The sequence below is a fragment of the Vulpes lagopus genome, chromosome 1 (genome assembly GCF_018345385.1).
Source record: "Vulpes lagopus strain Blue_001 chromosome 1, ASM1834538v1, whole genome shotgun sequence".
Lineage (NCBI taxonomy): Eukaryota > Metazoa > Chordata > Mammalia > Carnivora > Canidae > Vulpes > Vulpes lagopus.
The window spans coordinates 67443899-67515161 of NC_054824.1; the positions used below are offsets into that span (position 1 = coordinate 67443899).

A 71263-nucleotide genomic window follows, 5' to 3' on the forward strand; every position below is an offset into this window, starting at 1 on the left:
ATGACCTGAGCAGAAGGCAGACACTTAACAAACTGAGCCACCCAGTTGCCCCTTGGTTTTCATTTCGAATGATTCTTTGTGACCAAAAGTTTAAGTACAAGTCTGCTCAAGAATGAGGTGAGAGACCAGACCTGCTGAGATCTCTCAGACCTCCTGCACCTGTCCAACCACTTAATGTCATGAAAAGGCATTAAGAATGATTTTGTTCCAAGCAAGGAAAGAAAATACATTACTACTGTACTAGGGCTCTCTGAGAAACAGAACCAAATTTCATATACATATATATTATATATGTATATGAAATTTGTCTATATGTATATACATATTTGTATATTTGTATATATATATATATATATATATATATATATATATATATATATATACAGGTATCCCTTGCTTTTCAAAAGCTTGTGCTACCACGCTTTGTTTTTATGAAACAACATTCATACCTGATTTTGCTAACTAAAGGAAATCTGAAGAGGACTGTCACTTTTACAGAAAAGAGGCTAAAAGTGAAAATAGCCTTCTGGTGTTTGATCTGCAACCAGCTGTTACAGAGGTGGCCAAACGGAGCAGTGAGAGTGGCGCCACCAAGCTCCTTCTCTGGGAACTACACTCAGCATCTCAGCATCAAGCCGCCATAGCTTTGAACCGTGAACATCCATGCTTTGTCTCGGTTTATTTGGTGCATCCATTAGCAAGATGTGTCCTAACATATCTGAAAAGCCTAAGAGAGGTTTATTTGGGGCCTGGGAACACTAAAAAACATTTCCATATAAGTTAATGGCAAGTGCTTCTTCACTTTACACCATTTCAACTTTTAAGTTTTCATAGGAACACTCTACTTTCTGTGTATATATGTACAGACACAGGCAGACAGAGATAGAGAGGTTTATTGTAAGGTATTGGGGTTTTGTGCTTTTAGAGGGGGTGGGGCTGACAAGTCCATAATGTAGGGCAGGCTGGCAATTTCAGCAAGAGTTGTAGTCTTGAGTTGGAAGGTCCTCCAGAGGCCGAATTCCTTTCTTTCTTGGAGTGGGGGTGGGAGCCTCAATCTTTTCTCTTAAGCCTTCAGCTGACTGGATGAGGCCCAACAACATTAAGGCAGGTAATCATTTTTACTCAAAGTCTCTTGATTTATATGTTAATCACATCTGAAGATTTTATTTGTTTGTGAGAGAGAGAGAGACACAGAGAGAGAGACTAAGCAGGGGGAGGGGCACAGGCAGAGGGAAAGAGACTCAAGCAGAGTCCCCACCAAGCCCAGAGCCATGGGGCTCCATCTCACAGCCCTGAGATCATGACCTGAGCTGAAGTCAAGAGTCAGACGCTTTACCCACTGAGCCCCCAGGTGCCCCAGATGTTAATCACATCTAAAAGATACCTACTTAGCAACTCTAGACTGATGTTTGACCAAACTACATATTGAGTTGAAAAAAAATTAAATATCATACCCAATACCCCAACTCTTTAGCTTTGAGTGTCTGTCAGGGATGGGATGTGAAACTCCCCAGAGTTAATAGTCCCAAAGAAGACAAAACTGGGGAACATGAAACAATCACAAAGAGTATGAAGCATCTAGCGTGGGATAAATTGCAAGGTTCTGAGCACAGCCTGATAAAGTACCCTCAAAAACAGTTGAGAAAGCCAGAGATACACTGGAAGGTCATGCCTAACTCTGAAACAAGCAAGCTTGCTCTCCTGTTAATTTTGCTCATTTTTAAATAAGAACATAAATCTTTAATAAAGTGGACCAGTAGAGCAGCATTAATAAAGCCTACATATAAGGAGAACACAGCTCTCAATAAAGAACACAGGTATGATAGGAATCCTCTCTCCCTGATCTGTGACTATTCATCAGTTTCAGCTTCTGGAAGTCTCCAGACTTAACACATTTTCCCAACTAGTCCTATAGTCAAGTTCCTAAGCTGCCAACCACTCTGGGATTTCAGAGGCTTGTTGTTCCACATAGATTCAAAAGGCCTTCCAGCTTCTGCCTGCCAAGGGCTTTGCTCCAAGAACTAAGCCATTTTTCTGCTGGTTTACCTTGAGAACAAAGCGGATCCAGAATGTAGTCATTCACTCATTCATTGATTCATTCATTGATTCATTCATTCATGACATTACCACAGGTAGAGGCTTTGGCTGCAAGAAGAGATAAGCACTATGCACAGGAACAAAGGAAAACAGGTTCACATGGTCAAAAATCCCACCTGGATAGATTTCAGTAACCAGACTGAGTTAGAGAAAGGGGCTAGATTTTATCAGAAGTCTCAATTTGGAGCCCGCCTTCCTAAAATTAAGGGAGGACCCAGGTGGGGCTGAAATTTATGGAATGATAGAAAGAAAAGAACACACAATTATAAAGATAATATGGCCAGGCACTTCCCATGCAAATAAGTCCTGGAAGGCTCCTTCCATTAGCTTCAGAAATCTACAGTGTTTATAGCTAAATAAAGATCAAGGAAGTAGTGGTATAGGTGCAAGGACTGAAACCTCGGGAGCTATAGTTTTAAAATTTAAACAACCAAGGTGGGCTGCCACTTGGGCTCAGTGGTTGGGTTGAGCGTCTGCCTTTCTGCCTGCAGCTCAGGGTGTGATCTCAGAGTTTCAAGATCAAGTCCCACATCGGGCTCCTGTGTGGGAGCCTGCTTCTCCCTCTGCCTAAGTCTCTGCCTCTTTCTCTGTGTCTCTCATGAATAAATAAATACATAAATCATAAATAAATAAATAAATAAATAAATAAATAAATAAATAAATAAATAACCAAGGTGCCTGGGTGGCTTAGTCAGTTAAGCATCTGCCTTTGGCTCAGGTCATGATCCCAGAGTCCTGGGATCAAGTCCTGGATCGGACTCCCTGCTCAGCAAGGACTCTGCTTCTCCCTCTGCCCCTCCGCCTGCTCAGACTGGAGCATCTGCCCTTCCCCCAGCCCCTCCTCACAAAAATAAATAAATAATATCTTTAAAAAATAAGAAATAAAACTTAAAGGACCAGAAGAATGTGGGCTAGAGGAGAATGCAAGAGAAGCCAGACAGAGTGCGTGGGGGCCATCCTGCAGTGCTCAGCTCAGCCCATCTCACGTATTCTGGACCCCCCAGTGGGCTCTACCTGGGGCGCTCTGGTGGGTGGTGCCCCAATCCCTGCCTCACCCAGTGGTAATAAGAATACCAACAACAACAACAATTAGTACTCTAACAGCTGACACTGGGCACTTTCTATATGCCCGGCACTATTTTAAGTACTTTATCCATAGCTACTCTAATTTTCCTAACAACTCTATGAAGCACCATTAGTTTCATCCCCACTTTCAAGATTAGAAAACTGAAGTAGAAACAGATGAAATCATCTGCCCAAGGCAAACAGAGAGAGAACAAGGATCTGAACCCAGACAGGCTGGCCCCAGAGGCAAAGCTCTTACCCACTAATAGCAGTAAAGCCAACAGTTACATGGTGATGACTTCTAAGTGTTCAGATGTATCAGCTCAACTAATTCTTACAGGTATTATTATTACTCCATTTTATAGATAAGGCAACCAATGCACAGAAAGGTCAAGGCACTCACCCAGGTTACACAGCTAGGAAGCTGCAAAAGAGGAATTTGAACCCAGGTGTTTCAATTCCAGAGCCACATTGTTGTGCACAGAGCAGAACCCCTGTGGTATGACTGGATTTAAGGGTAATCTTAGAGCAGCAGTTATGGCTTACATTTCTCTGCATTATGTGTAGTGCCAACACTGTAGAATTTGATAGGCACTCTGGAAGTGTTCAATGAGTCTTTATCTAAAATAACTCTTTCTGATAGGTATGACAATCATGCTCCAAGTTCATTATAGAAAATCTGGAAAATACAGAAAGGCTCCAAGAGGAAATGCAAAGTCATCCTCCCTACAGCAAGGATAACCACGGCTAACATTTTGTTATCTTTCCAGCCAGCATTACAAAATAGGGATCCCATTCTATGTTCTGTTTTGAAACCTTTTTTCCCACTTATCAATACATCACTAACACTTTCCCACGACCTTATATTTTCTTCGGCAACTTCCAGAGATAAATAATCTGTGATTGCTTAAGTGTCCTGATCGGGATGCTGCCAGCAAGGAGCCAGAATGTCCCCCACAAACAGCTTTCTCCCACCAACCCCCACCACCACCACCACCACCACATAAGCCCACCATAGACATTTGATCCTCTGTACCTCCCTGCCTCTCTGGAAAGTTCATGGCATTCTCTCTGTCTTACTCTTGGACTCAGGGTCTCCTCCACCTCTACCCAGGGTGTATCCCTATCCTTCTCAATCCTGTCCTCATGCCTCTATGATCCTGCTTTCCCCTCTCCAGGTCACTCTACACCTTTTTCATATCTTCCCTCAGCCACAATCAAACTTCCCCATCCTGTGCCCCATTCCCACAGAACTTGCTATAAACAATCCAACTCCACCAGCAAGCTGGCATTAGGCAATGTCTGTTGCAATGCACAGAGTGACAGGAAAGACAACAGCTGGAAGCTGCAGCGTGGGAGTCTGTCTCAGGGACACAGGTGCATTTTGAGCAGAGGCCTTCCAAGCCCAATGCCTTTACCTAAAAGAGATCTCTGGTGGTGTGATTTCAAGCTACCAGACAGGGCCTGTGAGAGCTCTTTTGGTGCAGGGAGTTCTTTTGATGTATTTTAAACTCCAACAGGGAACAGGGAGGCGGAGGCCTAATCCACCCTAAGGGTGGGGCGGCCTGGGCGCCTTGCCCCATTAGGACGGAATGAAAGGCTTTTGAAGGTGGTGGCTCAAGACAGGTGGCTTCTTGATTGTAGCCACAGTGTCTCAGCCAGGATGGGGGAAGAAGGGGGGCTGTGCAGACAGCTGGCAGGAGGGGGAAGCCTGGGTGGGGTGATCCAGGAGATGGGACTGCTTCCAGACCTGCTTGGCCTGACCTATGCTCTGTGACTTCAGGCAGGTGCCTGTGCTTCTCCAGCAATGATTCTAGTGTCATAATAGTACGTACGCTACCTACCTCACAGGTTTTGTGAGATGAGATAACTCCAGTAAAAGTGTTTTGCCAAGGGTGAAACCCCAAAGTCAGGTGTAGTTAGGCTTCTCTCTTTTTCTTCAAGGCGCAGACAGCAACTTCATTTTTTAAAAAGATTTTATTTATTTATTCATGAGAGACACACAGAGAGAGGCAGAGACATAGGCAGAGAGAGAAGCAGGCTCCGGATGCAGGACTCAATGCCAGGACCCCCGGATCACCACCTGAGCCGAAGGCAGACGCTCAACCACTGAGCCACCCAGGTGTCCCAGCAACTTCATTTTTTAGGCATTTTCTCCCTAGCTGCATTTCCTCCTACAGACAAGTCAGAGGATAGAACTTAGTGCTCAGAAAGCCACACCCGAGTCCCCTTAGCTCTGGGTTTCTGCAGCCCCCTATCTCCCTGCCCCCAGAGAGTGTGTGTGATTATTCATGTTTGTGCAGTGGGTGTTCGTGGGGGACTCACTGGTACATCTGGGTGTTGGTGTGGGCTCATGTTGCTGAGCGTGTGAAGATGTGCTATGGCTATGTGTAGGGCTTGCATAATGTGTTGTATTTAGTGTGGTGTGGGTAATGCATGCGTGTCGTTTGTGTGCAATGTGGCTTTTTCTTTTTCGTCAGAGGCTTAGGCGTACGTTGTGGGTCTGGTGCAGCGTGGAAGGTACGCGTGTCACCTGTGTGAGGAGCGACTGTGCGTTGTGGATGTGAGTGATCGGAGTAATCTCTACAAAACACACGGGGTTTGCAGCGGCGGCTGTGCAGGCGGCGCACCAGTGCGTGTGCTGCACGTGCCGCGTCGGGGGCCTGGGTCCTCGGCGAGCGGGGCGCGCGCGGCGAGCGCCGGGCCAAGCAGACGCCCGCAGCTGCGGTCTGCGCATGCCCCGAGGGCCGCGAGCTGCGGACTTGGCTCGGCGTGGGGGAGGTGCGTCCTTTGCGGGGTCGCGCGCGGAGGGGTGGGCCGGCGCTGTCTGTGCCGGGAGTGCGCGCAGCTCGGGTGCGGTGCGTGGTAGGAAACGGGGACCTCGGCGGAGGGGCCGGGGGCGGGGCCGGGCTCCCACGGCCGGGACGCTCCGGGCCGACTTCACGCCGCCGCGGCCGCGCTCCCGGGAGGCCCGCAGGGGATTCTGGGAGGCGGGGCCGCGCCCGCCGCAGGGGCCGCCGGGAAGCGGCGGGGGCGGGGGCGCTGCGAGTGCGCGCGGCTGGGCGCTCGTCTCGGCACCTGCCGGGCACGGGCGCGGGCGCGGGTGCAGCCCCGGGTGTTTAACATCCCCCCGCGCGTGCACCCTTGCTGACGGCTGGCGGTCGGGCGCGGTGCCCCCTGCTTGCGTGTCCCGGGTTAGTTCTCAGGCCCCCTACCGAGGGGAGCAGCCCCACCGCACAGGTGAATGACCTGAAGCTCCGAGAGGGGAGACCCTGGCGCACTCGAGTCCCTCCCGCCCCAGCTCGCTGCGAGTGATCTTAAAGCGAGAAGAACGCCATAGGGAAGTGGGACTCTGGACAGCGAGCGTGACCCTGAGTGTCTCCAAAAACCTGTCGCGAGGTGCTTGCCAAAACCTCTCCTAAGACCTTCCAGAATTTCTAGTCCAGGATGGAAAGGGAGTCTGGGTTTAGGCCCATCAAGCAAAGCAGGAAGCACGAAGATGTTGGATAAGCTCGTAGGGTAAAATATGATACTTCCCAGAGTGGATGTAGTCCAGGAATAAGGAAGCTGATTGTCCAGAATTAGGTTTGCAACCCATTGTGGAGTGAAGAATCAACATCTCTTCTTAAACTCCGCATGGTCAGGGCGCTGGGTGGCTCAGCGGCTGAGCCTCTGCCTTCCGCTCAGGGCGTGATCCTGGGGTCCCGGGATCGAGTCCCACATCGGGCTCCCCGCAGGGAGCCTGCTTCTCCCTCTGCCAGTGTCTCATGAATAAATAATTAAATAACAAAAAAATCTTAAACTCCACATGGTTATAGCTCACATCTGCTTCTGGTGGACCTACTTCCTCCTCCACCTTCTCCTCCCCCCCCCCCCCCACATCGTTCCTCATTCCTTGCTCTTCTTCCATAGTATCCTGTGTATTTAGTCTATTAAGTTGAATCATATGAAATTGCCCTTATGGAGATCAAAACTTGCAATTTTGTGTGTTCGACCTAATAATATATTTTGGAAAGTTCTTTTCTATTTTACAACATGCGGGGAATTGTTCGCATTTGATTAGAGTTGCAGGAATCCTGAGATTCTCACAGATTGCAGCAGCTTGAATTTAGGTATTAGGACTAGAAACGTGGCCTCTAATGGACTGGAGCCAGCTGGTACTGGCTCCTCAGGTGATTGTTAAATATTCAGGAATTCTGCAAGCCAATTGTTAAACCATTGGTAGCTTGAAATTGGTCGTGTAGAGAGTGTGTACACCATGGAAATTGCCTTCCCTCCCCATCCTTCTGGGATCCAGTTTACCAACACACTATTGGCTGTCTGGCTTATCTTGGGCCAAGTGAAGTCACAGTGAAATCCACTTCCCCAGGACCAGATAGATCCTCCAATTGAAATCAAGACTGTGGGAAGAGTGGAATGGATGCTGGGGAAACAGCCAATAAACTCAGTGGTTGTGGAAGAAAACAGAAAACTTGAGGATGAGCTGTCACAGTTCCTAATTATAGTTCACTTTAGTTAATATTTATCAAGCATTTATCATGTGCCAAGCACTGTTTGACACACTTTATTTGTGTTAACTCATTTGATCCCCACAATGACTTTATGAAGTGGATATCATTAATATCTCTATTTTACAAACTGAGGTTCACAGAGGCTAAGCAACTTGGCCAAGGTTATATACATAGCAGTAGAGCTTGGCTTTGACCCTAGGCTGTTTAGGACATATCCTCTGTGTTATATCTGCTAAATTATGCTGCAGTAAGACTTCCCAAATCTCATTGTCTTCCAATAATAAAGGTTTATTCTTGCTCATGTTCCATGTTGGCTGTGTGTCAGCTCTGGTTCTAGGACCCAGGCTGAAGGAGCAGCCCTATTCTGGCCCTTCCCCAGAGAAAAGAACAATTCTAGTAAGTGATGATTCTTAAGGTTCAAATAACATGTAGCATACATTACTTCTTGTCACATTCCATTGGTCAGGACACATCATATGGCCAAGCCTGGCTCAATGGGGAAAGAAAAATAGATTTCCCTCCCTCTCACGCATTGCAAGTCACATGGCAGCATTCTCAGCAGTGAATAATTGGGAGCTATTTAAGGTTAGGTTCCCCAGAAGTAGACTCTGAGTCAAGGGTTTGTGGATAAGTGATTTACTAAGGAAGTGTTCCTGGGAGAATCCAGAAAAGGAGTAGGTGAACAGAACAGGGAATGAGACAAAGCTAAGTAAGGGTATAATATCAAGCAAAGTCCTGGGCTGAGCCTCACCCTGTAGGGGATTCTGGAGTGTTAATTATACCTCAGAGTCTACCCAGCTCAAGGCAAGGGAGCTAGGCTTTCTTATTTCCACAGCTGTCAGTCATTGGCTAAGGGCTGCTCCAGGAGAGCATAAGCAGTGGAACAGCTTTGGCTTTCCGAACCTGGGTGAAGCAACTCCAGTAGCCCTGGAGCAGTCCTTAAAAAGAAGCATACATGGGTGGATCTTAGAAACAAGATCACACAGAAATTAGGAGGAAGACCAGAACCCGAAAAGAGATCTGAGAAGATCTGGGCAGAGCACCAGTAATGTCTGCTAAAGAAACATTAATGCCAAAATATAAAATAAATAAATAAAATAAATAAATAAAAAGAAACATTAATGCTACCTGCCACACTGCCTCTACTTTACACTGTTTTATTTTTACATCAAAGGCACGACATTGTTTCTCCTATGTTTAGTGGCATGCCTTTGACGCCAGGCAGAGAGGGTCCACAGTTTGCTTTGATTGGAACAATAGGCAATGGATAGTCATTACTGATTTTTCATAAGCCACAGGTTTCTAACACTGAAATCTTTCTAGAGTGAAGAAAAATGTGTGCAGTACTGCAAAGCTATTCTGGTAGTAATCACTCAGAGTTAGCACAACCATAGGTTAAGAGCTTAGTGTCCAAATAAGATTGCCCTACTCAGACCCCAGCTGCCCTTTCAAAGGGTCCCCAGGCCATCCTCACTTCTGACCAGTTGGCTACAAAATCAGAGGTTCCCATGACCTTCCCTCAGGTTCCATAATTTGCTGTAATGATTTATAGAACTCAAAAAAGGGCTATACTTAATAACAGTTTTTTTTTTTATAAAGTATGCAAATCAGAACTAGCCAAATAGACACATAGTTGAGGTCTGGGAGGGTCCCAAAACATAGACTATCCATGCCCCATCCCTGTAGAATCAAGATGTGCCACTTTCCCAGCACATTGATGCATTTACCAGCTAGGTGGCTCACCCAAGTTTAGGGTGTCCACAGTTTTTGTTGGGATTTCATTATATGCACATCACTGATTGAACTGAGTCTGCAGTCCCCTCCCCCCTGAGAGGGAGTTGGGCTGATACCATGTGGCTCAAATACCCAACCCTCTAATCACATGGTTAGTCTTTCTGGTGTGACCAGCCCCCATCCTGAGTCACTCATTAACATAAACTCAGATGTGGTCTAAGGACCCCACCATGATTAGCAAAGATGCTCTGCTAGGAAAATTAGGAAGTGTTTAGAAGCTCCCTTCCAGGAACCTAGGACAAAGACAATTTTTTTTTAATTATGTAACATGTGTCATCAGTTTAAAGATTCCTATTAAACCCCAAACAGGGCAGCCTGGGTGGCTCAACGGTTTAGCGCCACCTTCAGCCCAGGGCATGATCCTGGAGACCCAGGATCGAGTCCTGCATCGGGCTCCCAGCATGGAGCCTGCTTCTCTCTCTGCTCCCTCCCTCTCTCTCATTAATAAATAAATAAAATCTTTTAAAACAAAATAAATAAACTCCAAACAGAATTTTTTTACACTTATTTTTTAGTAATCTCTACAGACAAGGTGGTGCTTGAACTCACGACTCCAAGATCAAGAGTTGCATGCTCTTCCAGTTGAGCCAGCCAGGTGTCCCAAGTAGATTTTTTTTTTAATTCCACAGGTAGGCATAGATGTAAGAGCAAATGCAGTACACCAAAGACAAAGAAAAAATCTTAAGTGCAGCCGGGGAGATAAGACAGATAACTTACAAAGGTACTAAAATAGATTGTCAGCAGACTTATCTTCAGCAGCAATGGAGGCTGGAAGATAATGGAATGATATCTCCAAGAGAATTTTTTTTTTAAGATTTTTATTTATTCATGAGAGACACACACACACAGAGAGGTAGAGACACAGGCATAGGGAGAAGCAGGCTCCCTTTAGGGAGCCCAATGTGGGACTCGATCCCAGGACCCCAGGGATCATGCTCTGAGCCAAAGACTGATGCCCAACCACTGAGCCACCCAGACGTCCCTGCAAGGGAATTCTAAGGCAGGTTGCTCCTAAAATAATTACAGGATACTATAGTAATACGTATGTCATCATGAGGGAAAGTTAATGTGTTATTGAATGTTATCATCCATTTAAAAACCAAAACGTCGGGATCCCTGGGTGGCGCAGCGGTTTGGCGCCTGCCTTTGGCCCAGGGCGCGATCCTGGAGACCCGGGATCGAATCCCACATCGGGCTCCCGGTGCATGGAGCCTGCTTCTCCCTCTGCCTGTGTCTCTGCCTCTCTCTCTCTCTCTGTGACTATCATAAAAAAAAAAAAACAAAACAAAACGTCACCTGGGTGGCTCAGTCAGTTGAACATCTGACTCTTGGTTTCGGCTCAAGTCATGACCTCATGGGTTGTGAGATCATGCCCCATTGGGGGGGGGGGGTCCATGCTCAGCAGGGAGTCTGCTTAAAGATTCTGTCCCTCTGCCTCTCCCCAACCATCGCACATGAGCTGCCTTTCTCTCTTTCTAAAATAAATAAATCTTAAAAAATATATAACTAAAACCGAAACAGAGGCACCTGGCTGGCTCAGTTCATGGAGGATGTGACTCTTGATCTCGGGGTTGTGAGCTCAAGCTCCACATTGGGTATAGAGATTACTTAAAAATAAAATCTTTAAAAAATTTTAAAAATAAAACCCAAAACATTATTTTAATAATTTCAGACAGAACTCATTCCAAAGTATATCACCCCATCCTTCACTTCTTAACAGAAGGTTCAGATTCAACATTAGTGTGCTCTTAGACTCCTAGGAGTTACTGAGGTCTGCTAGTTTGCGCCTGCACTAAATGGCCCTACACAGCTGTGCTTTATACTTCTCTACGCTTTTTATAAGTCTGTGTCACTACAACGGTTTTGTTGAGCCTTTTAGTTGCTGCACTGAAAATGCATTTGTTTGAATACGGGTCAGGGGCTTTCTCTATCTTCTTAATGTCTATAGCTCACTCTATGGCACTGTGTGACAAAGCATTCCAAAAATGGGCACCACAACATAGCACATGTGACATGTTCTCCTTAAAGCGTAATGTTGTCATCCCACCCATTGTGTATGCTCTCTCCCCTTGAATCTGAGTGCGTCTATGATGCAGGGTGACTTACAAGGTCGTAAAAGATGATACCGCTGCCACTCAGTTGTCTAAGAGTGCTGGTCCTTGTACCCTAACCACCATGCCGCAAGGAAGGGGCAAACACACAGGGCGCCACGTATGGGTGTGTGGCAGGCAGCTGAGCCCCATTCAACAGCCAGCACCAATCTCCACCTGAATGAGCGAGTGAGCCCTCAGGTGATCCCAGTCCCAGCTGATGCCAAGGGGAGTGGAAACAAGTCGTCCCTGCCGAACCCAGGCCCAATTATGGATTCACGAGCAAGATAAATAATGGTTGTTTTAAGCCTCTCAGTTTGGACTGGTGGTCACAGCGATAGATAACTGTGATTACTTTTTATTCACTGCTTAAGAGCTGCTCCAAGCGTTGGTTGGAGCTCTCTGGGAGCCTTACCCCAAAGGCGTCCTTTGCCGATTGTCAGGAAGTTCAGACGTTAGAAGTTATTTCCTCCTGCTCTAGACAAAGCTTCTTTGGTTTCAAGAAAGAAGGAACCCATTCAGTTTACCTCAGGAAAAGGGGGTTTTAATGAAAGGATACAGCAGGCTCATGGGAATCCAAGAACAGGAACTGCACAGCTCGGCCTTGTGGAAACTGCGACTGCCATATATAGGTATCTGTGGTTTCTCCACCACCCTGCACACAAACTCTACTCTTTTCTCATTCCGTAGGCTTGGTTTATTTACTCATCAGTTCAGAAATGTTTCATCACCTCTTCCCACTTCCTAGCCCCTATCTACACCACAAGCTTTGTAATTCAGGTGCTGTGACTGATTCAGCGGCCATTCTTGGAATTCTCAGTTCCCAGTTCTTGAAAAGGCGTCTGATTGAAGTAGCTCCCTTTACTCAGCAAGGTCCCACAAAGTATAAGCAGCTGGGCTCATCGCGGCTGAGCTGACCTTGGTCGGGTGTGTGTCTTGAAGCAATCAGCTGAGATCCTGGAGGGCAGGTTTTCAGGGAAGTCCCACCCTCCCAGGGCTGTGGGTGGGGCATGCGGTGCATGACTCTCTAGAACACCTCCTCAATAAGGCTGTTCACTCATCCCGGCCAGAAGATGAAGGCTGAGACTGGGCACAAGCATAAGCTCCAGACGAGAGCAGCACATAATCAGGAGCTGCCCGCCCAGACGTCCCCCCGTTGACAGAGCTCTCCTGCTCCGATGATTACCTTGGAGTAATGGGGTGGTGGCCTTCGTGTCACTGATCGCATCTCCTCGTTTCAATTCCACTGACCTCTCCAGCGTCACCTCCACCTGCCTGCCCTGCCTTTCTCTTATGTCATTTCTTCTCAACACAGGCATTTTTGAGTTTCTGTTTTATTTTATTTTATTTATTTATTCATGAGAGACACACACACACAGAGAGGCAGAGACACAGGCAGAGGGAGAAGCAGGCTCCATGCAGGGAGCCCGAAGTGGGTCTCGATCCCGGATCTCCAGGATCACGCCCTGGGCTGAAGGCAGGTGCTAAACCGCTGAGCCACCCAGGGATCCCCATTTTTTAGTTTCTAAAGCCAACTTTTGCCCTTGTGATATCTATCTTTTACACAGTGAGGCCCCCAACACTCCACCCTGTTATCTGCAGCCTGCGGAATGAGGCCAAGAGGGGAGCTTTAGGAACATTTCCATTGGGTGGAGGGTCCACCAGGAAAAGAATACTTTTGTCCTGTTGTTGATAGCTGTCCAGTGCTACACTCAGGAGCTTTAATGATGAGAATTCCTACAATATTTAACATTGAGGAAAAGCAGTAACAGGATTTTTTCCTGTAGATAAACAGTGTGATATAACCGTTGGCATATAGGAACGCTTCATGAGATTTCTTCACCTATTTGTCATTTATTTATTCTTCAAATAAAGAAAAAAAAAAAACAATTATAACTGTTGACCAAAAAAAAAAGGAACCGCCAGCCCAGGGGAGGATCAGGAACGAGGGAAGGAGGAAGAGGAACTGTGTCTGGGAGCAGATGATGGGAGCTGCCAGCGTTGGTAGTCTGCAAGTGGCATTTCCCCCCTTGAAGGCTCTGTGGCCTCCTATATACAGAGTCTCTGGAGTCGAGCAGACTTCGTTCAAATCCCACGTCAGCTCATTTAAAACCTGTCAGACTTCAGGCAAATTACCCTTATCCTCTCTAAGCCTTGATTTCTTCATCTGTAAAATGGGGATAATCGTACCAGCCTTGCAGGGCAAGGGTGGGGATTAAATTACATCTGTTAAGTATTTAACACAGGGTCTGGCTTATCACAGCTGCTCACTAAACGTGTTCTTCCTTTCTTCCTCCCTGTTGGAGTTGGAGTTCCCCTTCCAGTTTGTGAAATGTGCTGGGACAAAGATCCTGTGACTGGCGTCAAAAGGCTTCTCACCTCCATTACTCACCTCCCTCAAAGGAGTTCCCTGCCTCAGGGCTTAACACCTTGCAAAGGTGAAACAGGCCTGCATGGGTCTGGAGATGCCCCCCACCCCCTATCGGGCTACCAGCCTCACTGTTTTTTTGATGCCTAAAAGTCTGCAGAACAATTAGGCTGCAAATGGTTTGGAGTCATAACCAAAAACCATGCAGGGTAGAAATCAATGAATAGAAATTTATGATGCACAACACTGAAGCAGGGCTTTTGGGTGAGCCCCTCTCATTTTCAGCACTCAGTGAAATTATGAAACCATGGGGCAGATCTCTGTCCCCTGAAGCCCCGTGGTCCTCAGGAAGTGCAGCAGCATCTCTATACAGCAGCTGAATGTCAAACATCGCACATCAAATGCTGGCGCTGAGTGGTGGAGAGCAGCCCCGGATTGGGAGTCCCATGCCTGGGGTCCATTCCCAGCCCCGCTGATCAGCTGTGTGACCTTAGACAAGCCATTCACTCTCCAAGCCTCCGTCTCCACACCTACCAGATAGAACATTGGACTAGGTGATTTCCAAGAAGCCTCAAACTCAAGGAGGGAAGGGGTATCTTAGCCATTAAAAAAAACCCTTACAGGGGCACTTGGGTGGCTCAGTGGTGGAGCATCTGCCTTTGGCTCAGGGCGTGATCCCAGGGTCCTGGGATCGAGTCCTACATCAGGTTCCCCACAGGGAGCCTGCCTCTCCTCTGCCTATGTCTCTGTCTCTCTCTGTGTGTCTCATGAATAAATAAATAAAATCTTTAAAAATAAAAAATAAGGGACGACTGGGTGGCTCCGCAGTTGCGTGTCTGCCTTGGGCTCAGGGTGTGATCCCCGGGTCCTGGGATCGAGCCCCACACCAGGCTCCCTGCTCAGCAGGGAGTCTGCTTCTCCTTCTCCCTCTTCCCCTCCTCCCTGCTTGTGTTCTCTCTCTCTTTCTCTCTCTCCCTCAAATAAATAAAATATTAAAAAAAGAAGAAGCACAGCTCCATTAATCATGTTGACCTCTGGGGTTCTCCAGGTCAGAATCCACGGATTTCTGGACTGGCAAAAGAGGAGCAGATACCAGTTTGTATGACAAAGGCACATTTGCTTTCCTTCAACTAACAAGTTCCCTTTATCAATGGATTTGGAAAGGGCAAGGGGGCTCCTTGCAAGACAATAATCTTGAAAGCCAGGCTTGGGAGACTTTTTTCCTAAAGATTTTATTTATTCATGAGAGACACCCAGAGAGAGGCAGAGGCACAGGCAGAGGGAGAAACAGGCTCCATGCAGGGAGCCCCATGCAGGACTGGATCCACAGACCTCCGGATCACACACCAGGCCGAAGGCAGGCACCCAACGGCTGAGCCACCCAGGGGTCCCCAGAATGGGCATTTTAAACCAGTACCCAAGTACTGGTTCTTGTCAGAGAAACTCAGGAACCCCTGGCAGAGAGAGTGTGTCTGCCCCTGGAACTCCAGTGCATTGTGGGGGGAGGAGAAGCAAAGGGGCTGGAGAAGCAGTGGGTTTCCTGTGTGCCTGCTGACCCTTTCCCAAGGGGGCATGGGGCAGGGTGGGGGGGGGGGGGGGGAAAGGAGGGAAGAAGTGCCCCTGTTAATGAGGAGACTGAATATATATCTGTTAGGTGCTGTTTAAATGGAAACAGACCAAGGTGCCTAACTGGCAAGGTGTCCCCTCCCTTGCTGGCTGCCCCCCATTGCCTGAGGTGGGGCTCCTGAGGCCGATTAAATCAGTAACAACAAAAAAAGAAACACATCTGAGTGTTTGCACATCTGAGTGTCCCATCAGTGAATCCTTGTGCTTGTTAACAACACATCACATCGTCGAAGTGTCACATCGATGTCATCAAGAAGTCTTCTCCGGACAGTCTCTCAGGCTTTCAGCCTGCGGATCTGGGGTCCCTTGGGCACTAAGCCAGGTTTGGGCCCCTTTACCTCCGGGAAGCTGCCCTTGGTCCTCAGAGCAGGAACCAGAATGCACTCTTCCAGTCTGGCTGGGAAACAGTTTGGGGTGCAGGAGGCTGGGATAAATCTTTCCTCAGTGACAGCACAGCCACCAAATTAAAGGCTGAGCCCACGCAGATGGATTTTGAAATTCCCAGATCATTGTGCTCCTCTGGCCTTGGCATTCTGGGTTTCCCCGCTGGTCATACCACTCCTGGACTGAATGGTTCGTGTCCCTGAGGCTCTGCACAATGCGAAGGGGGTTTCCTTTTTTTCTTTTTGTTTTTTCTAGTCGCTTCTCACTCTACTCTGGTTCAGATGCAAAACTCTGAAATTCGGGACATCAAATCTGTTTGATTACTAATTATGAAAATAATAACTATGATAAATTCAAATTTGAATCGTTTATACCGCTTTTAAGGGTTTTATAAAGATATTTATTTATTTATTTATTTATTCATGAGAGAAACAGAGAGAGAGGCAGAGACATAGGCAGAAGGAGAAGCAGGCTCCTTGCAGGAGCCCAATGCAGGACTCGATCCCGAGACTCCAGGATCATGAAGGCAGGTGCTCAACCTCTAGCCACCCAGGTCCCCCCCCCCATTTTTAAGTTTTAAAAAACTGTGGTAAAATAAATGTAACATAAAATTTACTGTTTGAGGCACTTAAGTGTACGATTCAGTGACATTTAGTACATTCACGGTGTGCAACCATCACCTCTACCTAGTTCCAGAACATTTTCATCATTTCAGAAGGACACCCTGTACCCATTAAGTAGGCACTCTTGGGACACCTGAGTGGCTCAGTGATTGAGCGTCTGCCTTTGGCTCAGGGCGTGATCCTGGGGACCTGGGATCGAATCCCGCATCGGGTTCCCTGCATGGAGCCTGCTTCTCCCTCTGCCTGTGTCTCTGCCTCCCTCTGTGTCTCTCCTGAATAAATAAATAAAATCTTAAAAAAAAAAAAAAAAGCAGACACTCTACACTTCCCCCCCCCCCCCGCCCCAGCCACTGGCAACCATTAATCTTTCTTTCTCTGTGTATTTGCTTATTGTGGATATTTCACATAAGTGGAATTATATAATATGTGGCCTTTAGTGTCTGGCTTCTTTCACTGAGCATGATATGTGGGGTTTTTTTCCCCAGGATTTTTGCATTTATTTGAGAGAGAGAGAGATCAGGAGTGCACATGCTTGTGTGTCATGAGTGGGGGGTGAGGCAGAAGGAGAGAATCTTCAAGCAGACTCCCTGCTGAGCACATACCCTGAGATCATAAACTGAGCCAAACCAAGAGTCAGACACTCAACTGACTGAGCTACTCAGGTGCCTCAGAGCATAGTGTTTTTGAGGTTCATCCATGTCATGTATCAGTACTTTGGTAATTTTTAAGATTGAATAGTATTCTGTTGTATCGCTATTCCATATTTTGTGTATCCATTCATCAGTGGACATCCTTTATACTTTATTTCTTTTAAGGCTTTACCTATTTGAGAGGGACACAGAGAGAGAAAACACAGGCAGGGGGAGGGGCAGAGGAAGAGGAAGAAGCAGACTCCCCGCTGAGCAGGAAGCCTGACGTGGGGCTTGATCCCCAGACCCCAGGAACATGACCCAAGCTGAAGGCAGACACTCAACTAACTGAGCCACCCAGGCACTCCCAACCTTTATACTTTTAAAGTGCTTTTTAAAAAATATTTTATTTATTTATTCATGAGAGATACACAGAGATTGGCAGCCGGACGTGGGACTCAATCCCAGGACTCCAGGATCATGCCCTGGGCCGAAGGCAGCGCTAAACCACTGAGCCACCCGGGCTGCCCTTAAAGTGCTTTTATATACATTATGTCACTTGATCCTTACAAGAACTCTGGGAGGTAGTCAGGGCAGGTACTATTCATTATTATTATGATTCTCCCCATTTTGCAGATAAGGACGCTGAGGCTTATAAAGTGAAATTACCCACCCAAGATCCCATAGCTGGTTGTCAGCAGACCCAGAATCAGAATCCAGGTCTCTCCAGTTTGGATTACCACAATCTTTGCTGGGCAGTTTGCTTTATCATGTCTAGTAGATTATAAGATTCTGAGAAGACAAGTGTCTCACTGTGGCAAGGCAGTTTAGGACCAGTGAGGGTCCAACCCTTGATCAGGACTACTTGTAGGCCTAATTTTGTCCATTGTCCAAGTCTGATACCGCCTACAAGGTCTGATCTTACCAGGCCTCTGCTCAGAGGAGGTTCTTCTTGAGGACCCCTGTTCTATCTGCCTGAAACATCCTGGATGCCATAAAGAGCCTAGAGCCCAGGAAGGGCAAGGGACTGGGTGTTGGTACCCTATGCTCCCAGCACCAAGCCTAGCAGTCAGAGTTCCTTAAATGTTTGCCAACTAAGATATTTAAAGGACCCAAAGGTGCAAGGTGCTCTGATTCTCTCTCTCTCTCTCTTTCTTTCTCTCTCTCTTTCTTTCTCTCCCCACCCCCCCAACCTCCAGCAACATGTCCATGGTAGCAATCTCCCACCATCCAGAGCAAACCCTTGCTTTGTGACTTGGAGTGAATAGCAAGCAATTAGAAAACTCTAGCCCCTTAGCACAAGTCAGCAGGACCTTGGGGAGGAAAATCCCACTCTACAGCAATGAGGGTTCCGTTCCTGCTAAAATAACAACAAAACCACATAATGAAAAGTTTGGAAAACTGAACAAAACAACAAAAATGACTCATAATCTTACTACCCTAACACAACTGTTATTTTGAAGAACTCTCTTCCACTAGATACCCTTCCTCTCTCCCTCCCTCCCTTCCTCACTTCCTTCCTAAATTCCTTTCGTCATGAAAATAATAGAAAAATATTATCATGTTTAAAAATTACCTATTATATCATGACAACCACTGTGAACATTTTGCACATTTCCTTCCAGTTTATTTCAACCTTGTTTCCATAATTGAGATTATACAGAATTCACAATTCTCTTAGCAAATATGTATTTTCTTTTGTCACAGATTTTTCTTCTTTTTTTTTCAGTTTTTTTCTAATAATAAAACAAGATGTGTTTATTATAGAAATTTGTGAGGAAAATTACAAAAAAAAAAAAAAGGAAGGAAATAAAAATTACCCAGACTGTTTCTTCTATGGATGGAAAAATTTTTATTTTATTTTTTTTAAAGATTTTATTTATTTATTTATGATAGTCACACAGAGAGAGAGAGAGAGAGAGAGAGGCAGAGACACAGGCAGAGGGAGAGGCAGGCTCCATGCACCGGGAGCCCGACGTGGGATTCGATCCCGGGTCTCCAGGATCGCGCCCTGGGCCAAAGGCAGGCGCTAAACCGCTGCACCACCCAGGGATCCCTATGGATGGAAAAATTTTTTAAAGATTTTATTAATTTATTCACGAGAGATACACAGAGAGAGGCAGAGACACAGGCAGAGGGAGAAGGCTCCTTGCAAGGAGCCCGATGCAGGACTCTATCCCAGGACCGGGGATCACGCCCTGAAGCAAAGGCAGACGCTCAACCGCTGAGCCACCCAGGCATCCCTACAGATGGAAATTTTAACCTGCATTTATTTTACCACCCATTTATAACCCTACTGAAAATAATAACTTTGGGGGTTTTCTTTAGCTTTTTTCCCACCTATCCTACAAACTTTTTTTCCACGTTACCTTATAGTCTTTATAATGTATTTTAATTTTTAACAGGTCACATATTTAGATAGTACAATATTCAAAAGATTCAAAGGCAGGGGTGCCTGGTTGTCTCAGTGGGTTGAGTGTCCAGCTCTTGGTTTCAGCTCAGGTCATGACCTCAAGGTGATTAGATCAGGCCCTACTACAGGGGCTCAGCAGAGAGCCTATTTGAGATTCTCTCCTTCTTCCCTCTCTCCATCTGCCCCTCCTCCTCTGCCCCCTCCCCCCAGTAGTGCATGCATGCATGCTTTCTCTCAAATAAATTAATAAAATCTTTATAAAAAAAGATTTGAAGACTAATCAGTGGAAAGATCTCTTCCCATCTTGTTCCTCACTTGCCTATTTTCCCTGCCATGGTGCTCGCTGTTACCTGTTTCCTATGACTCCTGTCTGAGGACCCTTCTATGTATATTGAAAAAATATGTGTATATATATATATATATAAAAGATTTTATTTATTTAATCATGAGAGACACAGAGAGGCAGAGACATAGGCAGAGGGAGAAGCAGGCTCCCTGTGGGGAGCCCGATGTGGGACTCCAACCCAGGACCCCGGGATCACACCCTGAGCCGAAGGCAGACCCTCAACCACTGAGCCACCCAGGTGCCTCCCAAAATATGTATATTTAAATGCATTCCTTCCCCATCACTCCAGCTTTTACACTAAATAAACTACTAAACTCTTTCTCAGCTTCCTACACCTTTCTCAGGTCTTCCTATTTATATCCAGAGAAAGCTCTTCAGGGCACCTGGCTGGCTCAGTCAGTAGAGCATGCAACCCTTGATTTCAGGGCTGTGAATTCGAGACCCACTCTGGGTGTAGAGCTTACTTAAAAATTAAATAAGAAAATAGAGTCAGCCTCTTTATTCTTTTTTTTTTTTTTCTTTTTCCCACACTGCATAGGATTGTGCTACATATGGGCTTAACACAGTGTATCAAGTAGGTGATGAACATTTAAGTTGTGGCCAATCTGTTGCAAACAATACTTCAGGGGCAGACACTGTATCTGTATGATTTCTCATGTGTGAGCATCCATCTGTCCAGTAAGCTCGGAGCAGTGGAACTGCTGAGCCCAAAAGTAGATGCATTTTCTAGTTTTGATAGCTGTAGCCAAACTGCACCCTCTGGGCAGCAGGCAACATATGATTTAACCCAGTGTCTAGTCTTAATTACTTTCCCTATCCTCTGTTATCCCTAAATAACAGAGTCAGGACCAACTTCAGGGACAAACCAATCTCCCTTCAGGGTACTCAAATGTAATCTGCAATATACAGAAGGCCTGTTAGATGTTGGGCACTTGCTGGGTGCTGAGCTACAGAGATGTGTGAGACAGGGTGCTGTCCTGGGGAGCTGGGCTGGGGCTACAGGCAGGGCTGGGGCGGGGCAAGAGGAAGGAATATGTAAGAAGAGCCCTTGCCCATGCCCAGTGGCCCCTAAACCCCCACAGAGGGGGAGCTGGGTCTGGTTTTGCTCTCCTCATCCCCAGCACCCAGCAGAGCACCAGGGAGGTAGCTGGCACTCAATACACTTGAATGGGTAAATGATTAAGTAATTGAATGTCTGCTGTTGGAGGAAGTGGGGAGAGGCATGGGAACTGGGACAGTGGGCAGGACAGGTTTCACAGAGGAGGAAGAACATTTGAGGGCAACTCTTTTGAGAATTTTTTTTTTTAAGATTTTATTTATTTATTTATTTATTTATTTATTTATTTATTCACAAGGGACACAGAGAGAGAGGCAGAAACACAGGCAGAGGGAGAAGCAGGCTCCCTGCGGGGAGCCCAACGTGGGACTCTATCCCAGGACTCCAGGATCAGGCCCTGGGCCACCCCGGTGTCCTGCGGATTAATTTTACCAAGTGAAATTCCAAGCCACAGGGCCTGAATATCTGTTGGTCTCCTGACTCACAAAGGACAGCTGGCCAGATGGGTGACAGGCTGTGGGGGGTGGGGGGAGTGGGAGTGGCGGGTGAGAGCAACTTTCTGGGGACAGATCTGAGTGGGTAAAGGTTGGGGGTCCCTCCGATCAGCCCAGGACAGTGGACATCTCCAGCACAAGGCAGAGGGGTGTCTGCACGGAGGCGGAGGAGGAGAAAGGAGAATAGTGAGGGAGGACAGCCCGAGGCAGAAGTTCCCTCCTCTGGGCCCTGGCTTTGAGCACACCCTGTGCAGCCCAGAGCCCTCGCCCTGCTGGTGTGGGCCGCAGGAGGATGCCTGCCTCCTGTCCCACCGAAGATTCCCAGCCCCGGAAGCTGGTCTGACAGTTCAGAAGCTCCTGCTGTATCCCCAGGAACACAGGGGCTCATCTCTGTTTAGGGAGAAAACCAGCACGGTCTCCATTTCCTAGAATTTTAGACAGACAACAGGTGAAGGTCTGACTCTTCCAGAACAGTCAAGCAGTAACCCATCTCTGATCAGCCTGTCTGTTTTACAGATGAGAAAGCCGAGGTCTGGAGAGGGGAGGTGGACTGCCCACGGTCGCACAGAGAGTTTGAGGCAGAGCTGCGGAGGGAGGAACTGCATCCAGCACTGTCTGCTCTGAACCAGGGGATGCAGGCCAGGTGACCGACATGTGGCTCTGGGGCCAGAGAAGGGAGCCGGCTGCCAGAGCTGGAGGCAGGGTCAGAGCTGGGGAAGGGTTGGGGTCAACTACCCACACGTGTCCCAGTTGCTGGGCTATAAATCCTCCAGGAATTCCAGATATTCCACTCACGTCCAAGTTTTCTGCTTGGAAGTAGGTTTGCCAACATGGATTTCAGAAAGGTATTGGCCCAGAGAAGAGAGGTGTGCTGCAGAGAAGGGGCCTGGCTGAGGGAGGGGTTGCCCGCCCAGCGGGCTCCTGGGACTGCCTTGCGGGGAGGGGAGTTCTGTCCCAGCCCACGCTCCTGGGGGCCCAGGATGGCCTCTAGTAGTGACTCAGGACTTGCAGGCCATGTTCCCGGGAACCCAGCCAGAGTAGGGAGGGCCAGACCCCTCTGTCAGGCTACTCCTCCTGACCTCTGGGGACACTGACTCACCTTTGGAAACTCTTAAGAGTTTACCAGAATTTGGCTTTATCTGCATAAAATCCTGAAGAGAGGCTCTCCTTGGGATGTAGCTTCTGAAATGCCTTTCTGGATGCCCCCCACCCCCAGCTCCTGGCCCACCCCCAGCCAGGGATTCCCGTTGGCTGAGGGGCACCGGCATTCCTTTCTCCTGACATATAGCAGACAAAGAAACAATTTGCCTACAGCAGACAGACCCGAATGAAATGATAAAGTAACGAAACTGCCTCTTACCTCAGTGGGTGTGTACTTGCAGGTTCTTTGGTTCCCTGGTAATCTCCTCAGCACCTGTGAGTGAGTTTGGTTAGTTCGGGAAACAGAGGCCCAGCCAGTCATGTCACTTGTTCCAGGACGCAGACAGGAAAGAACCCAAGGGAGCCAAAGGCCATTGGCCTGGACAAAGTGACTCTGCTCACTCAGGTCCTCCCCTGAGGGCCCAGTCCCCCCCCCCCCCCACCCCTCTCTAAGTTGCCCCTGTCTTTTCTCTTTCTTTCTTTTCTTCTTTTTTTTTTTTTTTTAAGATTTTATTTATTCATGAGAGACAGAGAGAGAGAGAGAGAGAGAGAGGCAGAGACACCGGCAGAGGGAGAAGCAGGCTCCATGCAGGGAGCCAGCCCGACGTGGGACTCGATCCCGAGTCTCCAGGATCACGCCCTGGGCCAAAGGCAGGCGCTAAACCACTGAGCCACCCAGGCGCCCCTTGTACCGTGTTAAAAACAGGGAGCTGGTGTTGAGACAGGGGTCTGCCAGATGACAAGTAATGGCAGAGCATTGAGTTCCCAGGCCACCTTCTCATGTGTGGCCTTTCTTCCAAGAAGCAGATGGAGCCAGGCTGAGCATTCTAAGGCTGCCTGCATCAGAAGGGAGATGAAGGAGGCTGGAGGGTGACAAGAGGCAGTGCCTGGGCAGGAGGGACCTAGCAGCCTTGTCCAGAGGGAGGGAGAGGAGACGGCTTTCCAGGCTGAGGCGCTGAGCTGGAAGGCCCTCCTGAGAACTCAGGCTGTTCTCCTGTTTCATGGCGAGGGCACTCAGAGGGGACGGGAGTGAAGCTTGCACAGCATGCGTCTGTGTCTGAATGTCCTGTGTCCTCCCCATCCTCAGACCAGGCCTGCACTATGGCTTTCTCGGTGCTCCCCTTGGAGCCAAGATTCAGGTATTTACAGAACACTCTAGACTGGACATGGGGAGGAGACGGGACAGTGGCAGGGGTGGGGGGCTCAGGGTTATGCCCCTGATCTCTAACAGGGGGTCAAGGTGTGCACCACACCTGAGGTAGAAGCAAGCGATTGCTAATCACAAACACTCCTGGAGCTTGAGGGTGTGGATTACACACACATTTCCTCCCTTTTAGACTTTTCACCCAGAAATACCCTGCAGCCACTATTGGAGTTAGCATCAGAGGTTTGTTTCTGTCTTCGGGCTTCTCTCCCCCTTCTCCTGGCATCCACTAAATTCTCCAGGTCCTCCCATGATTCTTCAAGTGAGGTTTTTCTAGGTAAACTGATCTTTCTTAGACTAAAATCGATCACCTCTCTGGGGCACCTGGGTGGCTCAGTGACTGAGCGTCTGCCTTCAGCTCAGGTTGTGATCCCTGGGTCCTGGGATCAAGCCCCACATCAGGCTTCTTGAAGGGAGCCTGCTTCTCCCTCTGCCTATGTCTCTGTGTCTCTCATGAATAAATAAATATAATCTTAATTAAAATTGATCACCTCTCAAAGTGTTTGTTATTTTGCTAAAAGACCTGCCTGGTGGTGTGCTGGTAAATGTTGAGCAACCAGCTTTCCAGGGGAAAAAAAAAAAAAGATATATCAATAACTTTGAAAGAATCAAAAATTTAAAAATTATAGTAAAATAACTAGGAAGTAAAATAACTAGGAAGTTTTGAGTATATATTACTCAAAATTTATAGAAATATATATAACTATAATATAACTAGAAAATAACTAGGAAGTTTTGAGTATATATTACTTTTGTTTTTGTTTTTTAATTTTTTTTTTTTGTATTTATTTATGATAGAGAGAGATAGAGAGAGAGAGGCAGAGACACAGGCAGAGGGAGAAGCAGGCTCCATGCACCGGGAGCCCGACGTGGGATTCGATCCCGGGTCTCCAGGATCGCGCCCTGGGCCAAAGGCAGGCGCTAAACCGCTGCGCCACCCAGGGATCCCTTACTTTTGTTTTTAATATGAATTTTTTAGTTGTGAGTTTATATCCTGCATTCACAACAGGGTTGAAAATGGGTTCTTGGTGGAGGCCAGAAACAATCTTACTCTTTTTATGTATAAAGTATAGATAGGGGCACCTGGGTGGCTCAGTCGGGTGAGCGTCTGCCTTTGGCTCAGGTCATGATCCCAGGATCCTGGGGTCGAGGCTGTTTCTCCCTCTCCCCACTGCTCATGCTTTTTTTCACTATCTCTCTCTCAAATGAATAAATAAAAATCTTTTAAAATAAATAAATAAAATAAAAGTACAGTTATACATTCAGTGCATAAACAGCTTGTCTGTGACATTAAATTTTTATGGGTAGGGTGGTAGGAAATTAGGGGGGGAAATGCCTGGAAAGGCTGTTTAGTAGGCAATAATGAGCAAACGGTTGAGAAACACTGGTTTACATAATTTAATTTTCAGTAATGGCTCTGCTTAACAATCAGCTCACAGAATTCCTGAATATTTAACAACTGACTCTTGCTAGTTGGTGGGAGCAAAGTAGAGGAGGGAGAAAGAAGCCCCCTCTGCCACCCAAGCAATACATCAGGCTGGTAGGAAAGATGATGTCAGGTGTTCAGGGGACCCTCACAAATGAATGAGGGCTGCTCCTCTGTTAGCAAATGAGCCTCTGCCCAAGACCCTAGGCCCTGGCCCTTGTCATGCTGTCAGGTGGTTCCCCTGTCCTCCAGTAGCCTCAGGGCCTAGTCTGTAGGGCAGATGGGTGGTGCCATCCCGTAGGGCCCCCCAACCCAACAAGGCACAGCAGGGATTCCAGCATATGCCCTCACCCTTGCCCTGAAGGGAGGCTCAGAGAATTCAAATTGTCTTTGTTCAGGGCCTCTGGTCAGATGGTTCTGCTGAAAGACCTACCTCAGGCAGGCAAGGGGAGTCAGGAAGGGAGGGGCTTGCTTTCCTATTGGGAACCAGAGGAGCCCATTCAATGATGTGCCTTCCCATCAGATATTCCCAGAGATGAGGATGACACAGCCTTCAGTTAGTCTCGATTAGGTTGGGCCCATGGAAACTTGGACGGCTTTAGGCAACATTCAGTGCTGCCTGGGGTGGGGGTGGAGGGTTGTGGGGGCCCCAGGCCTGCAGATCCCAACAGATGCCAGCATGGGGCCCCCAGTTGGGCTGACAGCCGCTCCCTCAGATGGCACAGGAGGGGGAGGAGGACCAGGAACAGTGGTTGCTCTAATTGCTTCAGGGAAACCAGTCCAGAGTCAGCCAAAGGCACTTTGTTTTCTGTAAACAGGGCATAGAGGGCCCTGGGGACAGGAAGTGTGTCTCCCTCTGCTCTAGTCTGTCTGGCCCCCTTTCTGACCCATTAGGGAGCTAAAGTCTTGCCTGCTCATCCCAGAGCCTCTGGATCTCGCCCGAAACCTCTGCATGGCTTCTCAGAATCTCATTCTTAAAGGCCCAGCTGCCTCCCAAAAGGGTCAGGCTGAGAAGCAGCCCCAAGCTCAAGCTTTCCTTCCTCTCTAGCCTTGCCTTTTCTTACGCTGCCCTCTAAAATGGGCTTAATCATTGCCTCCCCACCTAGTCAAGGAGTAGGAGTTAAGTGGTATGAGCTGAGTGCTCCAAGACCTCCAGTGGAGACTCTGGTGACTTCCGGAGGGAGCCATCACCTTTCATTCGAGCCTCCAGCTGCCAGGCTTCTTTTTACAGAGGTCATTTATATGGATGGTGCCCCCATTCACTCACTCTTCAAAGACTCCCTGGGGATGTGCCCCCTCCCTATCCAACAGGACTGTCCCTGTTGGTTTCTTGACCAACTTCCAGCTTTGGTGCTTTTTCAGACCTCCCTCCAGAGGCCCCTGAGGCTAGCCTGTTACTTGAAGTGGACAGAGGCTGGTACCCACACAACTGGGCGATGGCCAGCCTTCAGCGTGTTGCAGGAAGGGTTGGCCATAGGACCCCAAACTGGAGTGGTGGGGGTCCCCGCAGGTGGGCTCCATGCCTGGGAGCGTTGGCCATGGTCAGCTGGTCAGAGTTCAAGGGCCTGACTTACAGTTCTCATTGTCTTTGTATTCCTCCCTGCCCCCATGTCTCAGAGGCTTTGCACATGCTGTTCCCTCTGCCTGGACCGCCCTTCTTTCTGTTCTTTATCTGATTAACTCCCACTCATCTTTTCTGCCCCAGCCCCATCATCACATTCTCCGGGAAGTGGTCCTCTCATTTTCACATTTGCAACAAATCTCTGATTACAGTTTTCATAGCAAAGGGAACCTGTGTTTGGGAGCTAACTTTTTGGGGTGTGAAAATCTGATTAACATCTGTGTGTTCACTAAAAGCTTCCCAACAGCAGGTAGAATGTTTTTGCTCATCATTACACCCCAGTCTACAGGTTTATTTGAATGAATGGATGAAATGAGTTCCCACCTCTGGGAGGCCCTCCATGTGGCATTCTGTACCTGTGCTGCAGTCAGCTGTTCACATGTCTAGCTCTCTAGGATTTGAGGTGATGAGGTGACTTGGTGAAGAATGCGGGTAGCGGAATCCCACTGACTGGATTCATATTCAGGCTCTGCCACTCACTAGCTAAATAATCACCTTAGGCAAGTTACCAAGTGGCTCTGTGCCTCAGTTTCCCCATCTGTAAGACAAGGGCACTAGAAATGAGTTACTGTATGGGAGGGAGATGCTTAGAGCAGGGCCAGGCAGGTAAGCACTCCGGTGAATGTGGGTGCTATTACTATTACTAAATATTGCTACATCTCAGGCATCCAGTCCGCAGATCCGGGGCCATAATAGCTGTTCAGTAAACGTTCATTGTTTGAACCAGCAACGTTTGGGATTGGTCCTGGAAAGAAGTAAACTAAGAGATGAGAGAGTGAGCCTGAGGTGAAGAGGGAGGGTCCACAGAGGTAGAGAGAAGTTAGGCAACCAGAAACCCAGCTGCCCCAACATCTGACCTGAGCAAGGCTTTTTCCACCTGATGACAGCAGTTCACTCCAAGAGGAGCGATGAGCACAATTCCAGCTTTGCTTTTTCTCTAACACTTGTGGAACCAGCCTCATGGTTTCCCAGCTTGCATCTCCTCCCCAGACATCTGACTTTCAGCTCTGGAAAAGGTCCTCCATGCTTCTAAAACTTGCAAACTTTTCTCTTTGTTCCTCAGGCCCCAAGGAAACCCTACTGCTTCTTGTGCTTGGGACCCTGGGACCCTCCAGCATTCTCTCTCTGTCTTTTCAATCCCTCAGAACCTAATTAATAATTTTTCATATTAGGTTCTCTCTGGGAAAAGCACTGGTGTGTTTTCTGTCTCCTGGATGGACCCTGACTGATAAGCTCTTGCATCCTTGAACCTGAGGCTCAGAGTCATATAGTTAGAAGCAGGAGACGACCGTTCCCCAGACGCCACTTTGCTTGGGCTCTAAGGGGAAACTGCCACTCTGACCCCTTTTCGGGAATCCTGTGGACCCCCAGAGTGGTTATACTGCTCACAGGGATATCTAATCAGCCCTGGAAAAACTGGGCCAACAGTTAAACCACACAAACAAAAGAGCTGCAGCTCCACACAGAACCGCCTGCTTGGGCAAAGGCCAAGACAAACAGTTGCGGCGCTCTGGGCCCCAGCAGGGCTGCAGGCTTCCTGGGCCTGCATGGAGTCATCAGAAGGAGGTGCTGAGCCCCCAAAGTCTCTCCTTCCTGGACTCCAAGTCTTCCTTCATTCCCTCCAGGATTTTCTGGAACAGGCTGCCCTGTTAACTCTACTCTAGAACCTTCTGGTAAAATGTGGAGCCTCCCAGGGCCCACCTACCCCAGCACATATCAAAGGATGAGGAGTGCACATGGGGAGCTTCTAATAATACTCATGCCGGAGCCCCACCCCAGAGATTCTGGTCTGGCACAGCATTGGTATTTATTAAAGTTCCCAAGTGATTCTACTGTGCAGTCAGGGTTGAAATGCACTGAGTTAAAAGAATGTATTAGGACGGCAATTCTCAAATATGAGAGTGCATCAGAATTACCTGGAGGGCATGTTAAACCCAAGCCTGCCAGGCTCTGGCCCAGGATTCAGAACATAGGTCTGGGATGGGGCCTGAGAATGCGCATGTCTTACAAGATCCTGGTCTGGAGACCACACTTCGAGAAGCCCTGGCTCTGGAGTAGGACATCGCAGGTTCAAATCCCAGCTCTGCCAGAGGCAGGTGACTATCCACCTGAGAGGGTTTTGTGAAGACCGGAAGACAACCTTCCTAAGACAAAGAGCCTCACACAGTACCTGCGTGTGATAATTTTGAATGGACATTGTCATCACTACTATTTTGTGACCATTAGTCGGTGAGGCGACAGAAATCTTGAGCGATAGCGTACTACTTTGAACCATCATTTTAATCGGAGCCTCAGCTTCCCCATCTGTAAAATGGGGATAATTTTAAGGTAGTGGAAGGATCAAAGGAGTTCCCTGATGTGAACGTGTTTGGGATACTATAAAGCCCAGTAGGAGAGTTTTATTGGAAAGAGGTCAGGCAGGCACAGCCCGAAACTAGAGCCAAGCAAGGACATCTGAACCGTGTTCACACGCTGGGGAGGGAGGGATTCCTGTGTCTCCCTCCAGCTGCCTGCATGCCTGCCTGCCACCCTCAGGCATTTGGCACGCCTAGGTTGGGGAGTGGCTGGTTGGCTCTTCAAACATCTAAGGGGATGAGATGGGGGCTGGGGTACTGCCACCCTCCGCTCACCAGTATTTCTGTTAAGAAAAGGAATGTTCTGGAGGAGTCCAAGGCTGTGCAATCAAAGACTCCCTCCCCAGGGGCCCTTCCCTCCTCGATCCTTCCCTCTTCTTCCTGTATGCCCACCCGCACACCTCCGCCCACCAGCTCCAGGGCGGGGAGATGGGCATAACCTGCCCTCCCAGGAAAGCTGAGGGGCAGGCAGGAAGCAACTCTTCTGCTCGGGTCAGGAACTTGGCTCCATCCCTTTTCAGTTCAACTCACAGACACATGCTGCCTGTCTGTTAGCATAAGGCTAACAGGCTTGTTAATTTTTTTTTTTTTTAAGATTTATTTATTTATTTGTTGTAGACATAGAGAGAGAGAGAGAGGTAGAGACACAGGAAGAGGGAGAAGCAGGCTCCATGCCAGGAGCCTGATGTGGGACTTGATCCCGGGACTCCAGGATTGCGCCCTGGGCCAAAGGCAGGCGCTAAACCGCTGAGCCACCCAGGGATCCCCAGGCTTGTTAATATTAATGCTTTCTAGGGGCACCTGGGTGGCTGAGTCAGTGAAGCCATAGACTCTTGATTTTGGCTCAGGTCATCGTCTTGGGATTGTGAGATCGAGCCCCACATGGGGCGCCCCAATGTACGTGGAACCTGCTTAAGAGTCTCTCTCCCTCTCCCTCCGCCCCTCCCCCTGCCTCTCTCTTTCTCTCCCACTCTTAAAAAACTTAATCCTTCTGAATTAAAAAAAAAATTCAAATGTGGGAGGAATGCCCTCACAGGGGCTGGGTTGGAAAGACTCGGGAGCCCTTGGCAGTGAGGACATGAGAAGTGAGGGATTCCCACACTGCTGGTTGAGAGGAGCACTTGGATTTGACTTTAGTCAGAGGCAGTTTGGCAAAACAGGTCAAAAGCCTGAAAATGTGCACTCTCTGACCCATGATTCTGGTTGAGGAACCCATCCCAAGGAAATAAGCACAAAATGATTGGCCTGGGGTGCCTGGGTGGCTCAGTCAGTTAAGCTCCAGCCTTCAGTTCAGGTCATGATCTCAGGGTCCTGGGATCGAGTCCACATTGGGCTCCTTACTCAGCAGGGAGTCTGCTTCTCCCTCTCCCTCTGCTCCTCCCCTGGTTCCTTCTGTCTCTCAAGTAAATAAATAAAATCCTAAAAAAAAAAAAAAAAAAAAGATCAGCCTGTTTTGAGTCTTGGCTCCAATGGTCAGTGACCCTGGGCAAGTTATGACTTCATCCCTAAAATCGGGCTTAACCATTGAATCCCATCACTTAGGGTTGAGGAGGAAATGAGAGAATGCCTCACATGCAGTAAGCACTCAAAAATTTAGTATTCTGGCTGGAGTCCCTGCAGATGCAGACCCCAAAACAAGGACTTGGAAGGGGAGCTCAGGAGACTTGTGGGACCATGGGGATGTGAGACAGGGAGGGAAGGAGCCCACATTGGGTGCATCAATCAAGCTCCAAGTGGAATGAGCTGCCTGCTTGGGAAAATGCCTAGAAGTAGAGTCAGGAAGATGATGGGCTCCTGGCTATCTATTCCTTTAGTCTTGCTTTTAAAATGCTCAGGATCGTCTGCCTCCACAGTTCCATTGCATGACAGGAAAAGAAAGCTTCTCTTATTTAAGCCACTTGGTTCAATCTTCTGTTACACGCAGCTGAGTTTCATCCTTATCTGAAGCGGGAGGCCTGTCCCATCAGGAAGTTGCCTGGTGGACCCATGGAGATCCAATGACACGGGCAGGTACTGCGATGTGCTGCGAACATCACACCAGGGAAATGAGCTCGCCAAGGGACCCTAGTCACCTGATCCCACCCTCTTGGAGTCTAATCGTGCAGTGGGGAAAAAAAAAAAGTCCTCCTAGGTAGGGGTACACCGCTATTGCCAGAATCCCTGGCTGCCTGGCACCTCCTTGCTGCTCAGAGGTGCCAAGGCACATCCCCAGGCACGTGCTCAAGTCCCCGGCCCTTCCTACCCTCTTCACAACCATGTGTCCTGCGCACCCCTCTCCTTGGATGCTCCTCCCCAGGCAGCAGCGAGCACATCTGACTGGCGGATTGGTGTCACTGGGTTAATGTGTCACTGTCCCAAAGGGCAGATGTGCATTTTCACTGGGGGCCAGAAGAAGACGAGGCCGTGTGCCCAGAGCCCAGTGACGTGCAGATCCCCAGGAAGACAGGAGGCCGCCCGGCTGCTGCTCTCACTTCCCCGTTTCCTTCTTCATCCCATCCCCTCCCTTGGCACAGCTGGCCCGGCCACAGCTCCGGCCTCCGCAGATGCCAGGTCCCCACCCTCCACCGCCATTTGGCCTGACCTGCCGTACTGAAAGCGAAAGGAGAGGTTGGAACAGAAAGGAAAATAATAAAACCACTGAAAGAGCAGAAACAGCTGGTAGGATATTGGAGAAATTCCCGGGCGGGAATCCCCAGCCCTCAAGGGCCCTGCCAGGCCCAGGGCGTTCTTAAAGGGCGATCCTAAGGTGCGTTCCTAACAAGGCTGCCAGGGCAGGGGAGACCTGAGGCCTGGCCCCTACCGCCCTCCAGGGCATGTGGGCCTTGTGGGCTTGGCTTTGAGGGTGTTGAGGGTGTGAGGAAAGTTAGGGAGGGAGAAGGTAGGGGCAAGAGGGACACTACCGTGAGAGGACAGGGACCCCGCTGTGCAGGTGGCCAGTGCCTGAGAGTCCAAGCCCCTCTGGGGTTTCAGGAGAAGGGCCTTTCCCTGGGGCTGAAGACAGCAAGGGGAAGGTTGGCGCCGCCCCCTGGCCAACAGGGCGCCCTGGCAGCTGTGGGCAGGGGCGCTGGCAGCCAGAAACTCAAGCTGGCTGCCTTCACTGAAGCCACAGTGGGATCTTGCCTAGGAAACATGGATGAAAACTCGAAGAGATTGGGGGTGGCTGGGGGGCTCAGCGGTGGAGGATAGGCCTTCGGCTCAGGGCATGATCCTGGGGTCCCGGGATCGAGTCCCACATCGGGCTCCCTGCGAGGAGCCTGCTTCTCCCTCTGCCTGTGTCTCTGCCTCTCTCTGTGTGTCTCTCATGAATAAATAAATAAAATCTAAAAACAACAACAACAACAACAACAACAACAAAAAACTGGAAGAGGTTGAAACAGGGAGCTGGCTTGTGCTTTCCGAGTCCGGAGTGGGCAGGGCAGTGGGCAGGAAGCAAGACAAGAGCAGGAGGGCACCCCCGACGGAAGCGGGGGTCCCAGCATGCACAGGACCAACAGGCTGCCCACCAGTATGGGGCTGGTGTTCGGACTTCTGATGAAGAAACTAGAGGGGTCCTGCAGGGCAGGGCTGGGAGGGCAGCACAGATGCGGGGAGTGGGAGCCGGTCCGCACCTCACCTGAACACTGAGCTTGGGGACTGGCTGATGGGAATTTGCTGGGAAGAAGTCTGGATGCTGCAAATCATCCAGTCTTCAGGCCCAGCCTGGGAGACCTTGGGAGCTCCTCCATGTGTGCTCAGGGCTCCACCCACCACAATGGACCTCTCCTCCCTCATGAACTGCAATTAATACTAATAAAAATAATCCACGGTAAACTGTCAATCAGTCCTGGGATGGGGAGGGATCTGCCAAGTTCATTAATTCCAGGCAAGGTGAGGCCTGAAGAATGTTCCAAGCCCTATCTGATTCCTCTCTTCACTCCTCCCCCACTCTTCAGTAAGGCCAGGAGGTTGTGCTGCTTTCTGAACCCCAGTTGACTCCACACACACCCCCAGATTAATCTTCTGAAAGCATTGGATCCCCACTCCCCTGCCTGGCCTTTGCCACCCTCCAGACCAGTCCACATTACTTGGCAACCTGACCTTTCACCCCTTCTTACTGAGACTACCAGAGTAGTGCTGTGTGACAGTCAGAGCCCCAGCTCTGGGTTTGAATTCCGCCCTTACAGCTTTGTGCCTAAGCTTCCTCATCCATGGACTAGAGACAAGACCCAGGCTTCCTTTATGTGGGTGTTTTGAGGATTAAATGAGTAAATAAGGCATGCTTCACTGGCTCAGTCAGTTTGAGAATCTGCCTTATGATCCTGGGGGTCTTGGGATCAAGCCCCATATGAGGCTCCTTGCTTAGTGGGGAACCTTCTTCTCCCCCTGCTCATGCTCTCTGTCTCTCTCTCAAATAAATAAAAATTTTAAAAATGAATAAATAAATATAAGGTACTCAAAACAGCACAGGGCAGGGCACGTGGGTGGCTCAGTGGTTGAGCATCTGCCTTTGGCTCAAGTCATGATCCCCGGATCCCGGGATCGAGTCCCACATTGGCTCCCCCCAGGGAGCCTGCTTCTCCCTCTGCCTATGTCTCTGCCTCTCTTTCTCTGTGTGTCTCTCATGAATAAATAAAATCTTTTAAAAAACAGAACAGTAAGGGCATGTAGTAAACTCTCAATAAATGTGAGCCATCATTATTTACATTGTTATTTATATTTATCTTTTGCATTTATTATTATAACAAATAATATTTATTATGTATATCTGTTATACTAGTCCACAGAGGAGGGACTTTTGTTCACCAACTTCATCCTGGTGATTTGAATAGTTGTGAGCACACTGAAGACACCCAGTTAATGTGTGTTGGGTTTATTTCTTGCTGGGGCGCCTGGGTGGCTCTGTCAGTTAAGCATCCAGCTCCTGGTTTAGGCTCAGGTCATGATCTCAGGGTCCTGGGATTGAGCCTCTACCTCCTTGCTCAGTAGGGAGTCTGCTTGAGGAGTCTCTTCTTTGTCCTCTGCCCCTCCCCCTTCTCTAAAATAAGTAAATAAATCTTTATTGTTGTAAACTTTGTTCCAGCAAACTCTTCATTACACATGTGTGTATATATATGTATGTATATATATATACACATTCCTATTTCCATGCCTTTGTTCATGCTGTTCCCACCTCTTGAAGGGCCTTACCCATCCAGTGTAATTCTTCCTACTACTTTGAATTTCCAGCTCCTGGTTCCTCTCCCCTCAGAGGCCCTCCCTGGGTTCAGAACCTGCACAAAATAAGCACTCACCAAAAGCTCCGTGGTTTGCGGTTGGGGGCTTTTTATGCTTTGGCTCCAAAACAAAGTTTCCTCACTGACTTGGCACTTAGCACTCACTGCCTCCTGGGGTGGCCCCTAGGAAGGGAAGCACCCAGCTGCTATACATGTCCTTTATCTTGTAGCTTTGACATTCAGAGAGGGCTTTCCGGGTGAAGCCACCTGAATAACTAGACATAACTAGACATGTGGTCTCCAAACCACAGTTTCTGGGCTTCCTAACTGGTGAGTTGAGAGACATGGCATCTGTTTGCCCAAGAAATATGAGCCAGGCAGCTCCACACCAACAGGCTGCTTTCCGCCCTGGATGGGGTAACAGCTGCTTCTAAGTTGGCTGTTTACGCACTAAAAAAAGAAATTCCATGGTGACCAGTTGACTCAAGCCAGTTTCCCAAAGTGAGGCGGTAGTTTCAAAGTAATCCCTGATGACACCAGATGCTCCCCACCCAGTCCTTAATAAAGAGGAGAGAAAACAAGGGCCAACTTGAACAAGACTAAGCGTGAGTCAGTACTCGAAGCTGCCTGGAGGGGGCAGTGTCAGCGCTGAAGTTTGATCTGGAAGGGGTTGGCCTAACAGTCGCCTCCAGGCAGGCTTGTCCCCTGAAAGCTCCCCTTCCCCAGAGACAGGCACTTGCAACCACTTTCTAACAAGGCCCATTCCACCATGAGAAAGGTCGTCTCTGGGGGGCTGGGATGGGCGGAGGACAGGGGCCCGACCTCCCGAGGGGCAGGAAGGGACCGGGCCCTACAAGGGCCTTCTTGACGAGCATGCTCAGGTGTTTCCTCCACAACCAAAGACACGCTCATCGCGTACGGGGGCCTTCTACGTGCATCACACCCACGGCTCGCTTAATCCTCACACCCGGCCAGGAAGGCAGGACAGACTGTCTCTGCCATTTTACAGGTAGAGAAACTGAGGTCCGAGATGTGCCTGCACCACTGGAAAAGAGCTGCCGCGGCTTAGCGCCGCCTTCCGCCCGGGGTGTGATCCCGCGGTCCTGGGATCGAGTCCTGCGTCGGGCTCCCTGCGCGGAGCCTGCTTCTCCCTCTGCCTGTGTCTCTGCCTCTCTCTGGGTCTCTCATGAATTAAAAAAAAAAAAAAAGAAAAGAAAAAAGAGAAAGCTGGGCTGGCTGGAACGTGATCCTGCTGGGCCCAGAGTCCCTCCATGGGTCCCTGGCCGCGGCAGCCGCCCGGCCCCGCTGGGGAGCCACCTCCCCCCCGCCCCCCAGCAACACCACTGTCCTGCTCCACGCCTTCCAGTTGCTACTATCTCTGTGAACTTTGCACTCTCCCCTTCTCGATCCAGGAGAAGGGCTCTCCGATAAGCAGGACATCGCCCAGGTTTTATGGCTTCCTCCCCGCCTGGCTGGCGACACCTGAGCTGCTGCTTCCCCCTTCCCGCACCTACGCTCACGTACACCAAGTCTCCCGTCACCCCCGCACGCACAACACACATCCGCATCCAGACCTTCACACATAGACACGCGCGCGCAGTCACCCCCCTCGGCGGTGGTTAGTGACTTACTTTCTAGAAAGTCAGTTCCTGTGTGACAATGAGCCACTCTTGAAGGACCTCGGTGGGCCCTCCTTGGGTCCGCGGGCAAACCCGGGCGTCCTCAGCGGGGAGTCGGGACCCCGCTTTCTTCCCCCATGCTGCCACCTGGCGGCCTGATCCCGGAACCGCAGGCTCCGCGCGGAGGCTGGGGTGGGGAGTGAGCACCCAGCTCCCCTATAGGTGCCCGCAGCCAGGTGGGCTCTATTTTTTTTCTTTTTTAAAGATTTTATTTATTTATTCATGAGAGACAGAGAGAAGCAGATACACGGGCAGAGGGAGAAGCAGGCCCTACGTAGGGAGCCCAATGTGGGACTCCATTCTGGGATCCCAGGATCACACCCTGAGCCATAGGCGTCCCTTTAAAAATTTATTTATTTATTTATTTATTTATTTATTTATTTATTTATTTATTTATTTATTTATTCATTCATTCATTCATTCATTCATTCATGAGAGACAGAGAGAGGCAGAGCCACAGGCAGAGGGAGCCAGGTGGGCTCTTAAGGGAGGTCTACATCCAACTGTCATGGGCAAGCTGAGCGGTGAAACCTGCCTCTTCCTTCGCCTGATCCTCACAGGCACACTCCGTTGGCACAGGAGACAGGTAGGTGTGTTGGCAGGACCCTATGGCAGCAGAGACTACAGTCGTCAGACAATCAGGGGATTGTTGGCTTAGATCCACGTCTTCCTGACATCCTCAGAACCGTCCTAACAGTGAATCCGGATCTGGCTAAACCTTGGTGAGGAAGGTGAGATGGCAGGTGACCATGTGACCTCTGACATTAACATGCTGCTCTTCACTCCTTCCGTGGGGTTGTGGACGCTCTGCCTCAGAGGTAGGTGTGACTGACTCTCCCTGTGACACTCTTCCAGTCCTCTGCCTGTGTGAGGCAGCCCAGGAGGTGTCCCCACCTTACTTCCTTAAGCCCAGAGCTGACATGTTTCGGGCAAAGTGATTTCATTAGGTTTCTTAGTTCTACTCAGTTTGATTTTTGGCCCTTTGGTGCAGTGGGATAAGTTAACTATTCCCTAGGCTATGGCACACAGTCAACATTGGTCCTGGCTAGTCCCCTGGTTTTATGTGTTCCCCTGTACCCAGTGGGTCCCTCCCAGTCCCCTGCCCCATAGGCAGTCATTCTAGTATCTTTCTAGGTGTATGTGTTCTAGAATGCAGGGTTCTGTAGCCATTACCACTGAGCACTGCATAGTGCCGTATTCTTTTATTACCATTTGAGACACGTGTTATTTCATGTGTCCTGGGACAGGGTTAATGGACACATGGTGTGGGAGGGTGGTGGTACCTTAAGAGTTCATTGAGACTCTGAATTAATGATAGTGGAAATGAATGCACTTTCTGAGTTGTGTTTCCTAAAACAGAACGTCAGGACTGTGAGCCATAGGCCCCCTGATTAGGCATGGCTGTCAGGAGGCCTGGGGCCTCACCTCGCCTCTGCCAGACTTACCAGAGTTTTGGCAGGTTTTTCACTCTCTGACCCCTGGGTTCCACATTGAATAAACAGGGTAACCTAGGGCTCTTCTAATGTTCCATCTACCTTAAATAGTCTTTGAAAGCTATTGTCCAGGGGTGCCTGGGTGGCTCAGTTGGTTAAACGTCTTTGGCTTAGATCATGATCTCAGGGTCCTGGGATCAAGCCCCTCATCGGGCTTCCTGCTCAGTGGGGAGTCTGCTTCTCCCTCTCCCTCTGCCCCTCCCCACCCAACTTGTGCTCACGCACTCCTCTCAAATAATTTTTAAAAAGAGGGAAAAAAAGCTGTTGTCCAGGATTCACCAGCCCTAGAATGTATTTATCAAAGATCCCTACTGAGGGGCAGCCCAGGTGGGTCAGAGGTTTAGTGCCCCCTTCAGCCCAGGGCCTGATCCTGGAGACTGGGGATCAAGTCCCACATCGGGCTCCCTGCACGGAGCCTGCTTCTCCCTCTGCCTGTGTTGCTGCCTCTCTCTGTCTCTGTGTCTCTTATGAATGAATAAAATCTTTAAAAAAAAAAAAAAAAAAAGATCCCTACTGAACACCTACACTTCTGCAGCCAGAGTATCTATGTTCCAATTCCAGCTTCCTTACTTGCTATGCAACATTGGGCAAATTACTTTTCGTTCCTAAACTGGAGGTAGTAATAGCATCTCCTCTTTGAGATTTGCTGTGAAGATTCAGTGAGTTTAATACAGGTGAACAGTGCCTGGCACCTACTAAGCGTTCAGCAAGATTATTGCTCTTTTTATTTAAACCCTATAATAACCCTATGAAGTGGTATAATTAGTTCCATTTTACAGATGACAAGACCAAGGTTCAAGGAGCAAAGTAATTTGCCCAGGCTTGCATAATAGTATTGCCAGGAGCCAAACTGAGATCTCCAGACTCTGAATGCTGTGCCCTTCCCACCACAGGCAGCCGCAGGACGTCAATCCCCAATGTGCAAACTGAGGGTGTTATGTAAAACTTTCTTGCTACTGACCTGAGTGATGTGAGGTGACCCAGGGGCCACTGTGGGGACAACTGCTGGCCCTGGTGGTCTTCGGCTTTCATCAGCATCCTTCTCCCACACCGTGACCCTCTCTGAGTAAGAACATGCTTCCCTCTGGGGTTTTCAGGGGCATTCACATTAACCAAGAGGCCTCTGAGCCCCCCTGAATCCCAATATCAAGCCTGCTTCCCCCGTTGGCTGAAATGTGCTGGAAGAGCACAGGTCTGAGGAGTCAGGCCCCGGGTTCTAGTTCTGGCTGTGCCATTTCCTCTAGGCTAAATTGTATCCCTTTTCTGAGCTTGCACTTCCATGGATCTGTACAATGGGTACAGCAACTCTTAACAAGATTGTATGAGGACTAAGTTTTAAGAGACTCTTCAATCTTGACCAAATACTAACAGTTGCTTTATCCTCATAGAACAAAATCCTTGTTATAGCCTGATGTGGCCCTGGTTGAATTGTCACCCACTATATGCATTTAACATTTTTCTTCCCCCTCCAGGAAGATGACTGCCTTGATCTGCCATCCTTACAAAGAAACCACCTTATTCTTTTTTTTTTGGAGTTGCCAGATCCTAGGATGTGAATGCTGGACAGGACCTTGGGGGCTGCCTCCTGGTCCTATTGTGGCAACCCATCAAGCACCACCTCTGCCTGAAGCAGTGGATGAGGCTGAGTCAGAGCTCAGATGAACAACAGTGTGGTCCTTCTGCTCCCAGGTAGGCATCAAGGGGGCGCAGGCCACCACGTGAGGTAAATGCTGCCTCTAGCCCAACTGCCCCCTCCTACAGATGGGCAAACCGAGTATATAAAGGGCTCTGGTCATCCTTCACCTGACCCTCAGGGCTCTTCAATCTGACTGCCATGTTGGCAAAGGAGACAGTTTTGTGTACCATTCGGATCAGCGTAGGGGCAGGGCCTATGGCACAGGTGATAACATAAAATCATCACGCAATTGGGGTTCATGGGGTGATGTCTTTTATCTTTTTTGCATTCTTGAGCATTATAATAGTAGGCTTCAGGAACCAATATGCCTGCATTCCACTTGACCTCCACCTCAATGCACAATTTTAACCATTGAAACAATGCATATTTGTTACCTCAGCCATTAAAACAGTGTCTGTTTCCCTTAGCAAACAATGGAAATATTTACTGGGAACCCCAAGACTGCCAACTAGAAAAGAAGGCCAGAAAAAAGCAAACAGAGTATAGAGCACCCTTTAAAGTGAGAGACAGGGGCACCTGGGTGGCTCAGTGGTTGAGCGTCTTTGGCTCAGGTCATGATCCCGAGGTCCTGGGATGGAGTCCGGCATCAGGCTCCCCCCAGCAAGCCTGCTTCTCCCTCTGCCTATGTCTCTGCTTCTCTGTGTCTCTCATGAATAAATAAAATCTTTTAAAAAAATAATAAAGTGAGGGAGCTCAGGACAGCACTTTTGTGCTAGCAGGCCTGAGGACAATGCAAAACGTGGGAAAGCAAAATGGAGGCCTAAAAACCCCACGTAATTGGGTTTTCACAACCCACCCATTCCTGGGACTCTAGGGGCCAAGAATCAGGAGTTTGTCTCCAGTGGGGAATGTTAAGTGCCTCAAGTGGTCCCAAGGGAAATGTGTTGTCAAGGACACAGCTCCCCTCACACATGAGAGTTCGGGCACAGGTATCTGAGAGCCACCTCCGAGGCCCCTCCTGGTCCAGACACACAAGTGCTGGGCTTGGACTCAGAAGCCCGTGGAGTTTCAAAAATCAGCTTAACCTTCCTGTATCTTCGTGACCTTGGGGAGAGCACTTCCTTTTTCTGGAATTCAGTTTCCTCATTTGCAAAGTGGGGCCATGATTATCACCTCTCTAAACACAAATGAAGAAACTTCCCACTCCAGGCGCACAAAATAAAGAAAAAAAAACCCAACTTATAAAAACCAGAAGCTTTTGGGTTCACTTTTTTTTGTTGTTTATATGTGTTCTCTAATTTTTCTACCATGGTCATGGGTTACCTTTGAATTAAATGTAATTAAAGAGGACAGAAGAGAGCCGATGTGAAGAAAAATGCTGAGTTTGGCAACTTTCGGAGCCTCTGCACCAGGCACACTTGTTGATGCTTACACGTGGTTACCTCAGCTTTGTCTCAACACGCCTGGAATGGAAGCCCTGTGGCTTCCCCTTCTCAGCTGCAAAGACTGGGTTCCCCACGCAGTCAAAGGTTTGGCCATCAAGAGGCCCTGGTGACGCGCCCCAGGAGTGGGTGTTCAAATGTGTGACAGTATTATCAAGGTCAGACCTCCAGCTCTGGGAAAAGCAGAACCTTCTCCCTCTCCTGCAACATGACCACAGAACCTGTGTGAAAAGCCCTCCCCATCAGAGCGACACTCTGGAAACCCACTTCTGGAGCCCTGCTCCCTGTTAAGACCAGATTAAGCAACAGCCTCATGCTCCACCAAAGGTTTCTGCGTGGGAATTTACCGCTAAAATACTTGCTTCTGCATAAAAACACTGCTTGCATATTGTATTCTCCTTCTCTTCAAGACTAACACTGCATTCTCCAAACAAAAATGTTAACTATACTGTGATAAGAAACATCTCCTAAGGGGCGCCTGGGTGGCTCAGGCAGTTTAGTGTCCAACTCTTGATTTCAGCATAAATCATCTCAGGGTCATGGGACCAAGCCCAGTGTCATGCTCCGTCTGCGCGGAGTGTGGAGCCTGCTGAAGATTCTCTCCCTCTGCCCCTCCCCTTCCTCTCTCCCTCTCTAAAAAAAATAAAAAGAAACCCTCTCCTAATAATCATTTAATATGCATGTTTTTCTGAAAAAAAAAAAAAAAAGAGCAAGTTAAATCTCTAAACGTCCAGCCATTTCTAAGCAGACTGCTTCTTTTAAAAGGCAAATACTGAGATCCCCGGTGGTTTGGCGGTTTAGCACCTGCCTTCAGCCCAGGGTGTGATGCTGGAGTCCTGGGATCGAGTCCCACGTCGGGCTCCCAGCATGGAGGCTGCTTCTCCCTCTGCCTGTGTCTTTGCCTCTGTGCCTCTCATAAATAAAATCTTAAAAATAAATAAAAGGCAAATACTGATAAATGGTGTTTTTGAAACCCCAGAAGGCTGCCCACTTGTTCCCCCCGAGCTTCCGAGCCACCACCTGTTGCCAGGGTGTCTGCACCCTGGTAACACAGTGCCCCACCCTTCACGCTGCCCCACCCTGATACTGAAACCAAGGCTGATGGGGCCGTGCTCTGAGCCACCCAGAGGAACAGAGCCAACAAGGCCTCCGTGGCCCGAAAAACCCTCCTTCAAAGAGCTGGCACCATTCTCACACAGGTGTCTGCCTGTTGCTCCAGACTTCCAATCTGGGGGTGTCTGGCTGGCCCAGTTAGAAGAATGGGTGCTCTTGATCTTGGAGTTGTGGGTTGGAACCCCATGTCGGGTTTAGAGTACTAAATATAAGCTTGGAAAAAAAGGAAAAAAAAAAAAAAAAAAGAGTTCCAATCTGGCCACAGCAAGGGAAGTGATACAAAAGAACAGAGGAGCAGGGGACAGCCGTGGGGCCGGCAGGGGCACAAACCACGGCTGAATCAGATCTGCAGGGACTCCTGGAGCCACATACTGTTTGCTCTCCGTCTGAGGCTTATCTGCCAGGGAGATGGGCGAGTGGCCAGGGCCCTCTTGGGGCAGGAGTTCAACAGCCAGGCTGCGGCACCCTGCCACACAAGACGTCATGACTGGTCACTCGGAGGAGCCCTGGGCCACGTGTCAGGAGGCTGAGTGCGGGAATTGGAGTGACCAGTGCTCCCCCAAACCTTCTCTTGGGGCTCTTCATCTGCAGAGTCAGGCTGTGGGTGCACAAGGAAGCCTCAGCTGTGCTGCAGGAGTTGCAGACGTGTGTTTAAAATATATACATGTTAAACAACTTGCTTTTTTAAACATAATAACCCATTCAATCATATGCGTATTAAATCTGGGTTCTTAGGTTATGTTAGTGTAGACCTTCCTATCCTGTCACTTCTGGAACTGCAACATGAGGCATTAAAGAATGTAACCATTTGCATTTACTTCTCTACAAAGAAAATAAGGGAAAAATTGGGTTGAAGGTCAATCTAAGGCTGCATTCATCAAACATTTTTCCTAACTTTATGAGCTATTATTATCTACTAGAAATTAGCTTTTTTTTATTCATGAGAGACACAGAGGCAGAAGCAGGTTCCCCACGCAGGGAGCCCGATGTGGGACTTGATCCCAGGACCCTGGGGACCAACCACTGAGCCACCCAGGCATCCCTAGAACTTACTTCTTATAGTAATGCCATTTAAATTGTTTTATGTATTTCCTCAGACCTCATCCCCAAAATAGGTTTGGCTAGTTTTCAACTTTGAAAATCACCATCCCTGATAACCTCTAAACTCTCCTCTAGCTGACTTTCCACTAACCTCCCATTTTATTTTTATTTATTTATTTTTTTCTAACCTCCCATTTTAAACCCTGAACTGATTCATAGGGTCTTAAACTTGTCAATCCACATACAACCTTGAAACTTCCTCCTTTTGCTTTTATGCATGAGGCTTTCTTTATAAGCCAGTTATATCCAATTCCCACTCTTCAGCACTCAGCTCAAGTACAAACAACCTCATCTACACATTTCACAGGGGTCTTGGACCTAAGCCGGTTTCATCTGCAAAATGAGACAGCAGCACCTCCCTCAAGTGAGGAGGTTTAAGGGAGCTGGTGGTAGGTCTATCTAAAAACACTTAGCAAAATGCTGACACACGAGTTCAAAGATGCTAACTATTCTATTATCTTTATTATGGTCAATATTGTTACAGTGGAAGGGACTTTGGAGTCCATGGAGACCTAATTTGTTTTTTAACAAAGATTTGATTTATTCATGAGAGACACAGAGACGCAGAGACATAGGCAGATGGGGAAGCAGGCTCCCTGTAGGGAGCCCGATGTGGGACTCGATCCTAGGGCCCGGGGATCACGACCTGAGCCAAAGGCAGATGCTCAACCACGGAGCCACCCAGATGTCCCAGTGGAGACCTAATTCTAAGCAGTAAATGTGTGACCTCAGGCAAAGAATTTGACCCAGTACTGCCTCCTAGTGGATTTGGGGGGAATTGATGCTTTTATGCCGGTCACACCAGCCATGGAACATAACCAGCTTTAGAGTATGGGGACAGGCATACTAGATGTCTGGCACACAAAGGATTGCCCAGGTCTGTGGGACTGAGCTAACTGCAGGTATGCAGTATTAAAAGTGCTCCCATAAGGCCCTTATAGAAAGAATGATTAAATAAAGACATTGTCTAGAAATAACTGAATGCCCTGTGCGTTCAAACTGCAATTTTTCCTAAGCCATTTATTCCTTCTATCAAAGGATATGTACTATTTAATAGTTATTTCAGTGCCAGGAACTGTTTAGAACACATTTCATGTATTAATTCACTTAAAACCTCATAACCCCATGTGTTAGACACTCATTTACTCCCCTCCTCCGGCTCCATGTCTTCTAATAGGGAAGTTATTTTTGACATCATTGTTCAGGCCCAGCGTATCTGTGAGAACACTGTACTTCCTCTTTCTCCAGTTCAGCAGCCTGTTGTCTTGGCACGTTTTTGCTACTTCAACTAAGGTGACTTCCCCCTCTCACCATATTCAAGTTAAGTCTGATCTATTATCACTTCCTGGCTCTAGTTTTTATCCTGGTATCTACATGTCCCTTCATTCTTAATTCCTGTAGGACAAGTATGAAATGGCTTCAAGCAGGTTCAAGCATCTGACTTCTTATGGCTTCTAACAGTCATACAGGACACTTTCATACAGAAATACATACTCTATAAAACTGCTTTGCTTTTATTTTTGAATTGGGGGGCACTCTTGCCTGCCTGGCACCAAAAGGAATCAATTTCACTTAAAAGCCATTCCTTGAGTATTTACTGCATCCAAGTGTGAGCCTACCACATTAACATTGCATTACTAGTCTCAAGGTATTAACAGGAAGTGTTTTCTATTGCTAGCCCTGTTTTACAGATGAGAAAATGAAACCTTAGGGATGATGTAGCTCATCTGAAATCACGAGCTAGAGGCAAGGAAGCCAGGATTAAGACCCTGGCTACTAGCTTCAAGAACCTTGAAGACCTTAACATCACACTGCTCCCTAAAACCAGCCAGCTGTTGCAGCAGTCCTCATATCCATACTGCCAAAAGGATCCTTGTGACCTCAGGCAAATCCACCTTCTCACTTCCACACAGGACCAGGACTAGGGATGCTAAGACCCCTTCCTGTGAACCAACACCTGGCCCTGCAACCTGAGTTACATCATTCTAGTTCAACTTGCCTAGCCTTCTCTGTACTTCGATTTCCCCCTCAATAAGCAAGATGATCACATTCCCCCTATAACTAACACTAATCATTTTCTTCCTGTCGACTGCTATCCAATCCAAAAAGTTGACCCTGGTTCAGGAACCAGTCTTGGATGACACATGTGAAGAGTACGTAAAAACCTTTCCTTTCATCCACCTACTGAGAATTCATCAAAATCATCTGAGGAAAGGAATGGAGCATTCTTCCAGGTCAACAGACTGCAGCTCCTGGGGGATGAACAGCTTTAATCAGCAAGTCCTGTCAAAACCTAAGTGATCACTCACATATACCTGCTTTGTTTCCGAAGCAACTAACAGGAGTTGCAGGATAGGCTCCTAACTTGAGCCACCTGGTCTTCAAACCAGAAAAGGTGCTCTCATGAGCTTACAACAGCCTTGTCTAGCCACAGAATTCTTCTACAGAACTCCCTGTAAGACCCCATAAAAAAAAAAAAAAAAAAAAAGAATTGTGCATTTTACTCTATTAACAACTCGCTAAAACTCCCACAAAGTTTACTGGTCCTTGGGGATCCCTGGGTGGTGCAGCGGTTTGGCGCCTGCCTTTGGCCCAGGGCGCTATCCTGGAGACCCGGGATCGAATCCCACATCGGGCTCCCGGTGCATGGAGCCTGCTTCTCTCTCTGCCTCTCTCTCTCTCTCTCTGTGACTATCATAAAAAAAAAAAAAAAAAAAAAAAAGTTTACTGGTCCTTGTCTAAAATGCCATACTCACCAATGTTGCTCACATTCCTGTGTTAAAATTAGTGATGTTAAGACCAGGAGACTGGAGTAGCCAAAGCATGTTCACAAGGTTAAAAATAAACACAGATACAGAATGTCAACCCATCCACAATAGCACAGCTTTGTCTTCTACTGACAACACTGGCCTTTGCCAAGAAATGTCTTACCTTACTGCTGGTGGTACCTGCCTAGATGACAGCATGTACTGTTTAGTATATAGACCTCCAGGTGTGGAAAAATGAAGAAACGGGACATGTGGTCACCATTTCTAGCAGTCAAATACTTGCTCATCACACATACCTAATTTTCTAGAAAAACACTTTAACAAATTCCTCTAAAAAGGCTGGAGATTCTAAGCTCAAGCCCCACATTGGGTAAAGAACCTACTTTTTTCTTTTTTTTAAAAGATTTTATTTATTCATGAGACACACAGAGAGGCAGACACACAGGCAAAGGGAGATACAGGCTCCCTCCACGGAGCCTGACATGGGACTCAATCCTGGGTCTCCAGATCACAGCACGGCTAACGGTGGCCCTAAACTGCCGAGCCACCCAGGGTTGCCCAGAACCTACTTTAGAAACGAAAATTAAAAATTCTTAACAAAAATTAAAAGGCCCCAAATCCTGATAATCATTTAATGACAATGAAATAGCATCTTGGATGGGGTTGAGAAAGCTGAAGCATAGTAAACAGAAAACAAGGCTTTTGGAGTCCAAGCTGGCCTGGGTTATGAATACACTACTTGTTTAGTAGGATGTGTCTGCCCTAACAGTGTTTATTCACCTCTCAAGTGGTTAAACATCACATAAGAAAAAAGGCCCTGCAATGTTTGGCAGAGTGTGCTCAAAGACAAAACTTCCTTTCCTAACCACTCCAACTGTCTTCACTGAAGCTTTCAGCACTCCAAAATGCAGCTTCTGTCAAAGCTTCAGTTCTAGCCTCCAATGATCAGCGTCCATCTACTTCTCACAAAAGAGCAGGCTTCTCCTCCTAAGCTCACTCCTGGGAGCCAGTTTCACATCAGATAGTTCTATACCACTGCCAACTCAAGTCCAAGCAAGACTGCCAGCCCAGCCAAATTTCTTGTCCCCTTCAAACACCTAGGAACCCAAGAGCTAGGTGTTAGTGCCATCTGGTACATCCATCTTCTGGGAGTCCTGCCAGGGCTAATGCCAGACAAGTTATCCCACACCTACTTATTTGGTGTACAACTGAAGTTAAAAAAAAAAAAAATCCCAACTGCAACCACTCCCAATTCTTAAGGAATCCTTCATAGCTTTACCTCCAAGCCCTTATAGTGTGGTGACACACTCAATTGCTCTCAACTTCTCTAATTACGGTACTTTGTAAAACAATTTTATGAAGGGCACTTGTGTGGCTCAGGGTTGAGTGACAGATTTCAGGTGGAGTCCACATCTTGGGGTCGGGCTCTGTGCTATGTGAAATCTGTGCTGTGTGAAATCAGATTCTCCCTCTGCCCCTATTAGCTTGGTCTAAACCATAAATAATTTGAGTGAGCACAGAGCTGGGGGGGGGGGGGTGCGGTGGGAGGCAGAGGGAGAAGCAGATCCCAGCTGAGCAGGGAGCCTGCGGTGGGGCTGGATCCCAGGACCTGGAGATAACTTGGCCAGAGGCAGGTCCAAGAATCTTTCTGATGGGATGTAAAGCCCTACATCTAACACCACTTAAATAACCCTAACCTAAAATGGATGGAACATGAAGAAAGTAGTGAGGTTTAGGTTTCAATGTCCTGAACTTCAACTCAAAATATTACATTTTCTAGATACCAAGCTGGTGATGTGCATCCCTGTACCTCATTCCACTAAGTCCGTGTGTCATGAACTACCCATGTGAGAAAGTGACAAATGACAGATTAACATTCCAATTTACTTAAATGCTTATTTGTAAAGCCCACTCAGTGAAACTTAATATGGTTTTTTACTTAAACTATAAAGAAATTCTGGTGGCAGAGAGCCAGCTGGAATAAGAGTTACCAGGTGCTTAAAAGAAATTAGAATTAGTTTTGAAAATTCTTTCAAGAACTTTTAAAAAACTGTTTTTAACTTAGTTTCTTATAGTAATCGTTTCCATTCCCTTTTTGAAATGATCGATACAAATAGTTAACACCCAAAAAAAGGGTAGCATTAAGCAACTTTCCCCTTTGGCTTTGCAGTTTTGGGGCAGGTTCAGTAAAAATCACCCCCTAAAGGACCCTAACTTGCCCCATATGAAATGTGAATTGAGATACATAACGTAAAAACAAAGGTGCCATTTCCAAGTGAATAGAACTTGTAAAGCAGGGAAAATCAGGTGCACCTGGCTGGCTCAGTGGGTAGAGCATGCCAGTGGACTCCAGGTTGAGAGGCCTCACGTTGGGTGTAGAGATTACTTAAAAAATAGAAAGCAGGGAATGTCACATACAGATTTTTCTGGAAAGCTCAAATTTTGCTCTGTAAATAGTTAAATATTCTCCATATCTGGCCCTTTCCAAATGACTAGGAAAGTAACAATGTTTCCAGAAAGTTTCACTTCAAGACTAAATACATACCTGTTAACTACTCAATGTTTAGTTTTTCTTCTATTTTCTGTGACCTACATAAAGTTCTAGTGCTACATACATGTATTTCATGTTATTCTGGGAAATGTTTTGGCTGTTGTCATGTGTTCTAAATAACCTGAAGGAAATAGAATACTAAATGAATCTTAATATTATCCTGATTTTCTGCAATCCCAATAAAGCAAAAAACGAAAATCAACCAGTTATATTAGGTTTATCAAAAGAAATTTTCAATTATCTCCTCAGAACCTCACAAGTGTGCTGCATAGCTGAATTCCTTTGAATTATTCCAAAGAATCTTTAGCATAAGATGAAGAACATTTGTGTGGGCATAGAAAACTGATTAACACTACCAGATTGATAGAAATATACTCCAACCCAGTTTTTCTTCAGCTACTTTAATTATAAAAATCTTCCACGTTCTCAAGAAAAAAACCCAGAAGGCAACAGTCTAGTACAAAAATACATAACTGGAAGACATTACCATCAACTAGATCTGACAACTAAATCATGTTCAAGACTGAAAATAAAAGCAAATTAAAACAAAGTACTAAACCAGTGGTCTTATTTAATCAGGGATGTTTATCACCTAGAACTCTTCCAAAGAACTTCAAAGAACAGTGCTTGATAACTTTTTTTTTTAAGGTACACAGGCCTGGAATCAGGCTGTGTATATTTTGAAAAACTTTTTGATCAATACCATTCCTGATCAAGAAAGCACTGTACTAATATGAACCATATTAACTCTATAATAAGGATTCAGGACTTCCCATCCAGATATGGCCTAGTCTAAAAGGGGAGATGCTATCTACTGAACTGTGAAAGTATATAAACAGTAGATAATTTTCCCTAATTTATCTTAACCTTTCTGCTTAAGACACGAAGGTCAGAAGTAACCCACAATGAAGTGAGAACCAGAGAATTACTCTGGAAAAGCACAGAAACTGTAATCCGGTTTTCTTAAAATTATCAGCCAGCATTAATAGTGACCTCTAGTGAACACCTGTAGTCACTACACTACAGGTTTTAGACTGACCTTTCAGTATTCTGCTCAACTCAGAGATCCAGGGACAGGTGGCTAATGAAACAAATTTAGAAACTGCAGTAGCCACAACTTTTAATAGCCACAAACTAAATGTGCAGTGCAAGATTTTAGTAGTTTCTAGCTTTCTTTTTTTTTTACAAGCCATAAAAATCTGCTAGGGCTTCTGGTTACTAAAGTGATTATAAATTTGGCATGTAATTCAGAATAACTCCCTGAGGTCAACTTTATCTTAAATACATAAAGCCACATTATACCCATAACCTACTAATCTTTTTACAGAAACCCTTTCAACTTAAAGACTCTGCAAGTTGTATACTGGCAGAAACACTCATATGAATGTCCATTTATAAGAACAGTAGGATTATGTATATAGCATATTACTCCGATGACCTCTTAGCCTTGTTCTGAACAAGAATAGTTTTAGGCTATGAGAGAACACCAAAAAGCAAAAAGGCCCAAAAAGCCAGAGCTCCCAGGACATCAACAGTCTTTAAATAAATTTGTCTTCTCGAAGGCTCACTCATATTGAACCTGATAATTCTACTTTGTGACACCAATGACTCTCCTTTGTTGGTATCTGCATGAAAGGTTAAGAAGGACCACTGGAAATAATTTCTTTAGGACCTACACCTTAGAAATCTTTATAGACTGAACTCAATGCAATGACTTATCTTTCATATTAAAGAAACAGTACAGCATAATCCAAAACTACCTTTAAGTAGCAACATTTAAGGAAACTAAGCCACAAGACTGTTGCATTATGATTTAATCTAATTGCACAAGAATTTGAAATTACAACTCCTCTGGATTTCTAAGAGGAAGGTTATGCATGCCTCCATGTTCAATTCTGCACTGTTACATTTGAACCATATAGTGAATTTTACATCATGATGGATCAATTTAGAATTCCCATGCAACACCTCAAATTATATAAAATGGAAGCAATTTTTAAAGCTTTGTGGAAAACTCTCATGCTAATGATAAAAGTTTTTAATGGGTCACTTTCAGTTATAATGTACCAGGGTTGCTCTACTTTAAAAATGTTGGTCACAGAGTATCATGGTCTTTGAACTGGCTCCTACTCCTAAAATATGGTTAAGTATGAATAGTCACTTAGGTGACAACCAAAAATTCCCTTCAGCCTCAATTGTGTTTCTTCTAAGATCTGTGTAACCAACTGATTTCCGTGGGACAAGAACTATGGTAATAGTGGGTTTGACTATTACACAATTATGCTAATATTTTATTAATTCAAAAGCACTTTACAAGAAAATATAAGTATGGCTTCCAATAGGAATGTTATACCTGGACTTGATACCAAGCTCACAGATTTTAGTTTTGCAAGGAAAAATAGGCTTTCAGGTTAAACAACAATTTGTAACCAAAACTTTAATCCCAAGGATTTTCACAAACATATTACAAATGACAGCATGAAAAAAATCTTGCACAGTAACTCAAAGTTCAGCTCTACAATGTACCCTTAAACTGGCAGGACACTGGTATCTTGAGTAGTTTCAAATCACCAAATAGAGAATGTTACAAAGAGCTGTGTGTTCACATACAGCAATCACATAAGAAACTTATGACCTAAAAAGCAAAGGTAAACTAACTTTCTTGAAACTTCCAATTCTACACCAACTGGACGCCTGCCCAGTATGAAAACTAGTTTTTCTTTAAACCTCTAATCTAGCTTAACAGTGCAGCTTAAATTTTTAGCTGCTGGCTTGTGCTCATACCAGCTTTTAAAGACTGCTTCTTCCAACTCCAGCTGCAGAATATAGCCCAGCTATGTGAGAGACTCTTCTTTCAATTTCTGCCGGCTTTGTTTTCATAATATTAAATGTCAAGCTTTAGCTGGGCAGAGTTAGAGATTTATTATCAGTCAATGTAAGACTGAACTTCAAAACAAATTCAATTTTGCTTAAGGGAACATTGTAAAGTAACAATTCTTGGTATTACATGCCTCATATGATCCATTCAAATCATACAGAAATACATCTTTATGTGTCACTGTTCCAAGAGACAAACAAATGTGAACAGCTAAAACATCTTAAAAATGCACCAAGCTTATGAAGTCTCAAACAAAACTTGAATTTTCTGTACATACTCCTGTCAAATGAAGTTATTTCCTGTACACCACTCCTCTTGTAATCTGGTCTTCTACTTCCTTTCATTTGACCTAGATCGGCTAAAAAAAAAAAAAAAAAAAAGTTTCATACATAACTCAGTAATACAACTGTATCAGACTTTTATGTTTTTGAAAAATAATAAAAATAATCAAAATGGTTTAAGATAACCAATTCCTGTTTTTAACAGTTTATAAACAGTCTAAGTCACTCAAGGTCTTACCTACGAGACCTAGAGAAGGATCGGGACGGCTTGTGATTTCTCTCCCGGGACAGTGATCTCTCTCTCCTCCTATCTCTAGAAAGGGACCTAAAACCAGAAGAAAAATAGGACCCACTTAGAATTATACACAACAAACATCTCTAAAGAACTCTTCAAAAACTGAAAGTTGGCTCATTCCTACAACACTGGCTCACTCTGTAGACCACTTGATTCATTACTAAAGTTGAAGTTTTTTTTTTACCACTAACCACGCCATTTAGAAAACAGTTTAAGAACAGGAAATGCTGCCACTTCTGAGAACACGGCCAAAAAAAAAAAAAAAAAGGAGCTATTTACCTGCTCCGGCTGCGGGAGAAGCTTCTCCGTCTTGGAGATCTAAAAGCAGAAACAGGAAAATTAGGCTAATTGTCAATTAGTATTTATGGCGTGAGGCATTTCCCAACTTTTCAATCTCACTGTTGGGCCCAGTGAACGTGCCGAAGAACTGGCACCCATCGTCCAAAAAAAACAAAACAAAACAAAATTAAAAAAAAAAACAGGAAAAAAAACAGAAAAGAAAAAAGGCACAGAAGGATTAAGGAACCAAAAGCTCAAGTGAAAAGCAGGTATTCCAACCATGGACTCACTTTAACAAAGAATGCTTCACAGCAGATCTGTCCAATGCAAAACTTCATGTCAAACTAACTTCACTACCCAAACACCACACCAAAATATAGTCCCACAAGTAGTTCCAAAAACAGTACCATAAACCAGTATTTGGAACCCATGCAAACCTATAAGTCCATGACAAGACTTAGGTACCAGGTGGATAGTGTAATTTTGTGAAAACGCGCTAGGTGTAAATACTGATGCCATTAAGTGCTACATTAGAACTGCATTTGTGATCGTCACATTTAAGAGTGTGTTTAGGCTCATAAAAATTACCTTAGCTTGGCCCACTTTACCCCCAAAATTTAAATTTTGAAAACTGTTAGTAAAACCATTTAAAGGTGATAGGATTCAACAAATTTTTGCTAGAAAGGAAAGCTAAATCTGTTAGAGTTATTAAAATTTTTAGTTTGGCATCTCACACATGCAAATAAGTTTCACTTGAAGGTCTAGTTACATTATGAGTTCCCTATCACCCTTAAAAGTTTTATTCAAGCAATATATATGTACGTTACCATTCAATTATGCACAGCCAGCCTTTGATCCAGAAAAAAGAATTACTTTAAGCCGCTTACTCCTTATTTTAACCAGCAGTAAACTGTATAAGCAGGAAAAACTTACTAGTTTTGGGTTTCAACAAGCTAGAAATGGTGAGGTGAGGCTGCCGGACTGACGGCCAGGAAGAATTTGCTGAAAAGGTTTTGCCAGATGTTGCGTTGGATTTAGTTGGTTGGCGAAGGGGGTGTTGTGGATTTTTCCTGCTTTTTTGTTAGCCGAAGGCTGCTGCTGTAGTTGTTGTGAAGACATTTGGTAAATAAACAGCTGAGCTGATTGGCCAGGAATGTGTGGGCGGTCGAGGTGGCTGCTGCCGATTTGGTTAAGGTTGGAGAGAAGGCTGAGAGAAAACAGCATGCTCGGGAACCAAAGGGCGGTGCAACCTGACGACTGGCCATGCCTGGGTCATGTGAAACGACACCAGCCAAGCTGAATGGGGCGCGCTGGTCACATGACGCTGAAAGGGCTAGTTGACTGGCTAATGCAGACTCAGAGGGTGGTGAGAAGAGACATGATGGTGACTCTGTAACGGGGTTCATTTTTATTAATAGATGGACCAAAAAGCACAAAAAAAAAATGAAAAACAAGCCATCAGTACAACCATCTATTTAGCTAACAAATACTCTTTATTATGATGGGCAACAGTGTGTTGTTTTGTTTTTCAAAATAGCAAAAGGGGCAAGATTTTGAACTCCTATCTCCTAGAAGGACTTCACTCACCTGTAAGAGGTAAATTCAGTCCTTACAGAAACTATTTTGGAGGTTTGAGGAGATGTGGAGTTAGCATCCAGACAATACTGCCTGGTCCAAGAATGATGCCATTTTCAATTACAAAAAAACTGAAATCTCTCCTATTTGGGTTTGAAGAACAGATGACTGGGATTACTTCTGTAGCCCCCTTTATCGGTCAGTGACTTTAGTTTCAGAATGATTTCTACTTTACCAGTTGTAACATTACAACAGCTGCCTGCTTGATAAATACTACAATCGTGCTAATAGTAGAAAACACATTTTTGTGAAGAGCTAGTTGAATGTAATGTTTGTCATTATGGAGTCAAGAAATGGAAAAAGGCCTAATTGAAGTATAAGGGAAGACTTGGAAAGATGCAACTAGAAGATGAACTAGAAGATAGATCCAAGATAGAAGTTACTGACTACCAACATGAACAGTGACCTAAAGACAAAAGCCAACACTCAGCACAACTCACATACCCCAAACTACACCCAGCAAATGTTTCGTAAAAATCTCCAATCTTCAAAGTTTAAAACCCACCAACAAACTTTAAGAGAAATACCTGCTCCCATTAGCTACTCCATTACACCAATACCTCTAAGCACGCTCTCAAGTACCTGCGCCGAGGTGGAGGACTCCTTCTCCGATAATCATCTCGAGGGCGACGACCCCAAGAAGGAGGTGGGCCACGATTTCGACTTCTCTTTTCACCATTGGAGAGTTCCACTCTTACTCGGCAGCCACACAGTGTTCTAAGAATAAAAAAAAAAAAATATTAAACTTAAAAGAGCCAGACTAAGAAATGTGTATTAAAGCAAAAAGCGTTTCTACTTATAGCATCTTTGCAAAGTACACATCTGAATGTCTATAAAATCCTAACAGCAAAACAAGTATTCCTAATAAAGAAAAACTTCTTTACATTTTTTTTTTTTTACTTCTTTACATTTTAATGCTTTGTTAGTCTTTTTTAATTTTTATTTATGATAGTCACACACAGAGAGAGAGAGAGGGAGAGACATAGGCAGAGGGAGAAGCAAGCTCCATGCACCGGGAGCCCGACATGGGATTCGATCCCGGGTCTCCAGGATCGCGCCCTGGGCCAAGGGCCGGCGCCAAACCGCTGCGCCACCCAGGGATCCCGCTTTGTTAGTCTTAATCAGAATTCAGTGTTGTCAACATTTCAAGTGTGAAAACCCCTGGACTCCAAGAACTAGCTCATCTGTACATCCTGCTGGGACTTCGTGATCCCACCACTTTTTTATTGATCTTAAACTGTATTTGCTTGTCTTTCTCCTCTCGCCACAACCCCTCTCTCCAAGCAACAGCAGGGAACCAAAGCATTATGGCCATTTTACATCACCATCTCCTTTCAACGGCCACAATAATTGACAGGAAACTACAGCTGTGAATAGTTGGAAAAGTTCTCCCTCACCTCTTCATTGTTACACATCTGTTTAGATAAACCACTATTATTTGGACAGTGATTGGAAAAAGGTGGGAGTCCTGGAAAAATGGGTCTCTATGATCTGCCCTGCCTGGATAAATGACCTTTCATACAATTTTAAAGCCAATCCTAAACCCCTTAACTTTTTGGATCTTAAAGATTAAGATCCACCATATCCCTTGGTCTCATGAAATCCAATGTTTTTCAAAGACCAGGAAGAAGGGGGATAAGGGCAGCCACCTGATTCCCCTAAGAGCTACTCATCAGCCAGTAATAGGACACAAAATGAAATAGCTACATATTCCACACTTCCTAAGTATTTCAAACACATTTATTAAAGAAGTTATAATAAACCCCAATGTAACCATCCACCTACAACCGTCAGTTTGTGGCCATTTTAAAAAAGATTTTATTTATTCATTTATTTATTTATTTATTTATTCATGAGACACAGGCAGAGGGAGAAGCAGGCTCCCTGCAGGGAGCCTGATGTGGGACTTGATCCTGGGTCTCCATTATCAGGCCCTGGGCTGGAGGTGGCGCTAAACCGCTGAGCCACCCGGCTGCCAAGTTTGTGGTCATTATTATTTGAATATCTGATTTCCAATGGTTTCAGAGAAAATTCAAAAGGACACCATGTGGAAGGTATAGATTAAAATGCTTTAATCACATTTTGGATACAAAAACCCACCCACCAAAAATTGACCATTAAACCTCACTGGCAACCTGAATAAAACTTGTGCTTTTTCATTACAGCAAAGACTTATGTCTCTAACAACAAACTTCAGACAGGCAAGCACCCATCTAAAAGCCACAAATCCTAAGAACTTTATACATTAAAAACACAAGAACTTTATACATTAAAAACTTTATACAATTTATCAGTATAAACTAGTCATCAAATTACCTCCCATCTAGCTCTCGGACAGCATCCGCTGCATCTCGGGGATCTTCAAATTCAACAAAAGCAAAGCCGGGAGGGTTTCTAGCAACCCACACACTTCGGAGTGGTCCATAATAGCCAAAAGCTCGTTCCAATTCAGTCTTGTTACCATTGTTTCCAAGATTACCTACATAAACCTTGCAGTCCAATGGACAGGAATCACGATGCATTTCTGTAACATAAAAATAGCCCAAACATTAATCATTTATGCCAATAATCTACGCAGTGAAATACAGATCCTTAAGAAATAATGATGAAACAAGTACTACCCTCAAACCACCCATTTCTCTAATCTACACTGATATCCACAAATTACATCAAGGAAAAAAAAAATGCCTCCCTGAAAAGCTAAGGGAGGGGAGACACTCTGGGACCATTTACTATGATCTGGGCACTGAATTAGGGACTTTATCTAGTATTACAATTAATCTAAAAAAAAAATCACTTAGAAAAGTAGGGTAACTTGCTCAGAAGCAAATCCTGGAGACACAAGAAACAAAGGAGAATGCTCAAAACCAGAAAGTAGTTAAGGCAGAGCCGTTTGGGAAGTGGTACTAATAGGTCTCCATAAGCAAAAACTTAACTAGCTTTTTGCTCAAGCAGGCAAATATTAGGATTTTTTTTTTTTTAGAAAAATGTACCTCACCGCAGCACTATTCTCAGTAGCCAAATGAAAAACTGGACAAGCAAAATATACTACCCATAAATGGAATATTATTCAGAATAAAGTGCTGATAAATGCTTCAAACATGAGTACTGAAACATTCTAGATTAGCACTCATATCAATAATCTACCTATATGAAATATCCGACAGGTAAACCCAAAGACAGAGTATTGGTTCCCAGGGTCCCAGGGTCCCAGGGGAGAGCAGGGGAAATGGGGAACAGCCGCCTACGGAATGTTTTGGAACTAGACAGGATGGTTACATAGCACTGGGAATGTACTAAATACCACGGAGTCGCACTCTTTACTAAAGGAAACTCCTGTTCATTTCACCGGGGATGGGAGTGGGGTTCTTAGTGCACGTATTTACTGCACTTCGGGGGCTTAATTCGATAATCTTAAAAAAGTCGGATGATCTAATCAACCTGTAGACCAATTTCAATCCCAAAGAACAGCCAATCCAGTAACTCGGCTGAAGGGCTCCTCATAAACAGCACGTTCTTCTCACTCAGGGCTTACTCAACTAAAATAATCTAGTCTCGACACATCCTATCGGTATGACCCCACCCTGTACTCAGAAGTTCTGAGGCCAAATCATCGCGGGAGATAGGTTTTTTAAAAACTTAGCCGTAAGCAGTTTCAGAGTTAACTACCAACGGGAAGCTGCTACAAGAACAATGCTACTCAAGGAAGATCCTTCGGTTAAAAAAAAAAAATCGATGCGTAAAAAATTAAAATCAGATTAAAATACAGACGACTACAAAAACCACGTAATATGAATCGAAAGGTCCGATCTCGATCAATGACTGGAAAAATAATTTCTGAAGCTTTCAAAGAAACCGTGGGAGGGGTGGGGGGAGGGCGGTAAAAAGGCGCCATAAATTGAAAGGCCGCGGCCCGGAGTTCAATTCGGCAAGAGGCTTCCCCCCCTCAATTTTCGGGTAATCCCACTTCTCAATTCACCCCCCGACCCGGAAAAATTATTAACACCTCCACTTCGAGGCCGAGATACGTTCTCTCATGGGCCAAGGGCCCCCGCCACCGCCCCATGCTGAACGTCACAAAATGGCGGCGGCGTCTCTTTGTCTCAATCTGGCGCCGCCATTGGGCCCGGTGCCACCGCGCGACTCTGAAATGCCATTTCCCCCTACACTCCTTCAGTCGCCAGTCGCTTACCGAGATCTTGGGTTAGAAAGCGGACGCTCAAATCCACAAACTCTCGGATGGGGCTTCCCGCTTCCCGCTCCCCTCCCGCCCGGCTCCCGCAGATGCTCTCGCTGACCTGGCGTCCACGAAATGGCGGACCACCGCCTTCTCCTCGCCTGTATTTATACGCTACGCCGAAGTCACATGATTGAATGGGCTCGTCCAATGAGAAGCGGAGGAGGTCGTGACGTTGCGGCTACAAACGCAACGAGAATCGCGGTCGCTGGGAGCGCGCTCAGGTGGTGCAGCTCGCGCGGCGGCGACGCACGTCGTGGCGCTCCGGCCTCCCCGGCCCGCGGCCCGGGTCTTCCTCGGGTGTCCGTTCACGCGGGGCTGACTTCCGAGTTACCCTCAGTCGCCTCTCCCTCGTCTCTTTCATATTACACTGTCGTCCCTCCCAAACACGATACGGCCCTTTTGCTCCAAATGAGGTTTAGATAGTAGCTGAATTCATTAATTACTTCATCCCGGAAAACGGTTAGACTGGAGCTAAGACCCTCGCGCTTAGGGACGTGCCCAGAGCGTCTCCCAAGGTCACCGAGCGGCGTGTGACCAGGCTGCCACCACTGCTCGTCCACGTCCCGTACTGTGGAAAAGCCCAATCCTGTGAGCTCGGCCTACCCGGCTGCTTTCCCGGCTGCTTTCCCGCCTCTCGCCCAAGCCTCGGGATGTGGCCCAGAAGGGCGGCGTCCTTAGCTCGGACTCAACATGTCGAATAGAAACTCAAAGGTGAATGAGACTGGTCAAGCTATCTGGACGCTCACCTTTATTTGTTTACTTTTTAAAGATTTTATTTATTCATGAGAGGCGCGCGCGCGCACACACACACACACACACACACACACACACAGGCAGAGACACAGGCAGAGGGGGAAGCAGGCTCCATGCAGGGAGCCGGATGTGGGACTCCATCCCGGGACCTCGGGGTCACGCCCTGAGCTGAAGGCAGAGGCTCAACCGCTGAGCCACCCAGGTGCCCCCTGCACACCCACCTTTAGCAAATAACAGTAAAAGGAACTTCCTGAAGAATTAGTTTAAATCCTGGGCCCCCCCAAACAAAATGCCTGGAAGCGCACCTCCAGCCTTTCTCATCCACCCGGCTGCTGCGGTTGGTGCCTTGAGGAGTGGGGGGAGCTCGGGTCCTTAGACCACTCACCCCTTCCTTTGTTTTGCACTTCCCCCTGGGAACAAGGATAATTAACTACCGGGAGGGAAATCGCTCAGCCGGGCTCGGGGTAAACGGTGAAGATCTCCCTCTCGGCAACACAGTTAAGCTGGGAAGTTTTGTGTCCTGAAACCTACTCCCCCATCCTCTTTCAGTGCTGTCTGACGTATTGCTAAAATCTTCGCCTCTCAACAAAAATTAAAATAATAATAATACCTTGTATTTTCAGTCACAAGGTGAAAGATATGCCATTGATTTACGTAATGCTCCCAGATATTTTCTTTTGAAACCTTATCTCCTAGTGTGGCTCTAAAAGATTTATCTGTGTGTGTGAGGGGGGGTGGTGAATAAAAAGGTGTAATCGCTCTGAGCGTCAGTTTTCTCACTGGAAAATAGGAATTTCATAAGACTGGGAAAAAGGGGGACGCCTGGGTGGCTCAGCCGTTGGGCACCTGCCTTCGGCCCAGGGCGCAACCCTGGAGTCCTGAGTCGAGTCTGGATCGAGTCCCGGATCGAGGGCCACGTCGGGCTCCCTCCATGAAGTCCGCTTCTCCCTCTGCCTGTGTCTCTGCCTCTCTCTCTGTCTCTCATGAATAAATAAATAAGATCTAAAAAAAAAAAAAAAAAGACAAAGAAAGAGAGGGAATGGGAACTATAGTTCTTGAGCCAAGATCTGTGCTGGCTTTACCTGGGTTTTTTTCCCAGGTGAGGGGGGATTTTAGCAAACGCTTTCTCAAGTTTTTTTTTTTTTTTTCTTCTGTAAATGTGTTTCTCTTCTGGCTCATGTATATTGCCTTGTTTTGATCCCCTCCTCTGTGTAAGCTTTTCTCTTCTTTTAAATTTTATTTTCTGGGGCTCTGGGTGCCTCAGTTGGTTAAGTGTCTGCCTTAGGCTGGGTCATGATCCCAGGGTCCAGGGATTTAAAGATTTTATTTATTTATTATTTATTCATGAGAGAGAGGCAGAGACATAGGCAGAAGGAGAAGCAGGGTGGAGCTCCTCACAGGGAGCTGGATGCAGGACTTGATGCAGGACTTGATGTGGGACTTGATCCAGGTCCCCAGGATCAGGCCCTGAGCCCAAGGCAGCCGCTCAACAACCGATCCTGGGGGCATCTCGCCAGTCTGGCTTCCTGCTCTGGGAGAGCCGCCTTCTCTCTCTCCTTGTGCTGCTCGCCCTGCTTGTGCTGTCAATTAAGTAAATAATTTTTTTTAAATAATAAAAATAAATAAGTTTTATCTTCTTCTGTCAAAGCAGAGGCTTTGAAGTCAGACGATCCTGGATTTGGACTACCACAGACCCTCTACTTAATACTAAAGTGTCTTGGGATCCCTGGGTGGCGCAGCGGTTTGGCGCCTGCCTTTGGCCCAGGGCGCGATCCTGGAGACCCGGGATTGAATCCCACGTCGGGCTCCCGGTGCATGGAGCCTGCTTCTCCCTCTGCCTGTGTCTCTGCCTCTCTCTCTATCTCTCTGTGACTATCATAAATAAATAAATTAAAAAAAAAAATTAAATACTAAAGTGTCTTGAGAAAAATTTCTTAAACTGTCTCAGAATTATTTTCTTCTGTAAAATGGGATAATAATACTAGCCTTGCAGGGTCATTATGTGTTGTCTCCTCCCACAGGAACTTCAGCTTTTCTCTATGGTGGTCACTCCTGCCTCCTTGGGGCCTAGAAACAAATCTGGCATACAGCACGGAAACATATTTGTTTAATTATTTAATGACTTAAAAAAAAAGTATGTATGTAAATCACCTCACAATCTCTATTCAAAAAATGCTGCTTTCAAAGAGTATCCTATTCTTCCCCACCATTTTTCCTGTTTTTTAGTTTGTATGTATAACGTTAATTCATAGCATGCCTCTTTCAATGGGGCACTCTTAATCCCTTCAAGTATATTCCAGAATACATTTTGAACCTCCTATGGCCATCCACACATACTTTCCATCTTCTGGTAATAGCATGCAAAATGAATTATCCATTTAAATTATGGATTATTTTAATGTTGCTTTAAATTTATTCAACCACCAACCACTCTTGTCTAGACCCTAGAATGACGGGAAGCTTCAAAAGACCATATCAGTATTTCTTGGTAGAGACAGGGAATGGGGAATCCTGTGTTGTAGTAAACATCTCTTGATTTCCTTTGAAGAACTACCTTTCTCATAGTAGACCATGGTATTGATTCAGGTGTGGCTGATTTAATTAAATCATTCCAATTCTTAGCACCCCCTGCACCCCAATTAGTTCAGGAACGGATGAACAATCCAATCAGACCAGACAGCTGCTAATGATAACCCTGCTACTAGGTCAACCAGAGGTGTGCTCCTTTCCTCTGACTGGTGGGTTTGTGAGCCAGGACAACCAACCTGTTTCCAGGACGGAAGACGCAGCCTTCAGTGGATCCAATTTAAAGGAAGGGAGAGAACTGAAAGGGAATAAAGAGCCCTGGAACTCTTATTTAAGAAGCCCTGAACCCAGTTCCACTTCTGGAATTCCCTAACATACATTCCCTAATGCTTCACCCAATTTGCCTAAGCCACTGGAGTTTTGTTTTGTTTTGTTTTTTCTTGTCACTTGCAAACAGAAAGATTCCAAATACGGAAATGACTAACAGACTTCTCAGTATCTCAAGTTGAGAATCAAGGCACTGAGTTTTCTTCTGATTCTGAAATTCACTCCTTACTAATTCATTACTTTTTTTTTTTTTTTAGGAAAAAAATTACTGATGGCCAGGCATTAATATCTGAGTTTTTGTTTTGTTTTGTTTTGGGTTTTTGTGTGTGTGTGTGTGTGTGTGCAGGCATTAATATCTATGTATAAGAATGGATACTTTTTAAAAATATTTTTTAAGATTTTATTTATTTATTCATGAGACACACACACACACACACACACACACACACACACAGAGGCAGAGACACAGACAGAAGGAGAAGCAGGCCCCATGCAGGGAGCCTGATGTGGGACTGGATCCTGGGTCTCCAGGATCACACCCTGGGCCAAAGCTGGCACTAAACCACTGAGCCACCAGAGCTGCCCTAAGAATGGATACTTTAGGGACACCTGGTAGCTCAGTGGTTGAGCATCTGCCTTTGGCTCAGGTAGTGATCCTGGGGTCCTAGGATCAAGTTCTGGATCAGGCTCCCCACAGGGAGCCTATGTCTCTGCCTCTCTCTGTGTCTCTCATGAACAAATAAATAAAATCTTAAAAAAAATGTATACTTTAAATATTATGATTGACTTCCAGTATAAAGGAAAATCATCAGAGCATGGGACATAACAATAGTTCATTAGCTACTTGGTTCAGTGACTGTCCTGGCAGGACTAGCAGATGGCACAGTCAACAAAGAGTTAACTGAAGAGATAATTATTTACAGGGCTAAGGAAACCCACTTGGGAAGAGGTTACTCCCAGTGGCAGCTCTTAGATCCAACGAAGCAAGGAAGGGAGCAGAATTACAAGAAGCAGCCAGATGTTATGGCTGTGAATAGAGGCCACTATGGCCTTAGGTAGAGGAAGTGTAGCAGCCCAATTTGTGGGGGAGCTGGGAGGAGAGGACAGATGGTTAGAAGTGGAGTAACTGAACTAGTCTCTTCCCATAGATTGGTCTTTTAACAGTGACTTCTATTGCCCAAAAGCCATCAGGAAACCTAAGGGCAAGAAATGCAAGCTTAGAGGTCAAAATCAGCCTCATGGGGACAGAGCAGATCAGAGAAAAACCAGAAAACTGATTCAGGACCGTGTTGTCCAATTCAGCAGCCACTGGACACACATAGCTATTTGAGTTCCAATTAACACATGCTGTTATTGTAAAATACATGCTAGATTCCAGACAGTATATTAAAAAACAAAAAATATCTCACTTTTATATTGATGATATGTGGAAATGATAATTTTTTCATGTATTAAAAACACGTTATTTTAAACACGTTTTAACACGTTAGGTTAAAAACACGATATTATTGGGGATCCCTGGGTGGCTCAGCAGTTTGGCACCTGCCTTTGGCCCAGGGATCCTGGAGTCCCAGGATCGAGTCCTGTGTCAGGCTCCCGGCATGGAGCCTGCTTCTCCCTCTGCCTCTCTCTCTCTCTCTTCTCCCTCTGCCTCTCTCTCTCTCTCTCTCTCTGTCTATCATAAATAAATCTTAAAAAAAAAAAAAAACCCAGGATATTATTAAAATTAATTTCATCTCTTTATACTTTTTAACTGGGCCTACCAGCACATTTAAAATTACATTTTTAGGAGTGCCTGGATGGCTCAGAAGGTTAAGTGTCTGCCTTTGCCTCGGATCATGATCCCAGAGTCCTGGGATCAAGCCCTGCATCCAGCTCCCTGCTCAGCAGGGAGTCTGCTTCTCCCTCTGCCTATGTCTCTGCGTGTGTCTCTCATGAATAAATAAATAAAATCTTAAAAAAATTAAAGTAGTGTTTCTGGGAATTATGTCATTTTAAGCTTATTTTTTTAAAAAATATATTATTTATTTGAGAAGAGAGCGAACCTGTGAGCATAGTGGCAGAGGGAGAGGAAGAAGCAGACTCCCTGCTGAACAGGGAGCTCAATGCAGAAATTGATCACAGGACCCCGAAATCATGACCTGAGCCAAAGGCTGACACTTAACTAAGTGGGCCACCCAGGAGCCCCTTAAGCTTCTTTTTTTTAACCTAATTGTTTTGATAGCTTGATAACTTTTCCATGCTTTTTTCTAATGTAATTCCCTGAAACAGTTTTTTTTTTTTGGATATTACATATCTAACAATCATTCATTCAAAAAGCATTTATTAGGGATGCCTGGGTGGCTCAACAGTTAAAAGTCTGGCTTCAGCTCAGCACATGATCCTGGAGTCCCCGGATCAAGTCCCACATCAGGCTCCCTGCATGGAGCCTGCTTCTCCCTCTGCCTGTGTCTCTGCCTCTCTCTGTGTGTGTCTCTTATGAATAAATAAATAAAATATTTTTAAAAGGCATTTATTAGGTAACTTCTATTTTCTAAACACTGAGATGGATTTAGATGAAAAAATAATAATTCCAAACAGAGCCTCAGACTGCTGCCATCATTGGGCTAAGTTCTAATATAGGGGGAATTACAGAAAGAATGACACAAGCAGTTTGTAAAATAATTTATGTCGAAAATGGTTTGGGGAAGGAAAAGATTCCTTAAGAATATATTATAAGATGGGCACCTGGGTGGCTGAATCCATTTAGTGCCTGATTCTTGATTTCAGTTCCAGTCATGATCCCAGGATTGTGAGATCAAGGACATGTTGGGTTCCATGCTCAGCGTGGAGTCTGTTTGAGATTCTCTCTCTCCCTCTTCTCCTTCCTCTGCTTGTTCTCTCTCTCTCCAGTAAATAAATACATAAAAATTTTTTAAGTTTTATTTTTTTCTAAGATTTTATTTAATTGAGAGAGAGAGAGAGACTGAGCATGAGCAGGCAGAGGGGCAGAGGAAGAAGTAGGCTCCCTGCTGAGCAGAGACCCCCCCCCACCCCGCCTCAGGGCTTGATCCCATCATGACCTGAGCTGAAGGCAGATGCTTAACCATCTGAGCCACCCAGGTGCCCTAAGTAAAATCTTAAAAAAAAAAAAAAAAAAAAAAGAGGAAGAAGAAGAACATATCATAGGAGAAAAAAAGAATATATCATAGGAGAGATTGGCCTGATTAAATAAACCAAAGATGGCTTCCCAAAGAAGTTATGATTGAGCAAAAGCAGGAAGGCACAATTTGTAAGAAGAATGAAAGAATGTTCCTGGAAGAGGGTACAGAATGTATAAAGTTCCTGTAGAAAGTTAAAGTTAAAAAGGTAAATCCAGTATGCTGCAGCACAAAGTGAGGAATATATTTGAAATCTTGTTAGTATATAAAATGTTCATTTTATACATGTATTTACTCATATATATACAAGTATTTACCAAGTGCCTATTAAGTGCTTTCAAAGAAGCAAGGTAAGGGCACCTGGGTGGCTCAGTCAGTTAAGCATCTCCCATCCACTCAGGTCATGATCCCAGACTCCTGGGATGGAGTCCTGCATCAGGCTCCATGCTCAGTGGGGAGTCTGCTTTTCCCTCTCCCACTACTCCTCTCCCTTGCTCATGTTCTTTTGCACACAGGCTCTCTCTCTCAAATAAATAAATAAATAATTTTTAAAAAAGGCAAAGTAAATCAGTCACAACTATTATGCAGCCATAGGAAAGGAGTTCATGCCATTTGTGACAACTTGATTGGACCTAGACAGTATTATGTATGTTAAGTGAAATAAGTCAGACTGAGAAAGTCAAATAGTACATGATCTCACTTATGTGTGGAATCTAAAACAAACAAACTTAAATGCATAAACAAACAAAAAGCAAAATCAGACCTGTAAAAAAAAAAAAATCAGACCTGTAAGTACAGAGGATGAACTGGTAGTTGCCAAAAGGGAAGGAGGTGAGGAAATGGGTGAAATAAATGGGTGAATGAGAGTTGGAGATACAGGTTTCCAGTTATGGAATGAATAAGTCATGGGAATAAAAAGCACAGCATAAGGAATATAGTCAATGATATTGTAATAGCATATGGTGGCAGATGGTAGCTACAATTGGGGGTGAACATAGCATAATGTGTAAGCTTGTGGAATCACTATAATGTATACCTGAAACTAATGTAATATTGTGTGTCAACTATACTCATAAAATTTTTTTTAGAAAGATCAGTTGCATTCATTCAGTCTATCAAATTAATTGAGTACTTGTGCTTCTCTCTGGTGGGCTAAGAGCTGCTATAATGCTATGTTAGAAGTATATGCACCAGAAATAAAAAAGAAGTATGTGTACCCTGGAGACTTTCCCTTCCTCTATATAGAAGATTCCAGATGACAACAGACTTTTTATTTTTGAAGAAGAGAGGGGCTCTTGTGCCTGGAAAAGAATAATGATCGATTCTGGTGTTTTGTTTAATATTAAATTATTAAGTTTCAAATTCATGAATCCAGTTTTTTAATATTGCTAAGCTAAAAACTCCCAATCATTGTTATTTTATTTTCTAAAAATCCAATGCTTCTTAATAAGATCAATAAAATCTTTAAAAAGAGAGAGAAGGTAATAAAATAATAAATTAATCAGAATTTCCCTAAGCAACCTTATTTACACACTTGACTGATTTAATTCCTTTAAATATATCCAGCAACATTTGTACATTTAATACGCTTAATTTTCTGAAACATTGCAAAGATCTATCACAGCAGACTGATAATTCTCACAAGCAAATCTCTGGTGTTCATGGATTGGAAAGCTTAATATAATTAAGATGGAAATATTACCCAAAGCAACCTATGGATGCAATGTAATCCCCATCAAAATTCCAAAGACCTTTTTCTGCAGAAATGAATAAGCCAATCCTCAAATTCATATGAATTTGTAAGAGGCCCAAATAAACAAAAATAATATTAAAACATAAGAACAAATTTGGAGGACTCATACTTCTTAATTCCAGAACTTACTACAAAGCTATAGTACTCAATAGATTGTAACATTAGACCAAAGATAGACCTATAGACCAATGGAATAGAGTTGAAAGTCTGGAAATAAACCCATACATTTACAAGCAACTGATTTTTCACAAGGGCCAAGAGTATTCAATGAAGAAAGAATAGTCTCCTTAACAAATCATGTTCTAACAACTGGATATGCACAAGTAAAAATAAATAAATAAATAATGAAGTTGAAATCCTTCCTCATACTATATAGAAAAGAATTAACTGCAAACGCATCAGTGACCTGAGTATTAGATTCCAAACCATAAAACTCTTATACAAAAACATGAGGGTAAATCTTTATGACCTAGGATTTGGCAATGGATTCCTAGATAAGACACCAAAAGGACTAGCAACAAAAGAAAAAACAGTTAAATTGAACTTCATCAAGATTAAAAATGTTTGTGCATTAAAGGACATTATTTAAAAAATGAAAAGGCAGCTGCTATGTAATAAAGAATTTATCTAGTCAGTGTCCCAGGTTCCTGACATTGAGCTTCTAAAACCCTTGGAATTTCCTGAGCAACCACATGATTAGAGAATTGGTACTTTGAGCCAACCCTACCCCTGGGAAGAGGGGAGTGTGGGTGGAGGCTGGCAGTGGAGCCAATCATGTAGCCAGTGGTTTAATGAATTAAACCCATATAATCAAACTTCCATTAAAAACTCTAGACTGGGATGCCTGGGTGGCTCAGCAGTTAGTGTCTGCCTTCGGTTCAGGGTGTGATCCTGGAATCCCAGGCTTGGGATCAAGTCCTACATGGGGCTTTCAACATGGAGCCTGCTTCTCCCTCTGCCTGTGCCTCTGCCCCCCTCTCTCTGTGTGTCTCCCATAAATAAGTAAATAAAATATTTAAAAACAAAACAAAACAAAACACCTCTAGACTGAAGCTTAATGGCGCTTCCTGGTTGGTAAATATATTTATGTGCTTGAAAAGTGATGCACTCTGACTATGAGGAGAGAGCACAGCTCTGTGTGCTCTTCCCCTTTATATCTCCCTATTTGGCTCTTACTGACCTACATCTTTTTATTTATTTATTGTTTTAAGGAATCTCTAGACCCAATGTGGGGCTTGAACTCAGGACCCTGAGATAAAGAGTAACATGTTTTATCGACTGAGCCAACTGGGCATCCCATTACCTATATTCTTTATAATAAAAATGGAACTGCAACTATAGTGGTTTCTTGAATTTTGTGTCATTCTTGTGAATTATCAAATGTAGGGATCATGGAAACCCCTACATTTGTAGCCACGTGTTCATGAGTGTAGGTGGCCTGGAGACCTCCAGATACTGAGGCTGGTGTCTGAAGTGGAAACAATATTGGTGGAAACCATGCCTTTAAACCTCTAGTTTCTGGGACACTAGGGTTGCTCAGTGGTTGAGCGTCTGGCTTTGGCTCAGGGCCTGATCCCAGAGTGCTGGGATTGAGTCCTGAATCGGGCTCTTGCATGAAGCCTGCTTCTCCCCCTGCCTATGTCTCTGCCTTTCTCTCTGGGTCTCTTATGAATAAATAAATAAAAATTTTAAAAATAAATAAACCTCTAGTTTCTGATGCTAACTCTGAGTGTTAAATATCAAACTGAATTGTAGTACACCAGTTAGTGTTGCAACAGTTGGAGTTGAAATGGAATAACACCATTGTACAATCCCATTGATATTGAAATATTCAGAATGAGTAAATTCAGACATAGAATGCAGATTGGGGATTGTCAGGGATGAGTGGGGAGCAGATTCTAATGGGTGCTGGTTTTCCTTTAGGGATGATGAAAACATTTTGGAACTAGGTAGAGGTGGTGGTTGTACAACCTGCAAATATACTGCTACTGAATTGTTCACTTTAACATGGTTAATTTTGTGTTATGTAAATTTCACATCAATTTCTTTAATTTTTTTTTATTCTTTAAGATTTTTATTTATATATTCATGAGAGACACAGAGAGAGAGTCAGACAGAGGCAAAGGGAGAAGCAGGCTCCCTGTGGGGAGCCCAATGCGGGACTTGATCCCAGGATCCTGGGATCACAACCTGAGCTGAAGGCAGACACTCAACCACTGAGCCACCCAGGCACCCCTTCCATTCAATTTTTAAAAAGACGAAAGAAGAAAATTGACAAACAAAAGTACTCTAAACCTCTAAACAAGTCTTTTTTTTTTTTTTAAATCTCTAAGTCTTATTTTTTTTTTTTTAATTTATTTATTTATGATAGTCACAGAGAGAGGGGCAGAGGCATAGGCAGAGGGAGAAGCAGGCTCCATGCACTGGGAGCCCGACGTGGGATTCGATTCCGGGTCTCCAGGATCGCGCCCTGGGCCAAAGGCAGGCGCCAAACCGCTGCGCCACCCAGGGATCCCAATCTCTAAGTCTTATACACCTAATATAATAGGCTGAATATTTGTGTTCCACCCCCACCAAATTCTTATATTGAAATGCTAATCCCAGTGCAATTGTATTTAGGAGGTAATTAGGTGATGAGGGTGGAGTCCTCAGGAATGGGATCAGTGTCCTTATAAGAAGAGACTAAAGGACCTATCTAGCCCTCTTTTTTTGTTGTTGTTTTAAATTTTTTTTATTTATTTATGATAGTCACATAGAGAGAGAGAGGCAGAGACACAGGCAGAGGGAGAAGCAGGCTCCATGCACCAGGAGCCTGACGTGGGATTCGATCCCGGGTCTCCAGGATCCCGCCCTGGGCCAAAGGCAGGGCCAAACCGCTGCGCCACCCAGGGATCCCTTTTGTTGTTGTTTTATTTGTTTTTATTGAAGTTCAATTTATCTAGAGTTCTTTTAGCCATGTGAAGACAAATGGAGAAGCAGGTGGGTTGTAACCCAAAGAGGACTCTCACCAGAACCTGACCATGCCGGCATCCTGATCCTGACTTCTAGCCTCTAGAACTGTGAGAAGTAAATTTATATTTTTATAAACCACCTAGTCTATGGTACTTTGTTAGCACAGCCCAAGCTAGGACATTTAATAAATTTAATAAATTAATAGATCAAATCTATAAAAAATAAAATATAAAAAATATATATTATAAATAAATAAATAAATAATAAGTCAAGTCTATAAATATGAAACATCAGGGTTTTTATTCTGGTCCAGATTGTGGGATCTGAATAAATATTTGATGACATTAAGGAATTACAATTAATCTTTATTTTTAAATTTAATTTTACCTTTACATATTTTACTTGTTTATTTGACAGAGAGAAAGAGAGAGAGCACAAGCAGGGGGAACCGGAGAGGGAGAAGCAGGCTCCTCACTGAGCAGGGAGCCCAATGTGGAGCTCCATCCCAGGACTCTGGGATTATGACCTGTGCCAAAGGCAGCTGCTTAACCCACTGAGCCACCCAGGCACCCTTCCAATTAATCTTTAAAGAATTATAACAATACTATGCTTATGATTTTTAAAATCCCTATCTTTTAAAGGTACATGCTGAGATACACATGAAATGATAAACGATGTTCTAGATTTGCTTCAAAATAATACAGGGATGGGGCAGCCCGAGTGGCTCAGTGGTTTAGCGCCACCTTTGGCCCAGGGTGTGATCTTGAAGACCTGGGATCGAGTCCCACGTCAGGCATCCTGCATGGAGCCTGCTTCTCCCTCTGCCTGTCTCTGCCTCTTTCTCTCTGTGTGTCTCTCATGAATAAATAAATAAAATAATAAAAAAATAATAATACAGGGATGGAGGTACATATAAAGCAAGCTGAGAATGGCTAGCTGAAGCTGGATAGTGGATACTGGGTTCAGTCTACTTTTGTTATGTTTGATATTTTCTATTATAAAGAAAAAAAAGGAGAGAAGTCATATGAGAAGAGTGGGAAGAAAAAGAAATAATTATCCTGCTGCTGATAGTGTAGCATTTTATAGATTATGGCATATTTATATGCAGTCATTCAGAAGAGACAGGTGAGCTCCCAACTTTTTCTTAAACCCTTTCCCTGCCAGCCACAAGAGCCCTGCCAGTCTCAAGACCAAGCCAGCCTGACACATTGAAGACAATAAATGTACATCAGAAATAAGTAAAAAAGCTCTCCTTCCCAGCACTGCCCACACTTACCCACAGGCTCTACAGTGATCAGCCCTCTCAAGCTTGGCCTTAAAGCAAAGACAGACTGTAAGGTAGGGACCCCTAACAATACCACCTCTTGGTCCTGTTCTCTTTCTGGCCTATCAAAACATGATTGCTTCCAACTGCTTGCCACATATTTTAGAATTTAAACTACATGTATATCTAGCTGAGGCTTTATTCTCTAGGCAAAGATCTGTAACTTCTTTTATGAGTTTTTTTTTTAAAGATTTTATTTATTTATTCATGACAGACAGAGAGAGAGAGAGAGAGAGAGAGAGAGAGAGGCAGAGACACAGGCAGAGAGAGAAGCAGGCCCCATGCAGGGAGCCTGACATGGGACTGGACCCCTGTCTCCAGGATCCCACCCTGGGCCAAAGGCGGCGCTAAACTGCTGAGCCACCAGGGCTGCCCTGTTTTTGTTTTAAAGTTTAAGGAACAGGGCCAGAAAATGAGGGCTGTTCATTCTAGGTTATAGTTGATAGTTCTATTCAAGTCATATTTCCTCTCATTCACCATTCTGTGTCTGGAGAAGGTTAAATCCTCTCAAAGTCTGTCACAGAATCAAAAAGTATGGGAAACACTGAGTTTCAGGCTTTCAGACTCCCATTTTAAGTTGGTTCATAGTTTCCAATAATCATCAGTTAAGGCTCCGATTTCTCCTGCTTTGTGGTGTCACATGACCATGGAAGTGTGGGAGTG

General features: G+C 45.6%; 2 protein-coding genes and 1 long non-coding RNA gene across 3 annotated transcripts; all 3 read right to left on the reverse strand.

Moving 5' to 3' along the window:
- Positions 1-5180: 5180 nt before the first annotated feature.
- Positions 5181-12876, reverse strand: LOC121486834 (atherin-like). The gene is made up of 3 exons (XM_041748190.1): positions 12744-12876; positions 5793-6339; positions 5181-5336 (listed from the first exon to the last, which is right to left on the reverse strand). The coding sequence occupies exons 1-3, from the start codon at positions 12874-12876 to the stop codon at positions 5321-5323; spliced, it is 696 nt and encodes a 231-aa protein (XP_041604124.1). The 3' UTR covers positions 5181-5320.
- Positions 12877-21537: 8661 nt separating this feature from the next.
- LOC121474489 lies at positions 21538-36170 on the reverse strand. The gene is made up of 3 exons (XR_005983414.1): positions 36066-36170; positions 22858-22911; positions 21538-21922 (listed from the first exon to the last, which is right to left on the reverse strand). It is a non-coding gene; the product is annotated as an uncharacterized LOC121474489 (long non-coding RNA).
- A 12432-nt stretch (positions 36171-48602) lies between these two features.
- SRSF3 (serine and arginine rich splicing factor 3) lies at positions 48603-57914 on the reverse strand. The gene is made up of 6 exons (XM_041762940.1): positions 57778-57914; positions 55902-56109; positions 54168-54302; positions 51951-51989; positions 51615-51701; positions 48603-51453 (listed from the first exon to the last, which is right to left on the reverse strand). The coding sequence occupies exons 2-6, from the start codon at positions 56105-56107 to the stop codon at positions 51426-51428; spliced, it is 495 nt and encodes a 164-aa protein (XP_041618874.1). The 5' UTR covers positions 56108-56109; positions 57778-57914; the 3' UTR covers positions 48603-51425.
- Between the last annotated feature and the right edge of the window lie 13349 nt (positions 57915-71263).

What these genes read in the sequence shown, in the direction of transcription:
- LOC121486834 (XM_041748190.1), bottom strand. Translation starts at nt 12,876, where the DNA reads ATGCCTGTGTTGAGAAGAAATGACATAAGAGAAAGGCAGGGCAGGCAG. An exon ending in CACCACCCCATTACTCCAAG is followed by an intron (nt 6,340 to 12,743) that starts GTAATCATCGGA and finishes ACACGCAAGCAG; the next exon opens with GGGGCACCGCGCCCGACCGC.
- SRSF3 (XM_041762940.1), bottom strand. Translation starts at nt 56,107, where the DNA reads ATGCATCGTGATTCCTGTCCATTGGACTGCAAGGTTTATGTAGGTAAT. An exon ending in GTCCGAGAGCTAGATGGGAG is followed by an intron (nt 54,303 to 55,901) that starts GTAATTTGATGA and finishes TTTTATTCTTAG; the next exon opens with AACACTGTGTGGCTGCCGAG. An exon ending in TTCTCCCGCAGCCGGAGCAG is followed by an intron (nt 51,702 to 51,950) that starts GTAAATAGCTCC and finishes TTCTGGTTTTAG; the next exon opens with GTCCCTTTCTAGAGATAGGA.